Genomic DNA, 62,800 nt, shown 5'->3' with positions numbered 1-62,800 from the left:
AGCTCACTGCTACATGTGCCAAAATTTTACATAAGCAGGCTATTATCTCACCATTGTACCTGCTATAATTCTCTAGCGTCGGTCGCCAACTAATGCTCCCTCTCCAGTGCCGGCTACCTCACCTCCATCGCTGCCATTGACTGCAAGGGAGTGCTATCACCTTTCCTTCTCCGCGCCATCGAGCTCGCCCTCTGTGTCGTCGAACTCTTCCACACTGTCCCATCGAGCTCCACATCCCCGGTGAGGTAGGAGGGGCGGCGAGCTGAACACCAGATCTGTCGTCTAAAGAGGAAAGATAAGCTCAAGTTTACTGAGCGAGGAGAAGAGCTTAAGTTGGCAGTGAAGAGGGGTGTAGGTGGTGGCTAGAGAGCTCGTCACCCTACTTTAGCCCTCCTCATCCGTTAGGTGGTGGAGAGCAGATGGGGTTGGCGGTGAGCCGTCAGTAGGGAGGCAGCGGCGGCCTCCAGCCTCCTACTAGATAGCTCCAGTGTGGCTGAAGCTGCTCCACGTTGGTATGGGTAGAGAGAGAGAGGGGAAGAAGAACATAGAGGCTGACATGTGGGAGCTATTGTCAGATTGTTGAGTGTAATGAAGAGGCGGATAAATTGGACTCTCTAATTTCTAGCAAGCTGATCAAATAAATATTTTGAGAGCCAAAAACAACAAGTACAACTCTCTGTTGGAGATTGTTGACACGAAAAACGCACACTGGCCTGGGAGATCTGCTTAGCTCCAGTGCAGGTCCAAAGATTGGTGAGATGCGGGCGTGTCAGTCAGTTTGATCCTATAACTGACAAGATACACAAATAGCAGATCAATGAGCTGATCGGCTGACAAGCCGATGGAGTAATTCCAGCCGATGCCGATACCAACCGATAGTGATAAGGTTTTGAGCTATCGATAATATGTCCAATGTAGATAATAATATAAAGGCAGTCGGCCGATGATGATGCAATATAACAATAATATAATCCAGTAGAAACCAATCGGCTAACAATGACATGATAGAATAAGCACTGATCTGAAGGTTAAAGCATACATCGGTTGAAGGTCCAATGTCATAAAATCCAAACGATTAGATAAACAATGAAACCTTTGTTGCAATCGGCTAAATCCAACTTGTATGTAATCCTTGTAAGCCGATGCAACGTCCAGATAAATTATCGGCTAGCACCCTGATAAAATATTAGCATGAACCTATCGTCTTAACAAGATTTATATTATCAACAACAATCTAGTAGGTTGAACCTAACCGATGCAGCACGAGATTGTATATGATAATCTAATACTCGATGAGCCGATAGATCTGTCTAATGTGATGGATATAACAAATCTATTAGAACAGCATTGTGATTGCAGAGATATATCAGCTAAGATAGAAGATCAGACCTAACCGAGACAGTCCCGACTAAACCGATGCGTCTCTAAACACAATGCAATTAGAGATAGAATTTAGATATCAGATATGCAAATATATCAACCAAACCAGAGCGATCCAAGAGATCGAAGCAATGCAGCCTTGAACAACACCATTTAGCCAATAGATTCACCAAGGCCGGCAGAACGTAGGACTTACCCCTTCGCCGGAGATCGAAAACCAATGCAACCCCGCGTTAGGTGCCAAGTTCCACTGGATGATAAGTAAAAACCTCGGTAAAGAGGGTGGAGATGCGCCGAGAGTAGATGTATTGATCCGTGAGATGTTTTACAATGACCCTTGGTGTACATATTTATACCCATGAGTAGATACTAGTTCTTGTAGGACAAGAAAGAAACTTTCATAAAGATAAAAGGAAAACATAAAGTCCTTATATGACACAAACATAAAAATAAAAGGAAACTAACAAACTATTCCTAATTAATAGATAACTTGCCATGCCGCATTCTCCTTGAAGTCGGTCACTTCTGGATAAGCTTCCTTTGATAGATTAATTTCCTTAACCGAATATAGCAAGAATCCGACTATTGGCGATGCGATAATTCTCCTAGGGGCTTACCAAATTTTGGCAGTAGCGGCCCCAACTTTTGTTGTTCCTCAAGTGCCACCTAGACCAAGCACGATATATGCTACATGCTTCACAATGCAACCATTTTTAATGGGTCCCACTCCCACCCACTTTTCATCTCTACCCACTCTGCCTTCCTCTTTTCCACCGACGGAGGAGCCGAGGGAATCCCTTCTATTGCCATCGCCGCCGCCACATCATGCATCTTTTGCTGCCGCCGCCGCACCCCACAACTTCTTCGCTCACCACTGTCAGCCACGTACACGCCGGCGCCCCTCTCCGCCCGCACCGCTCTTCTTCCCCTTCCGTTGACGCCCCTCCCTTTCCTCCCTCCACCCCAGTGCCTCTCCCTCTCCCCTCTCCGGCGCTCTTCTCTCTGGCGCTCCTCTCTTTGGCGACGGTGCCTCTCTCCTCCCCCGTGGTGGTCTTCCCCTCTTCCCTCTCCCCACCGGCGTTCAGCGAGAGAAGGAGGACGAGCTCGAGGAGGCGGTGCCATTCACGGGCCTCTCCCTCTCCTTGCCAGCGACAACCGCCGCGCCCTCTCACGTGGTGTGGGGGCATCGCACGGGGTCACACCATCTCCGGTGATACTCTGTTCTCTCCGGCAGCGTTGGGTGGAGGAGAAGCGAGGTGGGGGTAGGGGCGGTAGGATGAGCCGGTGAGCTTCTCCGGCCCCGCCACCTTCCCCATCTAGCCGGCGAGTGCCTGGCGGCCCTCCTCCCCCTGGCTGACTAGCTCGGTGGCGTGGAGCGCAGGGATGCCCTAGTCTCTCTCCTCCCTCTCCCAGCTTCTCTGACGACGTGTGATCTCCACCTACAAAACTGATGAGGAACGGGTGCCTCAAATTGGTTCCGCGGTCTTAAGTAGGTTGTGCGGATTGCCGACGTGGCTAAAAATATTCGGTTTTTTGTTGTTGAGGCTGTTCCACAGGAATGAGAGATGGTAACGGGGTGGTTTAATTTCTTGTTTGACTCGCTGCCTCCTCATGATCGATCTGATCCCTCCCTTGACGAAACATGCATGCAAGCTAGTAGTAGGGAAACGGAGCAAATGCATCCATAAACGGAGCAGATGCATCCATCGCTCACTCACACCTGCTGAGTGGTGTCTGAATCCGCCCCTGCAAGCACTACAGGCACCTTTCTTTTCAACTGTGGCAGGCAACTGTACGTGCAGCACGCACGAACGATCAATCTAGCTAGCTACTCCATATAGCCAGCCTTTTGTCCAAACCCAACACCATTATTATTTCTCTACTCCCTCTCCTCCTGCCAAGCAAAGCATGGGCAAAAACCAGCACCAGCACCTGCGCAGCCGTGCATTGCGCTACTACGCGACTACACACACGTGGCCAGTTGCACTGGCGCGTAGCAGCAGCAACAGCTAGCCAAGCACGTATACCCACCATGCCTCACCTCACCACTGGTACGTACGTAGATCAGCCGAGAGCCCGCTGCCTGGAGCACGGCGCGACGCGGTGCGCGCGCGCGGCGAGGAGGCCGCGGAATATGTATGCGCGCACGTTCACCACCGTGGTGGCGCGCGCATCAATCGATCGATGGATCAAACCGGGGAGGATCGGAGGCGAGGCGTGGGACACGGGCCGGGGGTGGCAGAGAGAGGCAGTCGTCGTACGTGGTACAGCCGATGAACCGACGGGCATGTGGCTGAGCGCGAGGCGCAGCGGGGGGGAGGGGAGGGCCGTACGTACGCGAGCAAATGCATGCGCCCGTGCGGGTGGGCGCTAGTTGCCAAGCGGAAGCAACCGGACGCGGCTGGGTGGGTGGGGGTGCAGTGCAGTGGAGTGCTGGGCGAGGCGCGCGCGCGCGGCCAAGCGGAGGGTTGATTGATATCACACAGGTGCAGCGCTGAGGCTGAGGGTGAGGGTGTACTACTGTGCCGGAAGAGCGCTCCCTCTTCGGTTCGCATGTTTCCATAAGAGGAACACCGCCCGCCCCCAAAGGCCAACAGCGCTACGTACCACACACTATACTATACGGTCATTAAGTAGTAGTACGTGTATATTTGTACATTACTCGATCGGCCAGTATATATACGGCCATTACATGCAGCATTGGATGATTTCAGCAGTTCATTCGTCGGTTTTACTTCTTCCTTCCGATCCTCTGTCCTAAAATACAATAACTGGCCTATAATCAGGTGAAACTAACATGGTACTATAAACCTGAATTAGTTTTAGATTCATAATAATAGGTTAAGTCCCATGTATCCAATTTTAATTTACTATATTCTGATCAGATGGGACTCAACATTGTACGTACTACGAATCTGAATAGAAACATATCCAAATTTATAGTATTAGATTCTCATCTAATTTTAAGTTACTATAATATGAAACGAAGGTACTTCTATATACAGTATATACTACGAGATCCAGTATTACCTCTTATTGTTGATCTTAATTAATCTAATACTGGGTATGATATTTACTATACAAATCTGAACAATTGTATGTTCAGATTCGTAGTACTAGAAAACGTTAGATTTCGTACTAGATTAACTTGTGTTAAGATGAAGATAGTGTGTGTAGTATAGTATACCACTAAATCCGAGCTTAGTAAGGCCTTGTTTAGTTCCAAAAACATTTTCCCAAAAACATCACATCGAACATAGACACATACATGGAGCATTAAATATAGATAAATTAAAAAACTAATTGTACAGTTTGCATAAAAATCGCGAGACAAATCTTTTGAGCCTAATTAGTTCATGATTAGCCATAAGTGTTACAGTAACCCACACGTGCTAATGACAGATTAATTATGATTAATAAATTCGTCTCGTGATTTATAGGCGAGTTATGAAATTAGTTTTTTTATTCATGTCTAAAAACTTCTTCCAACATTCGATCAAACGTCTAATATGACACCCAAAAATTTCCTTTTCACTAATACTCCTACACTACTTCAACGGGTTTGGCAGGATATGTAGCTAGGAGTAGCTAATATAGCTATAGGTGTGGCCGTGGTGGTCAGGTCAGGGTCGTGGCCTGCGAGCTAGCCCACTTATATACACTTGACAACGTTAGTCCAGTGCAGGGGGGCAAGAGGGCACCCTATTGTCCAGGAGGCCGAAGCAAAGCTCTCTCGCTCACTGCACAGCAAATAACGCAGCAGCAGCGGCCAGCAGCGGGGCATGCATGGCATGCAGTTGCCCCCGGCCCTGAATGAGGAAAAGCGACACGCAATCACACGCTCGCGCAAAGCTAGCCGAGATTGTTCCGTTCCCGGCTGGTTCCAATGCAAAGAAAAGAAAAGCTTCACACACCCCGTCAGCTCAGAGTCGACGTGACCCTGACCCTGACCGACGCCGCCCGTTCATTCATTCATTCATTCATACAGCTGCTACTCCTACTCCTGCTCAGCTCAAACGACGGTCTCTCTCTCTCTATTCTCTCTCTCTCTCTCTGAATGCTCTGAATATTAGAGTTCGGCAAATAATGTCAGGCCCGTTGAGATTTCACCCAAAAATTTTTACTCTGTCACATCGAACGTTTAAATACCTGTATAAAGTATTAAATAGAAACTTAAAAAGTAATTAATTATATAGATTGTGATTAATTTGTGAGATAAATCTTTTAAGCCTATATTGCTTCATGATTTGATAATATGGTGTTACGGTAAATATTTGCTAATGACAGGTTAAAAGAAGAGGGAGGGAGTTGAGTTGCAGCTAGCTATAGCTGCATCTGGTTTAGCTGAGGAAGGGCCCTGGAGCTAAGCTAGGTGATGAGACGTGTGCGCATTACTCCTACTCTACTCCAGATGCATGCTCTTGCTACTGTAGCTATAGCTGTGTGCATGCTCTGGTGTGTGAGTGTACTGCTGCCACTGTGTTTGAAGAGATCGATCTTGTCCAGGAGAAGGGCATTGTCAAGAGCCTTTAACTAGCTTAGCTTTCGGTAAATAAACCTCGCGCCAAGCAACAACAGCACATGATGCATGCATGACTGCCTGCGTACTGGAGTGGCCATAAAAAGGGGGGCTGCAAAGGTAGTCGCGTCCAACATTTGTAGCGTGCGCGCGATGCCGTGGAACCATCACGTTACTTAGGCCATTCACACTGCACACATATAGCGTGTGGCAATATTGTTCCTCGCTTGCATGGAGGAGAGAGGAGAGTGGGGACCGTAGCTTCGCCGGGTCCATGTGACCAAAGTTGGTACCGATCGAGAGCCTCGCAACAACTTCATCCGAAAATGGAATCACATCACGCGTACCAAGAAAGAGAGAGAGAGAGAGAGAGAGGGGGGAATCGTTGTCCAACTGAATGCGCCGGAGAGGGGTGCGGAGGTGGTGAAGTAGCGGCGAGCCTGACCCCGATGACGGTGCCCTCGCTGGCCCACGTCTCCTAATCTGCGCCGGAAGAGCTCGCCGGAGAGGGGAGAGGCCATGCATCAACGCTGCCAGATCCGTCCCTACCTCAAGCGGTCGTCAGTTCGATCTGCCCCGTGTGGCCGCGCCGCCATAGGGCTCCTCGACAACCGCCACTGTGTGGATTTGGGGTAGCTGAGGGAGGATGCCGAACGGGGAGAGGAAGGGGTGGTGCTGCGGTGGTGACTGGACCGGGATGAAGGGGGTGGTTGTGGTGGTCGGCGCCTCGATCTACCCGGAGCCGCCGCGCCGCTGGGGAGTTCCTCGATCGCCGCTGAGGGAGGAGGCCGGACGGGGAGAGGAAGGGGTGGTGGTGGGTGGCGGCTTGATCTGCCGCACGACCACGCCGCCGAGGGAGGAGGCCGGAGATGGAGAGGGAGGGGGCTGTGGTGGGTGGCGGCTTGATCTGCCATGCGCAGCCACGCCGCCGAGGGAGGAGGCCGGACATGGAGAGGGAGGGGGCGGTGGTTGCCGAAGCGGAGGAGCGTGAGGAAAGGGAGAGGGGTGGAAAGACCGAGAAAAATTAAGGAAAAAGGAAAGGGATTTGGAAAGCATAAAGGGGGAGAGAGGAGATTGAAAAAGTGTTTGGTGGTGGGACCCATTAGTAGCTTGCATTGTGGAGTGAGTTGCTTTATAGGAGCTTCATCCAACGTAGCTCAGGTCCGACAAAAGCCCAAGCCGCACTGCTAATGCCCTTAGAATAGTTACAACTTTACAGTTCATCTACTTAGGACAATAACTCAATAAGTCCCACTCTAAACTTCATCATTTATCCTAAAGTGTTTTTGCTCCTCATTACTTTTCTCTCCAAACATCGATCACTTGTTCAAATTTCTCCCCATCTTACCTCCAATTATCCTCCCACTCTTCATCCTTTTCACTTAATGAGGGACTTTTGGATCATTATTTTTCCATACATACTAAAAAACGTTATTGATATTGGTTGGGAACCCCCCATAGATGTTGGATTAATTTTCTAGCCGACACCCCTCAGGCGATACTGATGAGGGGGAATAAAAAATACCAGTTTAGGAATCGATATCCTTTGGATCATTCTTTTCCTTTTGCAAACAATATACTTTAAAGGTGTCGGTTCCTAAACCGGTACTTCTGAGGTACATGGTTTGCAAAAAAGAAAAAAAAACCGGTTCGACTTAGCTCAATTCGAGCCAATGCCTCAAAGCTACCAAAAATAAATTGAAATATGTAAAAAAACAGACAAGTTCATATAAGAGAATCAAAAGTTCACATGATCAAATATTCATTGATAAGTTCACATCATAGAACCAAACATTCATCAACATGTCTATCCAAAAACCAAAAACACACATGAGAGGAAGGGAGGTCGCCATCGCTCATTCTGCCACTGTCCAGTCAAGCCGTCAGGGAGGCGGAGGCGACGGAGGTGCCTCCTCCCGATTGCTTTGCCGTTGTCCCTTCGAGCCGTGCCACTCCGCTTGCTGCCGCCATGGAGCCATCGCGTTGCCGCATAGGAGAGGAAGGGAGGCCACGGCCACTGTCCCATGGAGCCATCGCTGCTGGAGAGAGAGAGAGAGAGAGAGAGCAAGAGAGAGAGGTGGAGAAGAGCTAGAGAGAGGTATAGAGATAACAAGATAACGGGGTGGAAAGAGCCGGAGAGAGATGGAGAGATAAGATGATAAGGGAGAGGTCGAGAGATAAGAGGATCGGGCGTTTCCCCGGCGCCCGTGAGAGGCCGGGTTGGCTCGACTCCTCATAGGTGTCAGTTTTTTAAATAAAAATTAGCACCTATAACCCTGTTATAAGTGGCGGCTTATTAAAAATTGACACTCATAAGGGGTCAAAGGTGTAGGTTTTTACTTTTAGATGCGCCTGAGGGGTGGGAAGGTCGTAAGTGTCGGTTTTAGATAAACCATCACCTATAGTGTCATTCTCTGCTAGAGTGCCATGCATGCCCAAGACATGTTATGGATACAACCTCCACACTTGTTATGGATACAACCTCCACATTGTATGTGTCCTGAGTAGGGACCATTAAATCAATGGGGAACACATGGAAGACACCTACTCCCTCCATCCCAAAATAATGAATCTAGATAAACCCTTATACAGATTTGTTAGGTTAAGTTATTTTGTGACAGAGGGAGAAGTACATAGTGGTCATAACCTAGCTCATTCTTAAGTTGAATGGCCCAATGTTGGTATGTCTTACGATCACATATAAATCCGCAAGCGCACGGATACCGATGTAGTATTTCACCCATGAGTATTCCCAAGGGTATCATATTTATATTTCCGCAAGGAAGGTGATGATATAGAGACATCTTTATATCTCTTTAATCAATATATAATTAATACACCATAGTCTAAACATGGGTTAGGATAATGATTGATAAGGTAGTGGACATACACGGGATTCATCTCTAAAAGAATATATAGTAGGAAATAGTTTATGGAAACCATGATTCATCTATACTTCTATACTAATCATGTCTAGTATACACTTCTATACATGCTTACAACATAGGATTTAGTTCCAGGCACCCAAGTTCTACCGAGAGACCATTCCCTGCTAGTCTGCCAGTGCGGTTATGCCATTTACGCACTCTTACATCATACCCGAATGTAGAGGAATACAAAGGACGGACATGGCTGTCACCAGGAGCTGACTTGTGTGCCACTAAGGCGGTGCACAACAATTTGGTCCCACTTTAGGTCGGTTTGGCCTGACATGTGGGCCCTTCAACCCGTGTGCTCGCATGTGATTCGTCGTATGTGTGTTTCTTTGCATGAAAATTTCATTTCTCCTTCACTTTGTTGTACAATTCCTGCATCCAAGTTAATTCTCCAATCTTAATACAACTATATTATCTATTATTGATATACTTGTAAAGAATGCTAACTTTTCCCTTTATTAATTGTGCTAGTTGGTGGTTCGAAATTGGTACTTAACAACCATCAACACCCAACAACATAATCTCTTTAATTCCCGAACTACCCCAGCTCTGCCTTTTCTCATCGAGCACCTCTTTGTCTTCCTTCGCCCGCCGACGCCGCATCATCTTCCTCTGTCCACACACACTACTCACCACTATCTTGAGCCACCTAGAACGCCGATATCCCCGGCCTTCGAGCGATGCGGAGGCTCCGCAACAGCTTGGAGTTCGTTCCTTGGCCTTAAGGCTAAGATCTCAAGGTTGGAAAAGGCTGGGGCAAGGAATGAGGGTGTGAAGAGGTCCATGGCTGGTGTTGTCAGCTCACGGCATGGGGGAAGGGGTTGTCATCCTCTCCGGTGAAGAGCGATCTGACTCGTCAATAGAGATGTGGGTCGAACAAAGGTTTGAGGTCATGGTTGACGTCGACTATTCTTGATCTCCACCTCGAGCTCCACCGCTTGTGCCAATGGAGTAGCAGGATGTGGCAGCTCTAGCTCCACTAGCACCGCCGGTGGAGCTCGACTTCTACTCTCTTGTTTTCCACGTACACGTTTCCTGAACTGCTAAACAATGCATATTTTTATAAAAAAATTCAATATGAAAGTTGCTTAAAAAAATCATATTAATTCATTTTCCAGTGTTTTTAGCTAATACTTAATTATTCATGTGATAATGACTCACTCCGTTTTGTGTGAACGGGGATTAGTTATCAAACTAGAATGCCGAACACAACCCAAAGATGAGAGAACATGTGCCACAGGCGGAGATCACAACCCTCTCCCACAATGCAGTGGCTTCAATATTTTAGTTCATCATTGCCATTTTCTATTTTGTTCTCACTTTTTTTAAAAAAAAGAATTATATATAAGTCCACATTTTGCATCAATACTCTAAAAACCAATAGTGAGTATAAAATCTGGACTCCGCTTGAATTGTTAATATCTATACCGATCCCCTTTCTACCACCACCTCTCACGTCACTCCTCCTCTTCTCCAGTGAACTCATCGGCAGAAAGTGCCAATCAACGAGCTCCTGTAGTGCTGCAGATCGAAGTGGTGCAGATCTGAATCCGGTAGAGATTGATGCGGTGCGACTGGTGATCTCCAAGGCTGGTGAAGATGGAGGTGGTAGCCATCAAGCTCTAAGGCCGTTGCCCCCTCCTCGTCATCGTCCAAAGCGATCAGCTCCATTATTGTCCTTCTTCTCCTTACTCCGAGAGGCGATGACAACAATGGGCTCATAGCAACCCTTGGTGGCAGTGACCCCGAAGGTGGAGCAATGGGTTAGGGACAACTCGGGCCAACTAGCTTCAATGCTTCATGTTGAGTTCATACATACAAGAGTACAATTTAGAATTATTTTAAATTAGGATTAAAAATACAATAATATTAAGAGGAAGGGTTCATGTAGAGATACTATTTAGATATATCTTAAATTTGGGTTAAAATAAATATTATTGGGAAAAGATTTCATGTACATATCCAATTTAGAAATATTTAAAATTTGGATTAAAGATAAACAAATACTGAGAGCCCCACATCAATCCAACCAAGTGAAAATACCTAGAAATCATGCATAATTTTTTTAGTAACATATTCCCTCTGTCCTAAAATATAACAATTTCTATCTTTAGTTTTTGTCCTAAAATATAGCAACTTCTCCATCACATTCTCTTCACAACCAATCACAGCCCTCCACCATTCAATTTCCCCACCTACCTCCACTTTTCAACCAATCACAACCTTTACTTATTTAATTCTACCCATTTTATTAATACTATGTGTTCAACTTTACAAATCCTTATATTCTGGGACGGGGCTAGTATTTAGTTTACATCTACTGCTTCTGTCGAAAGGCACGCAACCAATAAGTTTGTTGGTAAAAATGAAAATAAATAGATACACTACACTGGCCAAGGTCACCTGTGATGGGCCCAAACCCTCATCTTTGACGGCTTCGCGCATGGTCAGTGATCAGTGGTCACTGGTGAGTCCAGTCACCTTTGACGGGTGGCCGGCCGTCACAGGTGACACCCACCTTTGACGAGCAAGTTACTAGAAGGCCGTCAGAGGTGTTGGTCTCCGCTAGCCTAGGGCGAGTTAGGACCCGTCACAGGTGACTCATCTCTGACGGCCCTTTAAATAAAGGTCGTCAGAGGTGATGGTAGGTTACAGGTAGTTAGAAGCTGTCACAGGTGATCTACCTGTGATGGCCCCAAAAGTAAAGGCCCGTCACAGGTAGGTCACCTCTGACAGGCCTTTATTTGCTAGTCCGTCACAGGTGATGTTACCTTTGACGGATTTTTGTTCCGACCCGTCACTGATGAGTTAATTCTAGAAAAAAAAATAAATGCTAAATATTGGCTAGCCTCAGGATTTGCTAGCCATGCCCTCTGAAACACAGATACATCACAGATATATTTCAGTTACCCCCCCCCAATATAACATCACAGATCCATCTCAAACATCACAGATCCCCAACAACACAGATCCATATCAAAAATTGACATCATTCACATATGCAGTTCAAATGCCACAATTTTGCACGGCAAATTCACACCCCTTGAAAGCCACAATTTTGGTCGTTGCTCATATAACCGCATATATACTTACCAAATGGATTAAAGCCATAATGTCCTCGACCTCCACAACCTGTCAATAAGGAAAAAAAAAAAAGGAGAAAACAGATGAATAGTACAACGTAAATCGTAGTTGATCAAATTTGATGACAATTTAGTAAACTACCATAAATATTGCACATATGAAAGTAAATTACATTGCACTCCATAAAAACATATTTTTTTACATCACAAGAAAATATGAAAACATCTTTTTTACATCACAATAAATTATCTAGCCAAGTTCATGAGTCTATTTGACGTGAAAACGTCCTTTCTTGTTCATTATTTCTGCCAGAATGAAGGCGCACACTTCGCCTCTGATAGCGCGGGGGGGGGGGGGTTGATGGGTGAGATCTTGAAGCCAGCTCTACCTTTCTGTTTAATAAATAAGATGTTAGCACGTTTTGAATAGCAATGTTGGTATTGAAATGAGCTTATTCGCCATTAGCAACAACCCCAGGGTCGAAATCTTTCACCTCTCTTAGAAGTGTTGACATGTTGTGGCACACGTGGAAACCACATTGGTCTCCGATCTGTTGTGCGCATGCGAACTTGGTGTCATGGTAAAGTTCGTCCTTGCCCTCCTTGTGCCTACCACCCTTTTCCACATATGGGCCCCAAGCCATATTTAAGGCCTTGGTGATTTCAGTGAAATCATAATCTTTGGACTTATTGGAGTTAAGGTAGGTAACCCTACTTCACTTTGGTACGATGACTAGGAGAATCCAATGTCGCCTGCGCAGTGGTTACGTAGCATTAGTACTAAGAACCTTAACTTCAAAAATAATATACACGAAGGGTATTGTCCTCTTACTCTTGGTTGTGTGCGCACATGATGTACTCCTTGTCTTGATGGGCCCATAAACACCGGTTGACATAGTCAACCACCTCAGTGAAGCTCTGTCGTAAATTAACCTCGTTCACCATGGATGGATCAAGGAACCCAACCTGATTACCAACGCGACGACTCTCGATCCAACACAATCTTAAAACATTTACGTATTAGAACTAATTTAATTAGGAGATATAGTCCAATCATATCACAAGTATAGAAGGTATGCACTTACAAGGAGTAGCATTTTAGAAGACCAGTGTCCAACTTCCGGATCCTGAAAAGGTCGAAGAGGTCATCCAAGCCTATAGTTATATAGGCAGGCGACGATAGGAACGGCTGGTGGTCGTGATGTCCAACTATGGATGACTCCCTCATTTTCCGCTTGGCATTGCTTAGCTCCATGTATTGCTTATGTAGCTCTCGGCAAGCAATACCCATCACGGCTAACACATTGTCTTCCACCAATGGCATGCCTAGCTCAAATTGGGCTGGCGCCCTCACGACCTTCCCCGCTTTGCTCACCGGCATCGACGTCGCAGCCTTGCCCCTTTTTGGCTCCGGCGCCAACTCCCCGACCTTTCCCTTGCCGCGTTCACGCTTCTGGCCCTTGACAAGTGGTGGTGAGCTATCGGCCTTTCTTGTGGTCTTTATTGGAGCCAAGCTTTGAGCTATATCTGCCAAGTCCATATCAGCTCCACCAGGAGAATGAGGTACTGACAATGCCGGTCCACGGGGAGCCTCAATTGATAGCTTAGACTTGGGAGGTGTAAGCTCCGTCGGTCGATTTGGACGAGGAGTCATCTTCACAACTATGTCTTTTTTGGGCCATTGTACGAAAGTCTTGCGCGCATTGCCCAAAGTCATGTTTTCATCATTGGGGGGCACGGGCAGTGGATAGCCTGACCAGGTGTCCTTTACTGTATCGATGGACACCTTGGCATACCCAGCTAGCAGGTCTACGCCGTGGACCTTGTCTGTAACCGAGGGCTTGAAAGCCATGCTCTCAGCGACTTCGGGAGCGAAAGTTGGGTGGACCCTCGCCAGTAGGACACACTGTGCTACGCCCTGCATATGTGAAAGTATGAATTTAATATTGGAACGTGTAAAGGTTTTTTTATTATATATGGAGTGGATAACATCAATTACCTCTATGTGGTCCACTGCAGCTAGTGGTGCGACCGGGAGACCAGGGGCCGGCACCTCTGTGGATGCACAACTACTCCTATGCTGTGACGGACTCGCGTCGTGTTGTGCACGAGGAGTTGGATGCACAGCAGGTGTTGTGCCTCAGGGTATATTCATGTCGGCGAGGACCTTGTTAACCCTTTCTTCCACCCTAGCGTTCATGCTAGCTTCTAGTTCTTGAATGACCTCAACCTTAAGTTCAGCCTTCAAACGAGCGTTCCTATCTTCCTTGGAGACTTTCCATTTCCTGTATTGGGAGCTGTACAGCGGGAGTCCATGCTTCCAGGGCACATCGCTACCAATTCCCCTAGTCCGGCCAGGATGTTCTTTGGTTCCGAGCGCCTTTGTGAGGATGTCATCTTCGCGCCTCTTCGGCGCGGACTCAACCTCGCTTTGTGAAGCTTGTTCAGCAACCAAGCCCAACTAGAAAAAAAAGAGTCGTTTATACGAACTTCTACTTTATACGAATGGAAATTAGTTAGGTTAAGTAGTGAACTCACCAGTTCCTGATAGACGACGGCATCACTTTTGTTCTTAAATGTGACAGAGCCGTCCGGGTTGACCTTACCCCTAGCCCGCGCCCAGTTGCGAGCTCTTTGTTCAGGGATGTCTGAAAACGGGGCAGGGACATTCGCTGCTGCAGCGGCTGCATCTTCTTGGGCCCATATTGCCTCCTTGCTGATGTACCCTGCGATGCCCAGCCGATGTGGGTGCTCATTCCGCTGTTGCAGTAGGCGATGTGCCTCGCTTGATTCCCTAAACTCTTGGGTGTTCTTGAGAGAGCAGAATTCCTCCCACACCGCTTCGGTTATTTGAGGGTATTCATCGAACGGCGTATGATTGCCGGGCGGGTTGACAAACTTGGTGAAGAGCTTCGACTTCCAATTCTTCCAAGCTTTGCCCATCTTCTGGAATGCCTTCCGCTTGAGCCTATCCTTTGCTTCAGCCGGAAATGTGAACCATTTCTCCATTGCCGTCCAAGCTCATTCTTTCTTGGCTTCTGTGACCTTGCCGATATCTTTATGGAGGATCCCGAAGTTCTCACATGCCGCCAGCCCGCAACAGTTAGACCATCTTCCAATGACAGTCCTGGGCGCCGTAGGCCTACCACTAGCGTCAACCTCTCTTATAACTTGCACTGTGTCGGCCATATATTTTGTGACCGGGGATTTCTACTCGACCTACTTGCACTTGTCCCGCCCGATATCGACGTATGTTGTTCCTGCGGCAATTCTGCAGCACAAACAGAAGGCAACATATGCTAAGGGGTGCTAGCTAAAATTTATGTGGTCATGTGGTGAAAATTTATCCTATAAATTACCATGAATTTCGGGTTGTTCGACCACCATTGTCGAGGGATGACCTTCGGCAACTGCCTCCGTGGTTGGGTTTGCTTCTTCCCGGATCCTCGCAGGTGTTGGGGACGGCGGGTTTGCACCGGGCGTTGTCATGGTCTAATTTTCGCGAAAAAGCTTATAAATTTCCAACCATTATACTAAATAGCATTAGATCCAATGTAATACGGGGTATACTATGAAAGATATGGCCTCAGTTTTACTCAGAAATTATGCATCAATTACCATCATTTGCATGAAGGGAAAAAAAGAGGAAATCATAACATCAAAATATGTTCTTATGCATAAAAAAAGAACAAGTGTATATAGTCTCCTCTTATCAATCCAGAAAAAAGAACAAGTGCAAAAAATCTGTTCTTATGCATAAAAAAAAGAACAAGTGTAGATGCTCTGTTCTTATCCATAAAGAACAAGTGTAGAGGTATATAACCACTGAATCAATCATGCAAATTTAAAAAACAGCTGCAGCAAGGGTACAGATAGAATGTTATTGACATAAAACAGCAGCAGCAGGAGTATATATGCCACAGGGGCAGCAACAGCAGGGGGAAATTCACATAAAACGGCAGGATGAACAAGTAGCCACAGTAAGACCAGTAGCAGGGCAAAGATAGTCCACAGGGGCAGCAACAACAGGGGCAAATTAACTAAAACAACATGTCTAGATAGTCTCCTCTTATCAATCCAGAAAAAAGAAGAAGTATAGATAAAAAAAATAAACAAGTGTAATTAATCTGTTCTTATTGAGCAATTCATCACTGGCCATTTAACAAGGAAAACATTGGGCAGCAGCAGCAGGGGCAAAGATAGTCCACAAGGACAGCAACAATAGGGGCAAATTAACTAAAACAACATGTCTAGATAGTCTCCTCATATCAATCCAGAAAAAAGAACAAGTATAGATAAAAAAAATGAACAAGTGTAGATAATATGTTCTTATTGAGCAATTCATCAGTGGCCATTTAACAAGGAACACAGCAGCAGCAGTAGCAATTGTAGATTAAAAAAATGAACAAGTAGCCCACAATAACAGCAGTAGAAGGGGTGTATTAACATAAAACATCACTGGCCATTTATTTAGTTAAAATCATGCAAAATTCAACCAATGTAGGAAAATTAATCCTAAAATCATCTAATACAAAAAGACTAATTCCTCTAATACTGCATATATTTAATCCACAAACAGTCCAAATTCATCATCTCATATATTTCACATCTCAAATATGCATATATTTCATCAAAAAAAAAGGAGACAGTACTACTAACTTCATCCAAACAGCAATTCATCCATTCAATTCAAGCAAGTCATCCCTCCAAAACTGCAATTCATCAATTCATCATCTCATCAGGAGGAGGGGGGTGTCGCACCTGGTCGGCGGTCGAGGAGAAGAGGTCAGGGAGGCGGCGTCTTGGCGGCCGACGTCCGGGTCGTGGATCCCGGCGTCGGGGAGGTCGAGGAGGCAGTGGTCGGCGGTGCAGTTGCCGGCGTCGTGGATCCCGACGTCGTCTTGGGAGGTCGGGGACGCGGCGAGGACGACGGCCTTGATGGTCGGCGGTGCAGGCCGGTGTCATGGATCCCGGCGTCGGGAAGGTCGGGGTCGGGGTCGGTGGAGAAGGCGAGCGGCGGTGGAGAGGAGGGCGTAGAGGGCAGCGGAGAGGGCGGAGAGGGCGGCGGATATGGCGGCGGCGAGGGCAGCGGTGGAGAGGTCGAGGCGGCGGTGGAGAGGAGGGTGTAGAGGGCGGTGGAGAGGGCGGCGGATTTGGCGGTGGCGAGGACGGCGGTGGAGAGGTCGAGGCGGCGGTGGAGAGGAGGGCGTAGAGGGCGGAGAGGGCGGCGGATTTGGCGGCGGCGAGGGCGGCGGTGGAGAGGAGGGCGTAGAGGGCGGCGGAGAGGTCGAGAGAGGCGAGGCGGCGGTCGAGAGAGTAAGTGAGTGAGAGTGGGTGCCGGATCTGGATCGATCTAGAAGATGTCCAACCCTAGGACAACCCTAGTCAAACTCACCTGTGACGGGCACCAACTATGGGGCTGTCACAAGTGGCCTCACCTGTGACGGGCGCCAACTGTGGAGCTGTCACAGGTGAGGCCACCAGTGACGGGCCCAACACTCTGGGCCGTCACAGGTGAGGTCACCTGTGACGGCCGGCCCCACAGTTAGAGCCCGTCACAAGTGAGTTTGCCTACAGCAATTTTATTTTATTTTATTTCACTTAGTTCTTTTATTTTCCTTAACATATTTCCACATACACTATATATTTTTGTTATACTTAATTATTTTATTTCACTAACAGTAGTAATTGCACTTCATTATTTTACTAATTTTATTATTTTATTTCCAATGGTTATACTAATTTAATTATTTTATTTCACTTCTAGTGGGTGCTTCACTTAATTATTTTATTTTACTATTTCATCAGCAATATACTATTGATCATTGCGAACATATTAGAGTCATACAGATAACAGACATGTAGACATAAACTACGTACATAAATTACAAAAATAATCCTTCCTCATGGTCGACGCGTGCATATTGAACGTCTTCTTCTTCTTCCTCCTCTTCTAGAGGTATTTCTTGACCTATGCCATGGACGTGCTGGTTGTAATCATCCTCGTCTGCAATATTGTCCAATCCAACAATTCTCCTTTTCCCTTCACGAACAACATGTAGTTTCTTGTTACACGGGTCAACTATGTAGAACACTTGAACAATTTGTTTGGCGAGAACGAACGGTTCATCCTTGTACGCGTTGTTAGCCAAGTTGACAGTGGTGAAACCTTCATTGTCAACTTTTACATTGCGAAGATCGACCCATCGACAACGAAACAACGGGACTTTGAACTTCAAGTAATCTAGCTCCAATATTTGCTCAACTCTACCATAGTATTGATCACGACGACCACCGTCACTAGCAGCCTCGATGCGTAACCTACTGTTCTGCACTGTTCATTTGCTGTCTTGATTTACCGTGTGAAAGGTGTATCCATTTATGTCATATCCTTGCCAGGTGGTGGCACTCCATTCAGGACCCTGTGACAACCACTGAAGTGTTTCACTAGACAAGTTCTGCAACCTGGCAATTCGGTTCTTCAGCCACTCGTTGAAAGAAGACATGTGCTTATTTCTGACCCAACTCTCTTATCGGCCTGGGTTCTCCTGTCGGAGAACTGCAAAGTGTTTGTAAACGTACGGCACCACCTCAGTCATATGCTGCAGTACCGTGAAATGAGCTTTATCGTACACCTTCCAATCCAACCTAATAGTCTTTCTTCCAACAGTACCAACACCATCAAGCCTCCCTTCGTGATGAGATCATGGTAATCCAATTGAAAATGTTTCTGACATGTAGTCCACACAAAAATCGATGACCTCTTTGGTGGTGTAACTCTCGATGATACTCCCCTCGGGGTGTGAACGGTTCCGTACATAACCCTTAAGGATCCCCAGGTACCTTTCGCAAGGATACATCTGCGTCATGAATGCTGGACCACAGCACTTTGTTTGCCTCACAAGGTGCATGGGAAGATGTTCTATTATGTCAAAGAAAGTTGGAGGAAAGTACATCTCAAGATGACATAGGGTTCTCACAAGTTCTGCCTGTAGTTCATCTAGTCCCTCGGGATCAATGATCTTCTGGCCGATTGCATGGAAGAAGGAACACAACCGCAGGATCGTGTGTCGCACCTTAGGAGGCAAAATATTCCTTATTGCAACGGGCAACAGCTGTGTGATAAGAACGTGGCAATCATGCGACTTCATTCCTACCAACTTAAGATCTCGCAGTGAAACGAGCCTACTGATTCTTGATGAGTAACCAGATGGAACCTTTATACCACTCAAACATGTTAGCAAATCAATCTTCTCTTCTTTCGAGAGAGTGTAGCAGGCTGGAGGAAGGTAAACCCTGCCGGATTCCGTGGTTATGGGATGTAGTTCCGAGCGAACACCCATTTCTTCCAGATCTCGTCGAGCGTTGAGACCATCCTTTGTAGTACCTGGGTTAAGCAGTAATCCCATTAAACTCTCGCATACATTCTTCTCGACGTGCATCAAATCTATGCAGTAGCGAACTTCAAGATCCTTCCAGTATGGTAGTCTCCAAAATATTGACTTCTTTTTCCACATGCTCCTCTCTTTTGTCTTTTGTTTTTCCACATGCTCCTCTGTTTTTTCCTTCGACGTGCTCTTCTCTTTTGTCTTTCCAACTTTTCTCTTTTTTCCAAACTCGTTGGTTATTCCCATCACTAAGTTGTGCACCTATGTCCCTGTTAGCTCTGCGGGGGGGTCCAGCTGTATCTCTGTGTCCATTGAAATTCTTTTTCATATTCCTATACGGGTGATACCTTGGGAGAAATCTCCTGTGACCCATGTAGACCGTCTTGTGTGAATGCTTCAACCATTTGCTTCTTGTTTCCTCCATGCACTTCGAACACGCCCATTTCCCTTTCACAGTTTGGCCAGAAAGGTTGCCAAGGGCCGGATAATCGTTGATGGTACAAAACAGCATCGCATGGAGGTTAAAATACTCTTGTGCATATGCGTCCCATGTCCGTGTGCCCTCATTCCATAGCCTTTCGAAGTCATCGATTATCGGTTCAAGGAACACATCGATATCGTTGCCAGGTAGTCTCCGTCCTTGAATGAGCATGGCAAGCATAATATACTTTCTTTTGAAGCACAACCAACGAGGAAGGTTATAGTTAACAAGCAGAACTGGCCATGTACTGTGACGACTGTTCAAATCACCAAATGGATTAATGCCATCCGTACACATTGCGAAACGCATGTTTCTTAGGTCATTTGATAATTCCCGGTAAATCCTATCGATTGTCCTCCACTGTACTGAATCTGCTGGGTGCCTCAGCATACTATCGACTTTCCGTTCTTCGGCATGCCAGCGCACTAGCTTAGCTTGTTCCTTATTCGCAAATATTCTCTTCATGCGCTCCACAATTGGGAGATGCCACACCACCTTTGCTGGGCCTCCCCTCTTTGACTTACTTCCTTCACCTTCACTCTTTGCTCGTTTGTATCTTGATGCCTCACAGACAAGGCAGACATCCAAGTCAGCGTATTCCTTGTAATACAAAATGCAGTCGTTCGGACATGCATGAATTCTTCTGACCTCCAGGCCCAACGGACATAATACTTGCTTCGCTTCATATGTCGTCAACGGTAAATTGTTCCCCTCTGGCAACAGGTCCTTTAACAGCTCAAGAAGTTCTGTAAAACTCTTGTCCGACCAGCCATTACTAGCCTTAAGCTTCATGAGTTCCAACACGCATGACAACTTGCTGTGCTTCGACTTGCATCCATAATACAAGGGCATCTGACAATCTTCCACCAACTTACTAAACTTCTCAAAATCTCTATCGTTGTCCTCTGCGTCTTCAATGTCATGCAACATTATAGATAGACATTGAGTGTCCAAATCTATGGTCTCTCCACCTAAAAGAGAAGGTACGAACATGCCTTCTCGAGCTGCGGCGATGTTCTCTACATCCTGATCCAACACTTCTTCAGCTGCGATATCAGGCGCCTCTTGCCCTCCATGCTTGGTCCAGCAGGTATATTTCTTCATGAATCCATTCATTATCAAATGAGCATGCACTTCATCGCTATCTTTGATCATCTGTTCATTCTTACAGTCCCTACATGGACACAACATGTGCATGCTCATCCTACTTTTTCTGTCATTATCCGCAAATGTAACAAATTCAGTGACCCCCTCTCTATACTCGGTAGACGAACGATGTGCATAGTACATCCATCTACGATCCATCCGAAATCAACAACATACGAAGAAAAATATATGATGATCGATATATTGAGAAGGAATGGAGAATAATGTGTTTTTTACCTTGAATTTTAGCAAAAAATCGCCCCCCTTGCCCTCCCAACCGATTTGTGAACAATGAACTAGTCGGGATGGAAAGCAGTTGGCGGTTTGGAGGGTATTTATAGACCCAACACACCTCAAACGGGTTAGATTAAAAAAGCCCGTCAAAGGTATTGGTCATACCTTTGACAGGCTTCAATTGAGTTGCCCGTCAAAGGTATTGACCTACCTATGACGGGCCGTAAAAAAAATCCGTCACAGGTGGCGGACCACCACCTGTGACGGCTCATAATGCCACGGCCCGTCACAGGTGAGGGGATACCAGTGACGTGTTGGGAGGAAAACCCGTCACTTCCTCACCTGTGACGGCTTTTCCTTCCGGCCCGTCACAGGTGTGGGGATACCTGTGACGGGCCACGGCCGGATGCTCCACCGATGACGGCAAACCTAGCGACCCGTCAAAGGTGACGGTCATCTGTGACCAATTCATAGGCCCGTCACTGGTATGCCGTCACAGATGTAGGGTTCTGGCGCAGTGATATAAAGTGATTGGACAAACTCTTAATAAGATAATGTTAATAAAGTTACATAGATTTTACCACCAATATATATTAATGGTATTACGTACGCCCCTCATAGTAGTGGAATACTAATAGTTATATATTTCAAGAGTAGTGTAGCGCCATTGAGTGTAGAACATAGGGGATCACCTGTTAAATACGTTATAAATAAAAAGATAAAATGAAAGATCCATGCAAGCATGCTCGATATTTTGTCTTCTGATGACGTGGTCAGCTGGTCCTTTAGATTAGCGTGGTTAGTTTGGTGGTCTTTCAGGTGATGACGAGTAAGTTTTTTTTAGCTCAACTGGATATTATCCAAACTGGTGTAGGATACTCCCTCCGTTTCATATGATTAGTTATTTTGGATTTTTGTTAAGTCAAACCGTTTAAGTTTTGCTAAGTTTTTTTAAAAAGAGTAAAGTCTATCACCGGTCCCTAAACTTGTACCGCTATGTCATCTCGTCCCTAAACTCGCAAATCGACCGTTCAGGTCCTTAAACTTGTTCGACTGTGTCATCCCAGTCCCTAAACTTGCAGATCACTCGTTTAGGTCCTCCAACTTGTTCAGTTGTGTTACTCCGGTCCCTAAGCAGGACGGTCTAAAAACTTTATATCAAAAATAATTCATAACTTTTTCATGTGAACTCTAATGAAGACAAACTTTATATGAAAATTATAGCCCTCGACGTGACCTACAACTTTGTAGTTGATAAGTTTTTTAATTAAAACTGTTTATGGTCCCAAAATATTGTTGCATGTTTATAGATTTTGAAATTTTAATTTTAAAGTTACATTTTGGGACAAAAAATGACTTAAAATAAAAAAAATCGACTATAAAGTTATAGATCACGTCGAGGGCTACAAGTTTGATATAAAGTTTGTTTTTATTAGAGTTCACATGAAAAAGTTATGAATTATTTTTAAATATAAAGTCTTTAGACCGTCATATTTGACCCAGATGATATTCAAATCTAAGTTTAGGGACCGAGGTGACAAAACTGAATAAGTTGGAGAATCTAAACAAGTGATCTGCAATTTTAGGGACCGGGATGACACAGTTGAACAAGTTTGAGGACATGAACGGTCGATTTGCGAGTTTAGGGACCGCGATGACACAGCGGTACAAGTTTAGGGACCGGTGATGGTCTTTACTCTTTTAAAAAATATGGCAACATTTATAACACACTATAATTTTGTTTTGTTAAATTCATCATTAAATATGTTTTTATAGCATATTTATTTTAATTATACTGAAAATGTTGCTATATTTTTTTATATAAACTTGATCAAATTTAAAAAGATATGATTTAGGAAAATCCCAAAGTGACATATAAATTAATTAAATGGATGGAGCAGTATTGTGAAAAGAAAGGGAGATGAGCAAGCATGCAAGGTAGGATTCCGTTCGACAATGGCATTGGCATCCCTCGGAGTTCGAAGATATATAAAATTTTGCACATCAACTATATAGAATGTCTCAAGATAAAGAAAGACTTAAGATATCAAACCTTGATTGATAACTTAACACATGAACATACGCAACTCGTGCTAAGCAATCACCCTCGTACATACATAGAGCAGATTTTCTGAAGAACAGCTTCAGAGTTGGAGTAGTTCAGCTCTACCTTGTCCAAAACCTTGATCTGTTTTCTGAACTAGGCAGTAATTAAGTTATGTTCAAAATTAAGCTTCTGCATTCTTCTCTACATATTTAGCTGCTCAATCAAGACAGATAATGTATATATACACTGAAACATTTGGATGCCAGCTGCACTTAGACGCAATCTAGAAAAGGAAACGCCCATTTGGGAGCACTCACAGCATGCAGGCGAGACAAATTCGTCAGTCACCCACGAGAGAAAAACGACCGCCTGTCGATCGATCGATCCATCCATCTCTCTCTCTCTTCTTCCTCCTCTCGACCGATCTATCGATCAACCCTCTCCTCCACCACATCACGTGGCCGACCCATTCATGTCTGAAGAAGCTCTGAACCCAGCAATCTAGCTAGCTATCTACACGATCAGGTTCAGATCAGCCTTGAAAGCGAGACCCGGCCGAACCTGATCAGAGGTGTTCACTGTTCAGAATCTTTGCTGGATTCTAGCTAAAGCTACATGTCCCCTCTTCTCGCATCACCAGTCGTTCTCGCTGTAACTGTACTGAGGAAATCAACAAACTTCAGGGTAGTTTTTTCCTTTCACTGAATCGTGCGAGCGGTGAAAGAGAGATTGCGTTAGCCTGATCAAAAGCTGTGAGCTGCTTTTGGGTTTTGCATTGGAGTACATAGCTAGGTTAGTATGGCCACCGTCTACTCTTGGCAATGTAGCTTAGAGTGGGCAAAGGTTTGGTGCTGTCTGAATGCCAATGGAGGGGAGCTCTGAACAATTTTCACTGTACCTGCCTGCCTGCAGCTGTGAATGAAGCTAGCTAGGGTCCATGCAAAATGCAAAGCAATCAACAGCAAGCAGGTGCGATGCATGAGTGAGTGAAGTGAGTAATTGCAATGGAGATTGATAGGTAGAGAGACAGACAGGCAGAGGCAGGAATACATGCAAAATGGACCACGCGCTCTCAGTGTGTGCTCAAAAGTCTCTCCAATCTGTCCATACATGACAACCAAGACGCCATGGATGGCTCATCACAAGCTCTTGCGTTTGCAGTATGTGCATGTAACCAATCATGGCGAGAGTAACTGTTGCAGATCGATCGATCGATCAAGCTCTCTCTACTGCATTTATGCAGCTATATATGCTACCACCGGCACCGGCGTTCGATCTTTAACGGCCTGCAATAAATGTAGTCCCCCCGATCGATCCCGAGCTGAGCTCAAGTGTGCATGGGTTGTGCAATAACTGAATGCACCCGAGGAGTTGTACTGAACTGAAAGTCTGAAAGTGAAAGACTACATGGCAACATGGCAACATGCTTGCTGCTTCTAGTTGCTGATTCTATACTTAACAGTTTTGATTGATATTCACAGGCATGCAAAACATGTAAAACGAACTTTCATTGCCAATATGGATACATGCTGTAATTAGTTATCTGGAGCAGTAAGGTACTGCAAGCAAAGACTGAGGGCTCCCTTGAATGTCAAAAGGGTTGGTTTGTCGCCAGAGTGTATATGAACAGCAAAAATATATGTTATGCTTAAAGTGTATAAAATAGTTACAATAAAATAAACGACAATTATGTGTTCTTTTAAGAACATGAATGATCAAACATAGTAATGTTTAAGAATCAACAACGTTATATATTTTTAAAAAAAATAGGTTTGTTTTGATATGTACTTTTCAACTTGGAGTTCCATTGATCCTCACATCTAACCTTACAATAGTCACTGACATGAAGGTTATTTTGGCCAGTCGATCAACTGCAGGGGCGGGCTTCCCAACGCTTATGGAGATGGATTCTAATCTCCCAGTGGATGTTCACCTTTTTTTTTGCATGTCGATTAAATGGCTATGATTTTTTTTAAAAAAAATAGTAATATGTAATATACCACGCCATAAATATGCAAGTTCAAATTTGACTTTTAGAAGTTGTAACAAAAAATTTAAGCTCTAATTAGTATACGTATATTCATAGTCACATTTTTTATTTTTGTTACAACCTGTAGAAGTTAAATTTGAACTTGCATATTTATGGAGTGATATAATACATATTAATCTATCTTATCTTTCTTTTTAATTTTTCATAGCCATTTAGTTGACATAAAAGAAACGGGTGGACGTCCCACCTGAGTTTTATGAGTATTCACATGAATACCCATATTTTTTAAATTTAGCCAAACCCTATGACATATAAGTACTATTCCCCAATTGGTTGGGGCAAGATTGCGAGAAATCCCTTTATGTTGGGGATTTGGAGTTCGATTCCCGCCTATCTCTACCTTTTCCACCTATTTTCCTCTACTCTTGTTGGCCTTTTCTTCGATAGTATGACCACATTTTTTTTAAGAAATACATCTATTATGTTTTAAAAATCTTGTTAAACTAACAAAATAATTATTATTCTACTATATTTTCTATAGTTTATCACTTTTTAATTAAAAAATTGTATGTTTTCACTGATGATATAAACATCTATTAACTTACTAAAGTAATAGAAAAAAGAGCTTACACGTTCGCTCTCATAGTCTACAAGTTTTTATATTAATCGGAAAAAAAAGGAAAAAATAGAGTCCATACAGACATACAATAAAAAAATAGTTGAAATTCAGAATTAAAAAAAAATAGAAATATTGAAAGAGAAGACTAGAGTCCATATAGAAATATAATTTAGAAATAATAAATATTTGAAAATAAAATAACAAGAAATGTCGAAAGAAGAGTCTAGAGTCCATATAGAGTATGACTTAAGAAAGAACTGAAATTTTGAAGTAAAAAATAAAAAATATTGAAAGAAGATTTTAGAGTTCATATATAAACACAGTTTAGAAGTAATAGAAATTTGAAATTAAAAAAATGAAGGGATATTATAAGAAGAATATGGAGTCAGAACTAATTCAAATTCGGAATAAAAATAAAAGATTAAAAGTAGCGTTTAGAGTCTATATAGAAATACAACATAGAAATAAATAAAATTAAAAATTAATAAATATTGAAAGAAGAGTCTAGAGTTCATATAGAAATACAATTTAGAAGTAACTGAAATAAAAAAAAAGGAATATCGAAAGATACGTTTATATATAAATACAATTAAAAATAACGAAAATTCGAAATTAAAAAAATAATATTAGGAGAAAAGTCCATAGTGCATATAGAAATACAATTCAGAAATAATTGGAATTCGAAATTTAAAAATAATAAATATTGAAAGAAGGGTTTAGAATCAATATAGCATTCAATTTATAAATAACGGAACTTCAAAATTAAAAAATAGAAAATATTGAAAGAGAAGTCTAGAGCCCATATAGGAATCCAAGTTAGAAATAACTAAAATTTGAAATTAGAAAATAATTAATTACGATCGCATATATACAATACAATATAAATATTACATATTAGTTAGTTTGGTCAAGTTAGTACAAAATTTAAAATTATGTTGCTATTTTAATAATTAAATATGAAAACTTATATGCTATTATGTGAGAAGAAATATAATTATGCTAGTCACACAATCTACACGGACCATATGTTAGTTTTTTTTTTTTAAAAAAAAAAAAGAAAATTCGCCATACAACTCTTGATCATATCCACCACCGCAAGTCCGAAATTCCACGTCCGCCATTGATCAACTGAGAACGTTTCCAGACCAAATGATACATAGTTTTGCAATACCAAAAACTGTGCGCAACACACTCAGAGCATTGTAGCTCGGTAATTTACTATAATTGATGGTAGCACAAGACACATTTTTTCTGTTAAAACAGTTCCCCCTCTGTATTTATTGGAGAGGATCCATGTCCGCTAGGTAGGATGACGCATAATTGATCATAGAACTCCTCTACCTAAAGGCTTAAGTGTCGCCATCATATAGTTCTCATAATTCGTTCTGGCATTTGTTAATACTTCCTCCGTCCAAAAAAAAAAAGACAAACCCTGAGTTTCTTTGTCCAATATTTGATTGTCCGTCTTATATGGAATTTTTTTATAATTAGTATTTCCATTGTTGTTAGATGATAAAACATGATTAATACTTTATGCTTGACTTGTCTTTTTAATTTTTTTCATATTTTTTCAAATAAGACGGACGGTTAAACGTTGGACACGGAAATCTAGGATTTGTCTTTTTTTGGGACGGACGTACCCTATGATGAATCTAATAATATTTCGCTGTGATCTGCAACTGGTGACCTATGTTGAAAGCCAGAATTTTATAAAAAAAAATCACATGATGAATAGAATAAATACAAGATAAGTTATACTGTATCTATAGAAACATAAAGCTAACAGTTCTATATCAAATCAAATTCAACTTTTAAAATCTAATTCTACACATATTAATTGTGCGGGGAAATGTACTACTGCTATTTTTTAAAAATAAGAATCATTCACTTAATTTTATGTTGATGCATTATTACATACTTATGCGCCATATTTAACAATGTCCCACTAGTACAGAATGAGCAATTGATGCTAGGCCACCTCATCATACATATCGGAGTACGATCGATCTGGGGCTAGCTAGCTGACTCCAATAGCATATTAAGGTTGAATTATCATGACAATAACTATATATGAATTATTGTGGCAAGCTACAAAGAAGAGAGAAAAAAAGAAGAGGTGATCAAATGCTGGATACACCAGGCATGCATAGCTGTGTACTTCAGTTCAGAAATTTGAACAACAAACTGATTAATTTCCTACTGAGGATCGATTCAGCCTAAATACATGAGAGTTTATTCTGTGTCTTCGCTATTTGTACTTCTTTTTTCTGAACCAATATCGGGCACCAAAATGTTTGTGCAGTACAGGTGTTACTCCGTACACTCCATTTGCTAAGAGAGATCTCATCCTTCGAGGGGACATCCTACGACTACTCATTTCTAACAAGTCACATAAACAGTCATAAAATATTAATAAAATATATTAATATGAGATATAAAACTTCATGAAATATGAGATCAAATTTCACTTCTACTACAAGTTATAAAAAAAAACTGAACCTACATTTACAACTATATTTAACAACTACTTTTTAAAAATAAATAAATAAATTTTTAATTGGCATATAAAAAAGGAGTTGATGTCTTCTCGAGACATGAATACACTTTCCCGATAACTGCTCTAAATTCGTCACCTAACGCTTGCCCCCACCTGCATGTACAATCGCATGCGAGATGACGTTCAAATCCAAGACGACATAGATTAGCCAATCAAGGGATCAATCGATCGGTCAGCACTCATCTGCAGCTGAATAGCACCGGCATGCATGCAGCTTTGTTGCCTTTTTTTTTTCTCTCTGCACAACTGCATTTGCATAGTGGAATTACTACTACTAGCTAGCTACAGTAACCTGAAGCATATACTGTACTACTCTGTCAAAAAAACAAACCATATCTACAAACCTGGACACGCATATGTTCAAGTTAGTAGCTAGGATTGGGTACGCAGCTAGCAGCAACAGCAATCAGCCAACCAGCTGCAGATGTAGCAAGTACAGCTGATTACTGTGTGTGGCCAATGCAAAGCTATAGCTCACGCATGCATGCAAATGCATGCCCATTCTAACTGCTACTACTAGTGCATGTTGTTGTTGTTGTTAGCAGCTAGGCTGAAATCATGCTGGGATCGGATTGGGGACAGATCGGGAGTATGTAGCGATAGATCGATCTACACTGCCTGTCACCACTGATCAGTAGCATGCATGCGTATACATGCTGACATATGCATGCTCTCCCCCCTGCTACCTGCAGCCTCTTTTCTCTGAATGTACCTCGATCTCTGCAGATCGATGTCGATCGATGATCGTTGTTTGTTACGACTTGAAACCTTAGCTAGCTACCCAAATTAATTGTGCTCTCGCCTACCAGAGGCCCCCTGATCGATCGATCGTGGAGAAATGGAAACCCCATGTATCTGCATATCCTAGTAGCACGGATCCAATTCTGATCTGATCATCAGTCAATTGAGATCGATCGATCAAATTCCAGGCACAGAGATCGAATAATTCAAGCAGCAGGAGCAGGAGCAGGGGGTAGCTACTAGTACGTCAGTGAGGAGTAAACACTGAAACCTGAATTAAATCAATCTATCGACATGGCCGGCCGGCCAGCTAGCTAGCTCGCTTAGCTCTGAGAGCTCGCATGCATGCACGCGTGCGTGCGCATGCATGCGCTGCAGCGGCCGACGAGCTGAGCTGTGCCTGCATCATTCATCTGCATTTGACCTCTCTCTCTCTCATCTCTGCAACCTGCAGCTGCACAAGCTATAATCCGCTACCTGTCGATCGATTTGTGAATCTGTATGTGAGGCCGAGTTTAGTTCCAATTTTTTTCTTCAAACTTTTAACTTTTCCATCACATCAAAACTTTTATACACACATAAACTTTCAATTTTTTCGTCACATCATTTTAATTTCAACCAAACTTTCAATTTTAACGTGAACTAAACACACCCTGAGTCATCTGATCGCACATTACGTTAGCTGATATCATCATCAGCGAAACTTTCTCCCAAGCACGCGCAGCGCAGGGCAGTGCAGTGCAGGTGCGGCGCCTGATCCGCGAGCATTGAATAAACCCCACCGGCCGCTGCAGGGGGGAGACGATCGATCGATCATGGATCGTGTATATTCTGAATTCTCTGATCATCGAGCAAGACAAGTTCAGGCTACGATCCGGGAACGACGCGTGCAGCTAGTACTTAATTACAAAAGCACAGCACTGAATGTAGGAGTATTATATACTACCTCCGTTCTCAAAAAAAAGCCAAACTTGTACTAGGATGTGACGGATCCTTCTATATTTAGAGGTTTGTTTTTTTGGACGGAGTGAGTACATTTGTACTACTGATTTTTTTTATGGCATGCATATATATATATATATATATATATGCATGCCATAAAAAAAATCAGTAGTACATATATGTATACATATATACATATATATATATATATATATGTTCATACATACATATATATATATATATATACACACACATACGTGTATATATATATATGTAAAACGTCCGTCTATTGCTACGACTTAGTATAGGTGCTGCCCCGTGATCTTCGCGACGACATATATACGTACGTACGTACGGCTATCGAGTTCGATACGCGATCGAATGCTCCATGCATGTGAAGTGAATCCGTCGTCATTACAGTTAATTGCAGAGATATGACTATAATGTTAGATTCTGAGATCTGGCTGAGAATTATGGGAATAATTAATCGTTGACGTGCTAGCTCTATCTAAGGCAGGACGACTGTCGTGTGAAGGGTAACATCCTCTCATTTCTTTTATGTCATCTAAATAGTTATCAGAATAATTAAAAAAATATAATTTTTATTTTCATTCAGTATAAATATAATTCTTGAAAAAATCTGTCAGACTTTGGATCCTCACGGAATCGATATATTTTGTTGGACATAAATTCTTGAAAAAATTTGTCAGAATTGGATCGTCAGATTTACTCAAAGATTTATGTAAGTGGTGGGAAAAAAATAAACAAAATTAGCGCAGGTGGAGGGAATCAAACTCGTAACGCTTATGAGGAATATAAGGTCTTCCAGGATGATGTCTCTCGGATTTCTCTCAACACCATGACAGACAAATGGACTTTTCTCTGGGGAAATGATCTATACTCTTCACAGAAGTTTTATAAGCTCTCCTTTTGGTGTATTCAACCTCCAGTGACTATGCCTTGGATTTGGTCCTGTAAAGTTTATATGAAGATCAAGGTTTTTGCATGGTTGCTATTCTTGGACAGAGTTAACACCAGGGATTTGCTAGAAAAAAAGCGCTGCAAGCCTCCCAATGTACCAATCTATTGTGCTTTGTGCACCACAGGGATTAGAGAAACAAGGGATCATCTGTTATTCCAATGTCCATTTGCCTGCTTGGGTTGGAACTCCATTGGTTTTTCCTGGGATACTACGCAGGAATTTCATTAGATGATACAGACTCGGAGGAATAGTGGGCTGCAACATATGTGTTTTATGAAGATCTTTCTTGTGGCTTGTTGGCTGCTTTGGAAGCAGAGAAATGATTTGATTTTTCAAAATATCCAGCCTTCCCTCAACCGATGGAAATCTAGTCTTAGAGAGGAGCTAAGTCTACATTTACCTAGACTTAGATTAGTTTCTAGACCTTTTCTGAAATCATGGCTTGACAACCTGTGATTTTTAACCTTTGTACAGTTCTTTTTTCCCTTTTTCATATATATGAAAATGCACCATGGGGGTTTCCCCCACTATTTCCAGGTAAAAAAAAAAATCAAACTCGTAACCTCCCATTCACACCGGGACCGGAGTACACAACCACCTCACTGGCCTTCTAGTTTTTGAATTTTTACGCACCGGTTACATTTGACAGACTTAATTTAGGGGTGATTTTCTATTGGATGTTGTGCATGTAGTGTCAAAAATTAACAAGATAGTTAATATGAGATATATCACTTCACAAATATGTAAGGTTGAATTTGACCTCTATAAGTTGTAACCTTAAATAGTTCTATTTGGTATTTTTTTTACAACGTATATAAGTCGAATTCGACTTCTGCATGTTTTGTTACAACATTACACGTTAATCTCACATTAATTTATCTTATCAAACTTTTTAAAAAATTTTATAACTATTTAAATACATATAATAAACGAAGGATGTTTCCTTGACCTACCTCATCTTTCCCAATCCCTCCAATGCTTCATACACTCTAAGAATGGACCACACAAGCCTATGTCCAAGCTAGGAAGTGCTCCCTCTCTGTCCTTGATTTCCTCTCTAATTTTAAGGATCGCATTTCGAGGAGTAATACTTTAAAATAATCATCGTTGTACTCTATTAGACAGGATTGTGTGGAGTAGGAGAGCAATTTTGTATTTTTTTCCTCCCGTTATTATATTAGTTAGTTTGTTACTCCATGCGTGTAGTTAACTTTCCACATCGGAGGATATGTGTCCTAGTATAATAACGGGAGTGAATTTTAAACTCTCGAAGGGATATCCCCTTCTCGTAATTTGCACGTCATTCAAATGGTTATGAAAAAAATTGAAAAAAAATCAACAAGATAGATTAACATGATAAATCATTTTACAAATATGATAAGTTAAAATTTAACTTCTATAAGTTAAAAAAAACTATGGTTTCCCTTACTATAACTAATTAAATAAACTAAATTTTACTTTGACTCCCAGTAATTGAATATTTAACCCACGGGTCCAACTCGATCGGGCCGAGTTTAGTTCCAAACTTTTTCTTCAAACTTCCAATTTTTCCATCACATCAAAACTTTCCTACACACACAAACTTTCAACTTTTCTGTTACATTGTTCCAATTTCAACCAAACTTTCAATTTTGACGTGAACTAAACACACCCTCGATCACGTCCATTTCCTAGAGCCTATGCTGCAAGTCTACAACCAAACATATTTTTGCATGAATAATGTTGATTTGGAGCATGTTCATGTGTGTCATCCGTGCAAGTAGCTTTCCCAAACTTTTTCTCGATCAGTGTACGTATGTTCATAGCATGGCACACGTATGTCCGATCCGATCAAAATCCCTCGCATGTACGTATAATCCCGACAAGAGGACGACGAACAGATGTACACACATAAACAGTGATCGGCATAACATAATTGAGCTATATGCTAGCTAGGTTGGTCCCTGCAGCAACATTGGCATTGGCATGTTAATTGTCTTACTTGCTTTTATATATACACATGTACGTACGTACACGGATTTATACGTACAAAAACTACTAGCTATAGCTTGATAGTGCTACTGCTATAGCCTGTGGACGCTTGAACAGTTACATGGGCAGAGGCTATAATTAAGCTCGTAGTCGTAGGTACGTGGCTACTCCATCATGCGATAACTTTAGCTGCAGTACTGTATAGTACAGTGCTGGACACATTTGGATGTGTACGTTTGTATACGGCCAGTAGTGCTACGTACTCGTGATTAACGGCCTTTTCTGTGATGTAGACCTAAGTGGAAATGCCGACAAAGGAAAAAAATATTTAAACACAAACGCTACTATATTTTTAAAACCTACGTGGTCTCTCCGTCAAAAAAAAAAAAAACCCAACCTAGAATTTAGATAGGACATAATTTAGTACAATGAATTTGGTCAGGCGGCAGATTATGTACCATCCAACTCCTAGATTGGGTTTTTGGGACGGAGGGATTACGTAGGTTTTAAAAATATAGTAGCGTTTGTGTTTAATATTTTTTTCCTTTATCGTCACTCCAAATTCGTTGTACTAGATTATGTCCCATCCAACTTCTAAATTGAGTTTTTGGGATGGAGGGAGTAAGTCAATCCAAGCTGGTTTTTATATTAATTAAGTAGAAGAGAAGTTGTACATAATCACCAAGGGTAACATGAAAGCAAAAGGAAAACGCAAAAACCCTGTTTTCGAAGATACTTATAAGGGTAGGATTTACATGCGTGCGTTCATAGGGGTGAGTGTGCGTGCATTGTACTTTGTAATTCTAAAAAAAAGGAAAATGCAAAATAATTATCATGCTGTAATAGAGCTTGGGCTCTGTTCGTTTGCCTGGGTTGGGAACCCATCCCTCCAGCACGGAAAACGAAGCAGTTCATTAGTGCGTGATTAATTAATTATTTGCTAATTTTTTTTTCAAAAATGGATCAAATGATTTTTTTAAACAACTTTCGTATATAAACTTTTTATAAAAAATACACCGTTTAGTAGTTTGAAAAGCGTGCGCGCGGAAAGCGAGGAGGGGGAGTTGGGAACCTTGACATTAGAACGGAGCCTGGCGTTATGCTTGCTATCTCCACATACAGACCATAATTTTTACTTCATCCAAGTCTTTTTGTCACGAGTTGAAGTGTAGTAGTTATTTGCTTCTAAAAACCCGCCCTTTTCTTTCGTACCAAATATCCCAGCTGAGAAGCATGTGAAGCGAGATCGCATCCCCTTCGTTTTGACTCTTGTCGTGCTGCAGTGTTCTTTTTTTTCCCATCAATCGGTCAGCTTCTCATCATCTGGATTGTGCACCGGGAAGGACAAACGCCACTATCAAAGCATGGATCGATCGATTCGTCGATACTGCTGCAGCACACGTAGCTATAAACAAGAACAACACGACGACGTAAACGTACATAGGTACACGTAAACGTAGGCCATGTGGTCATGAGAGCAAGTTTAATAGTGTAGCCAACTACTGACTTGAAATCATATATAGCTAACTTAATAGTTAATTCATACAATAGTTATTTACTATAGTATTAATACCTAGTCCCATCTGTCATACACACATTGCATCTTGAAATCTGTGCTGCAGCTGGCTACAGATCTGTAGCCTGCTGCTCTTCTCTATTCTCTTTTATCTCTTTAAAATATATTTATAGCTGGTTTATGTCTTTTATTGTAAATATTAGCTAGCTATAGCTAGCTCCTCGTAGAAAAGCAGCAACTAATCTAGTATAGATAGCAAAAGTGTATATATGCAAATGCAAATGCACGAGGCCGGCCGGCCAGCGACGACCACGGCTCGATCTCGATCGATCGATCGACCGACGAAACGACGGCACGCGGTGGCTGGCGTACGTGAATAGTGGCGATGATGGGCACGGCCGCGTGCGTGCCGCCGCGGATCGGAGACAGGAGGATCCATCCATGGATATGCTTTAATTTGCAGATCAATCTGCAGAGGCACAGCGACGGCGTGAGGTCGCATCTTTTTGTTCGCGTCTGCGCGCGCGATCATCATCACCACCGGAGTTAAGGCGGCCGCGCCCGGTCGGCGGCAGCAACCGGCCGCGTACTGCAAGCTCCATGCATTGCATGATATGATGAGCTCTAGGTAGTCGTAGCCAGTAGCTGCCTGGCTAGCTCAGCTCGTCGCACACATGGTGATCCCGTACGTGCTGCCTGCAACTAACGTGCAGGGATGGATCCAGCGGGATAGAGGGGCTTAAGTCACCCCAACATCCACACTGGATCCGTTCACTGTACACGTATAAATTGCTCGCGAGAGACTTGAAGTCATCGCCGTTGTCGGCATTGTCATCGTGGTCACCACTTGCCGGCACTGCTATGGATCGGAGGTGTGTCTTAAGCCCCCACTATTGACACTCGGACTATAGGAGTCTCCACTGAGTTTTTTCTAATATTTTATATAGGAATTGGGTTTTATTTACCTCTAATGCTTTTTTTTTTTCTGAATCCGTCCTGGTGGTCGCCGTCGTGGTCACCACTAGCAGTGCCGGCCGGCCAGCCGGCCTCGGATTCAGAGCCCCTGCCGTACGTAGGGAGGGGAATTCCTGGCAAGCGACAGAGAGGAAATTAATTTATTGAATCATCGTCTCTCTCTCTGAATCTGAGATCGACGATATGATGCCGCCGGACAAACCAGCAAACCTATCGCAGATTGTTTTCAGCTGCTGGATTGCACAGGCACAGCAGGCATGTGCAAAATTAAATTCAGTTTGTTCATGCATGCCTTTGTGTGGTGCAGAATATAGTAAGCATGTAGACTCTATCTATACGTAAATATTTGACGTTTAAGATAACATGTTGTCAGCTAGATTTTTTAAAGTTTGACCACCAATATAATATTGTCCCGATAAGTTATATTTATAAGTTTGTGATATTGTGAAGTTATATTCAACGAAATCTTATCCTCAACGTTATATACTTACAACTGAAGAGAAAGTATATGCGCAAATGCTTCATCCTAATTGTAAATATTTGACATGTAAAGGCATGATGTGGTTAAATATTTTAAATTTGACCATCAATATTCTATCAAAATAAGTTTATGATGTATTATGATAATACTTTTTGAGGCAAATCTTCTTATAACATCTTTCTTGTTTTTAAGCTAAACATTCTGAGAGGAGTCAAAGAGTATATTTTTGCTAGGAGGGTATATATTATTTGTGTCCTATGATTAATACATGCAGTACTACTATTAGGGTTTATAAAACGGATGGTAACCACGTGGTTATAGCAGTAATCATGCTTACTGCTAGGGTACGATAAAGGTAAAACCACAGTAGTCCTATTAAATTCAAATAAATTTAAAAAATAATCTAATTTTTTGATAAATTTTATACCGTTTTTTACGGTTTGCCACGGTGGTAATCATACTTATCGTACCTCCCGCACTACGGTAAGGGAAACCCAAACTACTACTACTAGGTCGTTGCAGGCTAGTTTGAAGGCCGCCACTATTAATTCATTTCCAGCTGATCTACTAACACATTCAGTGTGTCTGGCTGTACCCTGCTCTAGCTTTGATGATTGATTTTGTGAGTGCAGCCACATGAGATGTCGTCTCTATCAGGTCTAGCTAGTGTGATGGCTGCAGGTGAATTCTCCTGTCTCTGTCAGGGTTTTGCAGGGACCGGGATCTATATATGAAGCATATTCTCATCAATTCATGGAGTCTCTATAAATTTCATTTATAACATGCGGAAGAGGAATTTTGTTAGTTCTCTCGCTTTGTCCGATGTACTTTAAGTTTGATCAACCACGATCTGAATCAAGTGGTTGAAGGCCATCATCAATTTGTTGCATGCATGGAGTGCTGTCACTGCTGTCTACAAAATTATGACAAGCTATGTACGATCGACTCAAAATGTTGGCAGTGAGACAAAAGGCAAAGGCAATGATTTTACTTGGTGCATGAGAATTTCATCAGGTCAACATGTATAAACCTTTTGGCTGACGCTGTAGTGTAAGAATTCAGAGGAATTTCACAAGATTAAATTAATTCAATAATATTCAGAGGAAATTTTCCAGCGAACAGGAACCTGCCATGTTAGTATAAGCCAACAAATTGCTAACAAGAGGTCATGTTGCTCATATTCTATAGAGGATATACCCATCTTGGAGCTACTCTGCATATTAGAGCAGATATAGTCTCATAGAATCTTAATAACGAAAATAATTTATATCCTCGAACTTTGCCATATATACGGCACACAACCTATATATAAGGTTTGCTTTGCTTGATAATCGATATGATCGAGAGATACGGTTTAAATTTTTAGTTGCTTGACATATCATTTGAAACACACGGGCTCCATCGTTTAATTGGCTTATTCCAGGAATAAGCCAAACGGCATATTTGCAAACGGAAAATAATTTGCGAATAAAACTTTTATATACATGTTCTTAGCGATCTAAAAGTAAAGGCTGAAAAATAAACTTCGATTGAAAAAAACCTCAAAATCAATTCTAAATTTAAGGTCGAAAAATTCAAATTTTGGCTGATAAGTATAAGCATAAGTGAAAAGATGAGACAAGTTCAATTTGCAGCAGAATTTGTACAGGAGTAAGTTCAATTTCATCAAGATTATGAGAAGAAAAAGGAAATATGTGTTGTGAAAGAGGGCCATTCTTTGTTCTCCCTACGATTTATAATTTTGCCAATTTATAAGGAGGTATATCGTTTTGGGCCGATATGCCTGTTCAGCCCAGGAGGCCCAGGAAAGGTTTGGACTTCTGGCCGGCGCTACGGCCCAACGCAAGCAGGAACACAGCCCTCTCGTTGCACATCAACCTGCCATCTCTGACTCGATGGTCATTTGCGAGGTTGCACAAAGGAAAAAGTCCACTTTGGGTCCCTTATTATATGTTGGATATGATTCGTATTGCTCAACTGTAAAACCAGGAATAACGAATCCCCCAACTGTCAAACCTAGTAATGACTCCTCGTACAATATCGAAGAAGGTGGTATTGGCTGACGTATCATTAGTCATCACAAAAAAAAATTTAAAAAGGTGGGCCCACATGTCATTCCTTCCCCCCTCTCTCTCTCTGCTTCCTTTCCTTACCCCTCCTATCTCCCCTAAATTTTCTCTCGGCGGTGGGGATGCAGCAGGGCAGTGATGAACGGCTCAAGCTAGAGCGGCTTCCTGACGAATTCGATCAGCTCCGGCGAAGAATAATGTTGGAGAAGCTGCGACTATAGCTGTGGCTCGACAACCACAATCATAACTAGGTATAATGACTCCAACTATTCAGTCAGTGTTTTAGTGTTTTGACCGGCAACCCCAAGTGTACTTGATTTTAATTATTTTTCGTGTTTGCTTGTTTGGGCTTGGGTTTTTCCGAAACCTGTTTGCATATGTAGTTTTATTGGAACAGCAGGGCAATTTGTTTCTTGTAAGTCCATTCCTTTTTATAATGGTTATGGCCAATTCATTTGAAAACAATCGATTCAATATGTAAGAATTGTTATAGAAAAAATTAAAATTTTGGAGGAAAAGACATCCCTCCAAATATTTCTTAAGAAAAGTTATGAGTATATTGGGGATTGAATATGAGACTTTGGGGTTGAAATCATACATCTCTTGCCGTTGCACTATCAAGTATATCTCGTAAGAATTGTTATTTTGTATTTTACTCTTTTCTTTACCCTAATTTTAGTTTAGTTCATCTATCTTCGTCGATTTTCATTTTAAGCTATCTATAGAGTACAAAATCCTTTGTAGGTTAATCCGAAAACCTTTCAATTATTTTACTAGATAGTGTTTATTCCAAAATTATTTTAAATTGACCTTGAAACTGGTTTTTATTCAATTATCACCAAGGCCAAGAGCTAAGTTCGAGATCAAAGAACTACTTCGACTATTTTGTCTACAATGGAAGCTTGGTGTAGAGCCAAAAAAAATGATAACAACAAGCCAACCCTGTATCCTAAAATTGAACTAACCTAATGCTGTCACTGCAGGGGAAACGATTTTTAGTCCCAGTTTACAACCTCTTCACTACCGGTTATAGCAACTGAGAAGAGCAATTTGGGATTAAAGACCTCGATCTTTAGTACAGTTAAAAAAACAGGTACTAAAGATACATAGCAAGTAAAAAAAATGTGGGATGTGAACTCAAGATCTCTCGTCTCAACCCTCACGTGCGTAATCATCCCACCTACTACACACATCTAATTTAAATAGAGATGCTTTCCTTTTGAACTAATACTGGAGGCATCTTTAGTACTGATACTAAAAATATCTTTAATCCAGGTTGGTGTTACCAACTGGTACTAAATATGTATCTTTAGTCCTAGTTGGTAAGATGTTTCTAGAGACTTGGATTTTTAGAACCGGTACTAAAGCATCTTTATTACCGATTTTTAATCTAACCGAGATATTTGTGATTTTGAATACCATGTTAAAAGATCAGTTCTTTAGTGTATTTAGTAAAACCGGTTTGTATGGACCTACTATATAGCTATATAACTATGCTTTTTATACATGTCATTGTATTTTATATACAACTTTATCAATTTAATTTAGACTTTTTTCAATGATTAACGTGATAATTTTTAGGACTTTATGGCACCGTATGTACTAAAAAAATTAAAAACACATACCATGATCTAAACATAAAAAAAAAAAACCAAACAGGTTTCACACAAATAATAACAACCTTTTCATCCACTAATTGTTTATATTGTGATTAGTACCAAAGGGGAATCAAGAGGATCATAATTCTCTCTCTTTCTTTTTGCTTGTCTTAGTTGAGTTCTCCTTCTCCCTCTCCCTATTGCAATGACTCCAATCGACGAGTCTCCACTCGCCACTAAACAAACATTTTGTTTCATCTTTTATTTTTTTTCTTTTCTTCTTGAGAGCCACTAGCTACGTAGTTAGTACGTTGGCTACACACACTCTCTTTGTGCTTGCCCCGTCATTGCCCAATCCATATCTCCCAAAAGAGCATATCTTGTCGGTAATCCCATGACCTTCAGATCGACAAAGTTGGTTTTGTTCCGTTTTCTCTTTTCATTTCTGACAGCGACTCTCTCGTCGTTTGGAAACCGCAGGTTTCTGAAACCAGTGGTATGAAACTCTACTGATCAATTTTGTGTTTAGCTTTTCTTTTTAATTGTACTTAGTACTATATATTATGTTTTTTTAAGAAAGAAAATTGGCTCGGAGGTTTGGTATTTAGTATTAGCTAACTAAAGTGAAGCAAATCATGTAGAGGCCGAGTTTTAATCCATTATAAAAGAAAAACTTTAGTGAAGAAAATTACATATGACATCGGCTTTTTAGAGTCCATTCAGAACTGCTGACATTATAGCCGAATCAAATATTATATATTGTAAAGTTAACATATAGCTTATAGAAATTAATCTAGGTAATCCTGATGTTTAGAATTTTTTCAAGAAATCGTATTTTTTGGAAGCATAGCACAAATAATCGGGTCGTTACCCCCAGTAAGCTAAGAACGGGTCCTTTAGTCATCTGAAGAACCTTGCTTCACTTTGTGACACGTGGCTATCATAAATCTTAAAGCAATATAACTACTGTATAGCTGTAGCACTTTTAAGGAAATTTGCAAGAGGTGTTTCAGTGAAATTTTGCAGGAAATTTAGAGAGGAAACAATAAACCAGCAACGTGTACTGATAAATTGGGTGATTAAGCAAATTAAAGTGAGAGTGGAAAAAAATGTGAAATGGAGACGGCGCCACGTTTACACATATATGCATTGCTTATCGTCGCCACATTTCGTGTCTTATCACCAAATGATTGACTCTAATAATACCACTTGCGCAAGCAAAATCTCACATCTTTGGAAAGCACATTGCTTTGCCTTCTTTTGCTCATGCCCTTGCTTTAGTTTGTTCTCAGTTATCTCTTGGCTATTGCACATATGACACATTGGAGTTGGGGGGTGGTGCAGTGCAGAGATGCTTGCTTTTCTGTGCAAGAGCTAAGCATAGCTATATACTTGTCATCAGCTAAAGGCAAGTGCTCCAAATTAAAGTCATCCTCACAAAGTCTTAGCATTGAAGCAAAGATTTTGCTGTGCTGCATTCCTGCCCTCCTGAATGATTTATCGGTTTCAGTGTCCCTGTGCTCATGCGTGCTTGATGTTCAGTTTCAGTCTAAGGACGTCTGAAAGAAAGGGAAACTGAAAGAAGCTACATCTTCTTTTATCCTAATGTAATCACTCTGATGGAATCCTGCAGATGGTAATGGAGATTAGTCAACAGATGTTTTAATGTAGCATAGTATGATAGATCAGGTGCATGGGGAGATTAGTCAATAGATGTAAGGAATCTTACTTCTGTAAATGCAGTGTTCAGAACATTGCATAGCAGATAGCACATATCTGTTTTTCCTGAAGATTTGCCAGTTCTGAAACTTCCTGAAGAATATATCATCAGTTTTCGTCTGAAAAGGAACGGTAATACTTTGTTCGAAGTTGAACTTGGAACCGAATGAACAGTCAATGTTCAGTCGAATAATGTTCGAGTCCGGTGTCGATTCGATCCATCGCAATCTGCTTACCAGGCATCTTACAAACTGGAATATCACAGCTGGGAAAGCTAAGATATTGGTGCATATCTGACAAGCAAAGGGTTGAATTGGTTGTCTGAAAGAGAGCTGGCTCAACCCAATTTCATGCACCATTAGCCCATGAAAAAATTCTTCTTCCAAGAGCATCTTCATAAGTGATACATGCATTTCAGGGAACAAAAGCATCCTAAGAGGTGAATTATTTCATTCACAGCATGCATGTTGATATGCCGGTCACTTGTTCTCTGAACACTGCAAGTTGTGGGTTGTCAGATGCACAGAGAAAGAAGAACGCACCGACAATATGCCAATCGATCAATCATGATTTGGTTGTCTCATTTTTCATCCTGGGTCTTAGTTCATAAGACCTGGTAAAAACTTCAGTGGAGTTTGATCAAGATAAGCTTTTTCTTTAGCTAATGCTTAGCACTCAAATGCACTCTCACCCCCCTTTATTTTCTCCATCTTCCTCTTTTGATCAACTTTGGTTTATCATCTCTATGAAATATTCCGCGAACGCCTTTCTTTTGTGGATCATTGGAATCCTGCCTACCTTATCTGAAGAGGTGGGAAGAGATATGTTCTAAAGCAAAGTTCAGTATATTCAGAACCTAACCAACAGCTTAGCTTCATGAGCAAGTTATGATATTTGAGGTTGCTACTAATATCAATTCAATAGTTTCTCGATGTAGGAAAATATATTTTTCATTTTTATGATAATTCGGTCATAAAAATGCTTTACAACCTCCCAGCCTTTCCTTTGAAGGAAAGATTTCTTCATTAAGATTCATGCTTCAAGATTAACCACCAGTAAATTCTTGAGGCCACCACACCTTTAATTTCTCTCTAAAAGTCAAAAAAGCAAGATTCCCACGGATTGATCATGGACAGGTCATGGTGAAACCATCAGAGCTCACAGGAACCCTAGCAGGAACAATCAAGGAATAACAATTTTCAGCACAGAAGCATCGGTACCGTCCTAATTATTCGCTGTCATTTTTCTTTTACCCTAACAAAATGAGCTCTCCGTGCATTCAACTCAATATGACATTTGGTTCGACAAATCCCGAACTTTACATACCGTAATATAAAATTAACAATAATGAAAAGGATACGAAACAAAGTAAAAGAATAGGAAGCCAAAATCCCCCAAATGGCCAGGTAATTATGCTGCAATTATGTGGCTGCCCGGGGGCAAGCATGTTACTTCACTGACAGATGCATAGGAATTCCTCATGTGGGTTACCTTGGCATCTTGCCGGAGTACTTTTCCGATTCCCTTGGGTCCACACAACACATACACACTCTCAATCCCCTTTCCTTGTTGATACCTTTAAAAATCAGATGATAGACTTTGATGAGCTCTTTAGAAAGAATTATTGATGATGCTCTCACCTTTGCCAAAATGACCTGTGACTTGTTGTGGCAGCCAGTGCTTGCTTCTTCCCTCCCTCACCTCACCTCACCTAGCCCAAGCATCATTCAAGAATCTGCTTTTTTTTTTCTCCCTCCTCCTCCTTGCCCTGGAATATGTTAAAGCAGCAAGAAAACACGCGAGAAAGAGGCCATTTTTCTAAGCAGGTATTGCATCAGATTGCTTAAAGTAAAGCCAGCCAACCTTTCTTGATTTTCAAAATGCTGTCTAGCCTTTTGGCAGGCCCTTTTGTTTTTTTTCCCCTTCTTCTTCGTGCTAAATCAATCGGAGGCAGCATGAGCAAAGCAGGCAGAGGAGATGCGGAGGAAAGGAGGGAAAAAAATTCCCCGTATCTTAGCCCGATGCCTCGTCCCGCGCTTTTAATCCTCTGTGGTAGTATGAACATGAATATGAAATACGAATATGAATATTCGCGATGTAAATTCAGACAACCACTAGGATGTCACCTAAGATGCCACCACCACCAAACATGCAAGTCTCAAACATGCGGCCTGCCCTCCCATGCAAGTCACTGCTCATGCCAACGGCACACAATCATGAGATGCCGGAATAAACATGGTGATGTTCTTTGCAAGCTAGCATAGCCAACAAGGAAGACAATGCAGGCCAAAGCATCTGGTTGATGAGTGGACAAAACGCTTGTCCTCAAGCTAATTGCGGAGCTGACAGCAACGCCAGCGAGCTTGAGACTGATAGAGGGAGGGGGGACTAACCGCGAAAAGGACCGGTGCTTTCAGAGCGAAACGTGCGCTGCTGATCTGAGTGAACTGTTCAATCAAACCCCGGCGCCTTCTCTTGATCACAATGCGCTGCCCTTGGTTCAGATCTTTGCAGAGAGACCTGAAAAAAAGTCTGAGACATCATCAGTGGCATATTCTTGGCCAGATGAAATCACTGAATCAAATGGTACAAAGTACTAGTAGTAATTCACAGGCAGTAGTAACTGTTTATTATGCAACCAAAAGGAAAAACAAACAAAGGGCATGTTTAGTTCGCGAACGAAAATTTTTGGCGTGTCACATCAGATATATAGACACACATTCGAAGTATTAAACATAGACTAATAATAAAACAAATTACAGATTTTGTCTGCAAACTGCGAGACGAATTTATTAAGCCTAATTAATCTGTCATTAGCAAATGTTTATTGTAGCACCACATTGTCAAAACATAGAGCAATTAGGCTTAAAAGATTCGTCTCGCAATTTACATACAATCTGTGTAATTAGTTTTTTTCTTATATTTAATACTCCATGCATATGTCCAAACATTCGATGTGACAGGGTAAAATTTTTTTTGTTTGGGAACTAAACAGGCCCAAACTTGGATGAATAATCGAACAGTGTGAGATCAATCCAACAACTGTCCATGCAAGCAAGACTTGTTCAAGAGCCATACCTGTCCCTGTACATGTCGCTGAATTTCCTTTCCTGGTACTCCGTCTTCGCCTGCACCTGCGCATGCAATTCAAGCAAGGTCAGGCATTTTGTCAGCGACCACTTGTCATGGGAACAACATGAGAGTTTTTGGCAATGGCCTGCATCTGCATGATTCAGCTTGCAGCAGCACAGTGTGATCTCTGAAACTCTAGTGCAATTGGACGGCTTGACGCCAATGCACAAGTACAGGCATGAATATGCCACCTTCTGCTGCTACTCTCTGGCTGGCTTGGTTTTCAGACATATTCCCCTGATTTTGATGTTTGACCCTGCAAAACTCAAGGAAAAAAAACTCTCAAGGACGTCCTCAAAAACAAAAACTGTACAGACAAATTTGTGTTTCGATTACAAACCGCCAGCCTCGGTAGAAAAACTAGCGATGCTAAAAACAGTGAAAGCTGATGAGTCCTTTCATTGGACCCACTCATCATTTGGCTCTACAAATCCCATGAAAAGGCTCACTTATTAGTGCTCGCTTCACTAAATACCCTACAACGACCATACAATTTCTTAACAAACAACACTATACAAACACATTCCAGCTGCTGAATAGCAGCACACCATAAGAGTTGAGAATTGAGAGCAGGAATTTTACGAGATTTTCGTATAACAGCAAATAGCTAGAAATTGTTACGAAAAAAAGGAAATCATGATTGAAAGGAGGGTCTGAGTATGAAATGGAGAGAATACGACCATCTCCTGTTGTAACTTGCGATCTTGGCCACACAGACGCACGCATGCACACATATATTAGATGCATATATAGATACATACACACAGAGGGCGCCTTTTAACAGAAGGTTCCTTTTGATCCATGCCGATAGCTAAGTCCCGATTACTTCCGTGCTCTGAGATCTGGATTAGATTCCTTGATTCCCCTATCATCAGAAAAGCCAAAGGCAGTTTGCCAATTGCATCAGGATACTGTTGGGGTCCTCTGAAAACGCAAAGGTTACCACCATTATTCTCTTCTCTCCTCGTTTTTTTTTAACCTCACCTCACCTCCCCTTTTGATTGATATTTTTCTTCCTTTCTTTCACCCATCTAACAACCCTTTTGCTTCCTCTGAATGGCCTTGTCACCCTTTTTATTCATTCATGCTCTCTACTTTTAACAATTAACAGTGTTTTACTTGTTTACAATATACAGCAAGAGTGAAGAGTGTGATATGAAAAAAGATGGATCACACAAACACACACACTCTTAGCATATCTGTGTGTCTGTCTGTCTATCTATCTAATCTTCACTTGGAAGCAAATTTTGGTGTGTGGGGGAAAGTTGCATCGCCCTAGCTAAGGCTAGGGAGCTCTGATAGTTGAAGAGAGAGAGAGATAGTGGTGGTGGTGGTGGGGCACTGAGAATCCAGCAAAGGGAGAGAGCTGAGAAGTGTGAGAAAACAGCAAGAGAACAATGCACAAACAGCACACATATATATGCCACATCTTCTCTCTCTCTCTCCTAAACTTTCTCCATCTTTTCTACTACTACTATTAGTTTTATTATTTTTCTCTCTCACGCACGAATTTCTATCCTTTTGAGAAGGCGTGTATGTAGTTGAACTGTTTTGCTTTTGCCTGCCTACTGCTCAAAGATTCTCCCTCCTTTCAGGTCAAAGAAGTGAAAGCAAAAGGAGGAACAATTAAGGATGGGGAGGCTAGCCAAGCCGGCCGGCCGGCCAGTCAGTGACATGTATGTTCATGGATGCCTTGTGTTTGTGTGAGAAAAGATGGCTGGCCCCCTCCTCCTCACCACCACCACCACCATATATTCCCCTGCACACACACGCAGTCAGGGCAGGCAGAAGCAGGAGGAAGACGAAGAGGAATATATCTGAGTAGTGGAGTCCAAGGAAAGGAACCAACTGACCTTAGCTTAGCTTACCTTAGCTCAACCCCAAGCTTGAAGCTTCCACTATAAGAACTCACCCAGCCACACGGCTACTTGGACGACGAAGCAGCAGCAGCAGCAAACAGCATCGTTCGCTCGTCTTCGTCGTCGTCGATCGGCTCCGGTGAGGGTGATCGGTCGCCGGCAGAGGCTTCTGATGCTGGAGAGGCCGCCGATCCTGAAGAGATACCGCGCACCGGGGTGGGCAGTGGTGGCTCGCTGGAAATGTCGTCGCAGCAGCAGCAGCAGCACGCCGGTGAGGCCCCCGCCTCCGCCACCGCCGCTGCCCGGGCGCGGCTCAGGTGGACCGGGCAGCTGCACGAGCGGTTCGTCCTCGCCGTGGCGGAGCTCGGCGGCGCGGACAGTAAGCCCCACCCCCGCGCCTTCTTGCTTCTTCTTCCTCCTCTGACATCATTGATCATGGGCATGGCTGATCGATCGGCTTTGTTTCTTGGCGCCATTGCAGGGGCGACGCCCAAGTCCGTGCTGAGGGCCATGGCCGTGCCGGGGCTCACCTTGTACCACCTCAAGAGCCACCTCCAGGTGCGTGCGTGCGTGCGTCACGCCGCCGGCGAGCTCTCTCCGGCAGCCGATCAGCTTCTCGCAAACTCTGTCTGCATCGGTTCTTGGTTTCTGACAGTGTTAAGCTCTCTGCCGCTGCTGCAGAAGTACCGGCAGGCGGTGAGCCGCGGCGGCAATGGAGGCGGCGGAGGCAGCGGCAGCCTGAACGACCGGTCATCCTCGTCGGAGCGCCAACCAGCCGACCACGACGGCGATAGCGCCGCCGATGAGCCGCGCACCATTGCTTACGACGGCGACAGCGATGGCGATGCTAAAGAAGCTCTCCGTGATTCATCCAGGAGCATGGTGCAGATGCAGAGGGAAGTCCAGAGGAAGCTCCAGGAGCAGATTGAGGTAAAAAAAAAAAGTTCAGAGTTCGTAGAGATTGTTGTCATTTGTCAATTGTCATCTCGTCGTCGTCTAGCTGATCAGTGATCAAGCAAGTTTTGATTAATCCATTATCCATGGCAGGTCCAGAGGCATCTGCAACTGAGGATGGAGGCACAGGGGAGGTACCTGCAGTCAGTGCTACGCAGGGCGCAGCAAGTCCTGGCCGACCATAGCCTGGCAAGCTCGCCGGAGGCCGCCACGGCGGAGCTCTCGGAGCTCGCCTCCGCCGTGGACATCGAGTGCATGTCCTCCTCCTCCCCGCCGCGGCACCACCGCCAATCCGCCACAACCGACAGCTGCGTGACTACGACGTCGTCGTCGGAGGCCGAGAGCAAGGCCGCCGGGTCCAAGCGGCTCCACACCAGCGATTGCACCGTCGAGCAGCCGGTGCAGGGCAAGAGGGCCTTCAACTTCCTGCAAAGGCACAACCAGGCAGATCAAGAAGAAGAATATGCAGGAGCAGAGGATGGAAGCTCATCAGAGATTGATCTGAACAGGTAGAGGCAGAGGAGGAAGAGAAGCAGCAGAAGCATCTGTGATGATGTGCTGCTGTGCATTGCTGCAGTGGATGATTGGTGGGGTGGCCTTCAAGGCTGGGGCCAAGCAACCAGGCTTTTGAGCAATGTCTGCCTGCTACTGCAACAGCTACTGCTGCTGCTACTCCTCATTCTATGATGATATATATTTTACTTTAACTTATATATATATATATAGCTATGCAAGCATCTGGTTCTTGTGTTTCACGTACCTGTAAAAAAAAATGGAATTCGAATTGGTGGCTGGCCCAGCTGCAGATGCATGTGGCATGCTTGAGGTGCAAGAATATATAGAACTGTAGTAGTGTGGATTATGCAGCTAGTGAATGATGCTTTAGGGACCAATGGGATTTCCATGAAAGATGGAATTGGTTTGCAGTGTAATTTAAAGAGCAAGGTTGATTTTTCACAGCTGAGCTCAGTGTGGATCAAAGTTTAGTTACAGTGATTGGAAGTTAATATGTTAGTAACAAGAGCAGTAAATAAATCAGTTTGCAGTGAGAAAAGCATATCACTTAAGTGACTTTCATCATAGATTTGCATGAGCAGAATAAAATCTGAAATACCACACAAAAGAAACTTCATTTTTCAAAGTTGCCAGGCAATTACATTTTCCATTTTCTAGCAAGATTGATGTTAATGATTGTTTTACAAAAAAGAGGGATGCTAATAAGAGAACACTGGGGTGCAATCTAAAGATACATACAACCTGAAAGGCAGCAACTTGCTAAAACTACTCTTTGACTTCCTAACGAAGATACAGCACATACCTTGTGTTTCTGAAGATTATGTATGTCTTTGTCTGCTCCTTCATCAACTCCAGATGAAATTAGTGGTTTGAGGACACTAGCCACACGTCTTTAAATAAAAAAAGAAGGGCTCAAATTCAACAATTCTTCATGCCAGATGGGAAGCTCAATTTGGACAACTGTTATTTGTCTTCCACATTGTTGAAATTTGGCTGGCACCATAGTATGAATGAGAAAGAAACATGTTAAGAGGTAGGAGCCTAGGCTGATCCCCCTGGCTAGTAGTAGCTAGTATGATTGCTCCAACGTATGTCAGCAAAATCCATACTTAGGGTATGAGTAAATGAAACAGTATTAGTCTTCATGTATGCATAGTCGTAGCAAGAGAGTACCAGTGAAGAAAATAACAGCCTTCTTAACAGGGGTGATTAAACTGTGCCCACATTGGCATTCAGTTTTCCTTTACTATCATATACATTTTTATGTGATTTTAAGGAAGTATATCACACCAATGTCTAGTTTGTCTCTCAGGCAGTACCTGACCTACCTCCTGTTCATTCCTTCCAGACAGAGAGAATATCCCCTGGTAGGTAGAGCTCACCAACATTTTCTAAGATGATGAACCTGGAAAATAACAGAAAAGCATATTAATAGCACTCTCTTTGTGCTACTGCCAGTCCTAAATAACATCTGATACATTTCAGACATTTACTTTCCAGTATGGATGAGCCAGTTACTGTCTTACTCCATTCACAAACGATGGCCTTTCTTTCAAGTTTATTTGAAAAACAAATGAGTATGAAGACAAGAATTTTCAGGCCCCTTTTGGAATAAGAAATTTTAGTAAATTTCTGGTGGATAAGAAACACCACCCTCATTGGATGTAAGGTTTCCAATAAAATGCATCGTGTGAATCCTGCACTTGCCTTAATTGGTTAATGGATTCGTCGCACCTAATTTTAGGAGATGCATGCTTACAATGATCGGCAATATTACTTGTAGCATCTGGCTTCAGTGTCAAGGCCAGTATGTCAACAGGTTTATCTGTCAGACAGGTACATATGGCCTTGATTCCTATAGCTTTGACCTTAATATATATCCAACAAAGTATTGGCATGACAAGAGATAACAGATATGAAATATTAATAAGCACTTGCAGGCATCGAGCTAAAACTTCTTAGAGATGCCAATATCAGGTTTTTGTCTTGAGCAAATCTTATCTCCCAGATTAGCCAAGGCATCCCACTCGTTGACCCTTCCTGCTTGGAAGAGGCCAACGAAGACAGCTTTACAACGGTGCTAGGACATGACATTCTCAAACAACACCCAGAACATATACATAAGAATAAATATTTTTTTAAAAAAGAAGGACCTACAAGGTGGACGATGAACAATATCATTCAGAATTGTCATTGATTGGCAAGAGGAAATCATGTGGCATGCCCTGCCATATAGGAAACCCACTCAAGAATATGTTGGCTTAACGTGTGAACTATGAAATGCTGATGCCGAGGGAAAATAGCACGAAAATTACTATACCCCCAACATTCCTTGACCAAAGAAAAGGATGTCATCATCCCCCCTATGCTGGATTCACAGCAACTTTAACTGAAAAGCGCATCGCGAGCTTCCACGAAAGGGAAGTACTAATCACCAAGCATCACCTAAAACTGTACGAATGTGAAAGAATAACTGTCGGAAAGCAATGTTGCTCAGCAATTCCTCACCTTTGGTGTGCATTGAAAAGAGTAATCCACCACAAAGAAGGTGACCGCGTGCATGATAATCCTCAGCACCAGGAAGAAATGGGTAGCTCACGTAAAAATTTCTTTCCTCTAGATGGGCACCTTCTGCAGCATGAAAGAGCAGGCAAGTTCAGGCAACGCAAAATCAAGGCTCGGAGTCTTGATTTTGGTGAAATTTCTCCAGTGAGACAGTGACCGATTAACACGGTTTTTTGACCCATAATTTGAAGCGAAAGCGAATTTGACACTCGATTTCCGATTGGAATATCATCAGGAACTCATCTGCGTAGTGCGTCCCCCTCATTTTCAGCATCTCCACCGAGTGTTAGGTCAGTAAAAATTTCCCGCATTAACCATGGCAGATGCAAACTTACAAGCACGGGGGTTTCCTCCCAACTGGAAGCAATCTGCCTTGAAAAGTTACCTGCATTGGCAAGGCTAGAACTCCCCTCCGACGCCGACGCCGACGCCGCAGCCCGAATCCACCGCTTCCACGGCCGTCCTGTCCTCCCATCCGCCGGCCTCCGCAATCGCCCGTGGACGCCCGCCGCAGCGCTCGCCGGCGTTGACGAGCTTACGTCAGGCTTGGGGTTGGGGCTGGGACGAGGGCGAGCAGCCGGGGACGCCGGAGGGGGATTCGGGGGACGGCCGGAAGTCGGCGGCGGCGAGCACGGTGATCCGCGCGGCGGCGGCGCAGTTCTGAGAACGAGATTCTGTTGGGCCTAATAGGACTTATTGGGCTTCTGGGCCTATGACCAAAGGTAGACTTTGCGGTATAGTGTACAAAGCGGGCCTTGTTGGGCTTATAAAGCCCATGACATGCCTGTTTGTTTGAGTTGCGGCTTTTAAGTCGCAAACAAAAATTTGGATTTTAGAACGTAATTTAGGTTTCCCTTTTCGTTTCCTTCGCTCAATCTTACCTTTTGGACCGCTAAAACTAGAAGCATATACTCCCTCTGCTCAAAATATAAGCATTTTTGGATCCTGACATGGTCTCCGAGATACTACTTTAACCAACAATATCTACAAAAGTAAGATGTTTTAAATAAAAAGAGTTACATATTATGATAGTTTATTTAATGATAAATCTAGTCACATCAATTTTACATGATTAATCTTTTTACTTTTTTACTATTAATGATCAAAGTTAAAATTTTTGGCTTGTAACTATGCTAAAAATGCTTGTATTTTAGAACGGAGTATAAAAGTTGTGTCCTAGTTACTATAACACAAATCCATGCGTCGATTGCTCGTCCGAGATTAGGAGCTTTTTTTTGAAAAATACACATAAGACTTCAGAGGCAATGCTTACATTCTGTACTTTATTCATTTCAAGATCTGTCTAAACTTTTTGACAGAATTATTCGAGTTCAGAAACAATGTACATTTACAAGTTTTAGCCTACTACACCAGATTATAGACTGAGGGCCATGTATTGCAGCCTGAATAAACTACATCAGTACATTGGCAAAATTTGGTAGGCTAATTAATTTGGAGTCTATAGTAATTGGCAGAGCACGCTATTTCATTTACAACTCTGTTATTCCAGCTTCTTTACAGGATCTGAATCGAATGCTTTTGCACTACTTTTTATCATGATGCTTCAGTAAATACTATGATTGTTGAAAGAATGACGGTGTTATTTCCACGCCCTTTTTGGCAGCAAAGAATGATTGGATCAAATCTGACCAAGACTGACGAGAAGAATGATCCGTGTTGAATTTTGTTCCGAACTTGATATGTGCAGGAGAGCAGCTTCATTTGCACATGATTTCTCGTAATTCTGCATGTCAGTTCCATCAATGACTACCTTATTCTGCTCAAGGAGGGCACACGCCGATATAATCAAAACCGACAATGAGGAAAGCTAGGCCTTGAATGAAGAGGAATATGTAGTATCCCTTCTTTGCATAAAGCACATCGTAGAAACCAGACAGAATTATGCAGATGCCAACAAAAATTTCTGAATAGTGGTACCTGATATAAAGAAGACATGTATCAACATTAGCAAAAAAAAAAGGCAGTTAAATATACCCCCCCCCCCAACCCCCTCTCCCAAAAAAAAAAGAGCGTTTGTCTCCTTTGAATTATGTGCATTCTCATAGGTTGGCAAAGAATTGTATTTAGTACTTCAAATGTATAATATTGTATTAACTCTGAAAGTTCTGAAAATAAACTTTGCTTACTTGTCCCAGAATCTCGTTCGTCTCTTCTTGAGCTTTGGTATTAGAGGCGTTGTTAGCTCCACATCAATCACTTTCACAGCATCTGATCCATTGGTGTCTGGCTTTGTCTTGTTGGCGTCTCCCAACTTCTCGGTGACAACCCACTCATTGACTCGGCCAGCCTCCAAAATACCAGTTACTGCCGCCTTTATCCGGTGCAATGACATGACATTCTCGAATAGGACCCAGAGGATCACAAGATGAAATGAACTGAAACAGAGAAAAAAAACAGGTGTTAACTGAAAGCAACATTAGCACTGTCATTCTGAAACTTGAATATTGGGATGCTAGTTACCTGGGTGTTCCAACAGCCTTGCAGAGGGTGATGACTGTAGGAACATAGACAACCCCCCAGAGAGGAATTTCGATTTCAGGCAACCAAACGGACACCGGGATCACAAAGCAGTAGTAGATGAATGTCACTGTGTGAGCAGCAATCTTCCCAACAAAGAAGAAATCGTACCAAAGGTGGATTTTGTTCCAAAATGACACTTTCTACACAGGGAAAAAGGGTAAGCATGTAAGCCAATAAGAAGATGCGATCCATTTACCAAAGGTAGTAGATAGCCTAGTCAAAACACAAACCTTGTTTTCTAAAATCTCTACCATCATTTTCTTGAACAGATTTGCTGGTCCACATGACCATCTGTGCTGCTGAAACCGGTATGCCTTGAATGTGCTTGGTAGCTCGCTCTTGACCTAACCACAAAACATCATAGTATTCAGTGGATCATTATGTCTGTTGATTGTCAAGATACCTAATTTCCATTAATCAAGTAAAGGAGCATAGGCATACTTTGACATCACCAACATATACGAATTTCCATCCCTGCAATGTTGCACGAACCGCAAGGTCCATGTCCTCCACAGTTGTCCGGTCCTTCCAGCCCCCAGCATCGTCAATTGCTGCAATTCTCCAGACACCAGCAGTCCCTGAAAGGTGAAAATATTGTTTTTTAAGCCCAACAGTTACTAAATAATGTGCAAATCTGGATGTTTGGGTGACCTATCTGTACTTTTAAAGAACGCAATGGTGGTGACAGTGAATCTACAACCCCACCAAGGCACCAATTCCGCACTCAATTTTTTACCAAGTGCTCCATGAAGTTATTTAAAATATTACACATTGGTTCTTCCATGTATTGATATTATTTTATTATTTGAACTCTAGAATGCAAATTTATCATGGGTTGTGGTCACCAAATTGTCACATAGAAATGTAGTCTAAAAGCTAATTTTACAATTAGAATTATAAAGAACTTGTTGGGTGCTTCTTGTAACTAAAGCAAAAGGTGTACTCAATGAAAGGAAACACACATTAATTTGTCTAAAATAATATTAGCATGTGTATGATGCATATTTCTCATCTACAGGAAATGGACGAGCTTCTAACTAGTATATACATGATCAACAGGCTGTACCATTGAAGCCGAAAAACGAGTACACCGAAGACCCAGCCTCTTGTTCGTACTTAAAGTGGTAGTCCAACGACATTTCTTGGAACCTTGTCAACAGGCACTCATTAGCGTTAACTGCATACACAACATGAAGATAGTCAGATCAGTTTAAGCTATCACACCCTGCAAAAGGAAAAATAAATTAAGCTATTGCACAACATCATTGTTATTTGCTAAACTATAGTGAGTGCTGAGTACAGCAAAAATAATGCATATGCACTGGCTACTGACCAAATTTCCAGCGAGTCTGAACAAGGGCGATCTCCGAGTTGTGCACGAGGAATGGAACGGTCCTAAGGAGGAAATCAGACTCGGGCTGGAAGTCGGCATCGAACATGGCAATGTACTCGCACTCTTTCACGTAGTCGTGCTTCAACCCTTCCTTGAGCGCGCCGGCTTTGTAACCCTTCCTGTTCCCTCTGACCTCGTACTTGATGTTCACGCCTTTGCCCTGCCATTTCTGGCACTCCTTCTCCACCAAATCCTGAAAACCGAAATAGAAAACAATGGGGAATGTGTTCATACTAATATACTATTCACCGATAGAATGATCAAACTAGTCTCAATGCGAGCACTCTGAACTTTAAGCTGGCCTTTGCACTACCACCATTCAAGTGGCCAATCTCACTTTAATTACCAAACTACTAGTAGATCTGATAATTCTACTGGAGATATCCTAAAAAATGAATTTGCCAGATTAATCAGCAATAAAAATCAGTCATACCAACAGAAAAATTACACACATGTAGCCCAATTACATTATACTCCTAAAACATCAAATCTTTTCTTCTAAAAAGAGAACGAATCTGTCTCATACCAACTACTACCAAATCGTACCAAACAGCATAAGGCAAAACCTAATCCCACTAAAGCAAATCTGCGATACCTCCGATCCACGAGGCGCCGAGAGGGCGCATTCCTCCACGAAGATATCCCCCTCCACCTCCTCCCTCGCATCACCGCCGCTTCCTCCTCCTCCTCCGCCGCCGCCGCCGCCGCCGGGCCCCTTCCCGGCACAGCCCTCGCCGGAGTTTTGTCTTGGAAGATGACCTTATCGGTGACGTCCTAAATCTAGGCCCAGTATACAGAAATGCAGGGGCCGGCCCAAAGAGAACCCACTAAGGCCCATCTAGAACACCCGAATTGTTTTTTAGTTTTTTTTAGTAAAGTCCATCACCGGTCCCTAAACTTGTACCGCTGTGTCATCCCGGTCCCTAAACTTGCAAATCGACCGTTCAGGTCCTCAAACTTGTTCGACTGTGTCATCCCGGTCTCTAAACTTGCAGATCACTCGTTTAGGTCCTCCAACTTGTTCAGTTGTGTCACCCCGGTCCCTAAGCAGGACGGTCTAAAAACTTTATATCAAAAATAATTCATAACTTTTTCATGTGAACTCTAATGAAGACAAACTTTATATCAAAATTATAGTCCTCGACGTGACCTACAACTTTGTAGCTGATAAGTTTTTGAATTAAAACTGTTTAGGGTCCCAAAATATTGTTGCATGTTTATAGATTTTGAAATTTTAATTTTAAAATTATATTTTGGGACAAAAAAATGACTTAAAATAAAAAAAGAATCAACTATAAAGTTGTATATCGCGTCAAGGGCTACAAGTTTGATATAAAGTTTGTCTTTATTAGAGTTCACATGAAAAAAGTTATGAATTATTTTTAAATATAAAGTCTTTAGACCGTCCTATTTGACCCAGATGATATTCAAATCTAAGTTTAGGGACCGAGGTGACATAACTGAACAAGTTGGAGAATTTAAACGAGTGATCTGCAATTTTAGGGACGAGGATAACACAGTTGAACAAGTTTGAGTACCTGAACGGTCGATTTACGAGTTTAGGGACCGCGATGACACAACGGTACAAGTTTAGGGATCGGTGATGGTCTTTACTCTTTTTTTTCACAAATTAAGAGATTTAGGTTTCTTTTAAAATGAATTTGACGTGAATTTCAATAGAACTAAGGCCTGGTTTAGTTCCCAATTTTTTTAAAAGCTTCTAAATTTTTCATCACATCAAAACATTCATACACACGTAAACTTCTAGCTTTTCCATCATATCGTTCCAATTTCAATTAAACTTCTAATTTTCGCGTGAACTAAACGCACCCTGATCTCCTGAACTAATTTCCGACAGATTCCATCATTCATTCATGTCCACTCAGCACCGAGATTCCATCCATCAGGCGTTCAGACCAGCCCTCTCTCTCAAAACAAGATAATTCCATGTCAGCATCAAGAACAAAGATAAGTTCGTGGGTTCCACGGCGAGAGCATTTAAATCGATGCGGACAAGCAGTGAAGGTGAAGCATCTCGTCAAAGAAAGAAAGAAAAAAAATCAGTTGCTACTTCCTGCCATGTGAGCGGTCGTAGTTTGGTTCATCCTTATTCGTACCGCACAGATAAAGAAATAATTTATAGACAAAATTTTTATATATCTTTAGCGGATACAAAAGTAAATACCATAAAATAAATCACGATAAAAACCTACAAAATCAAGTTTAAAAGTTTTAAAATTTAAATTTTAACTTATAAGTATAAGCGAAAAAATAAGATGCGAGATCTGGCAGTGGCAAGTTGGCACTTGGCAATGGAGCTTACCATATACTCCCTCCGTTTCAAAATGTTTGACACCGTTGATTTTTTAGCACGTGTTTTACCATTCGTCTTATTCAAAAAATTTAAGTAATTATTTATTCTTTTCATATCATTTGATTCATTGTTAAATATACTTTCATGTACACATATAGTTTTACATATTTCACAAAATTTTTTTGAATAAGACAACGGTCAAACATGTGCTAAAAAGTCAAATGTGTCAAATATTTTGAAACGGAGGGAGTAATAACAACTATTGCTTTCTTCATGGAGTGTCCACTCATATCCACTGTTCAAAGGATAAAAACAAACTGCAACAGCAAGGATGGGTCTCACGAGCATGGTGACCGTGTGAGGAAGAGCAAGGTTTTTGCTAGGTGAGCTAGCTGTGGTGTAGTAATGGGAGAGAATCCGGGACGGCACGGGTGGCTTACACTGGGACTGCCGGAACTCACAGGGAAAGCCATAGATGCCCTCGATGATTGGCATTTGCAACGTGTAGTAGGAGCATTCATAATTAGGTTATGTTTATTTCCTTCCAAAGTTAAAAGTTTGGGTTAAAATTGGTACGATGTGACTGAAAAATTGTGTGTGTATGATAGGTTGATCTGATAGAAAAGTTGAAAGTTTAGATCTAAACACATCCTCAGTATATGTATATGTTCGGTTCAGGCCGGAGTACAGGAAAGATGTGCAACATGCAGGTAGTTCAGTTCCAGTAAAATTTGTTTGAATTTCCTTACTTCTATAGAAGCACTGGCGTATCCAAAGGATGGACCCGACCACAAAAAGAAACCTAGCTCAAGAAAAATATATGTATGTGAAAAAATTATTGGGAAGAGAAAAAAAATCTTATTAATACTACATTACGATGCAATTTTAACCAATTTATACTTCTATTATGTATTATCTTATTATATTTATGATATTTATAAAAGTTATGTAAGTTGGACCATCCACATATTAAAATCCTAAATACGCTAAATACGCCCCTGCAAGGAAGAAGACCTGGCATGTACCTCCGACCTTGCCTGTCTGTAATTTCGTCCTCTTAGCAAGTGCACATGGTTGACGCGGTGATCTGAAGTTAATTATTATGAGAGGTAAATACTACTCTGTCCGTCCTATTTAATCGTCCATTTTATTTAAAATCTTTTTAAAAGATAAAAAACATAATTCATACATAAAGTACTATTAATGTTTTATCACCTAATAACAATAGAAGTAATAATTATAAAAATATTTTAAATAAGATGTACGATTAAAGTTGGACAAAGATACTCATGCCAGCGCTTGAAATGGGACGGAGGAAGTACTCTGTGGGTGAAGTAGGCGGCGTTGACGAAAGGTACTAATAGGCAGGAGTACACAATAGAGAGGTATAAATGTTATTAAACGAGACGGGGACCAACTAAGCAAAGCGATTAGGAAAGAAGACTCCAATGGGCCACCACTGAATTACAGTACGGTATTTCAGGCAAAAAGGCTGCTGACCAGGTAAGCCAATTAATTTACAACGGGGGTCAATCTCTCCAACGTTTGCGTTAAAAAGAAGAAGAAGAAGAAGAAGAACACTGAAACGTTTGCTCACATGGCTCCAGCCTCCTCCAGGACAATAGATCTCTCTCTCTCTCTCTCTCTCTGCTCTGATCTACTACTATTCTACTAATACAATTGCTAGTTAATTTGCTACTAGTTTGTGTATCTTTGTGCGGTTAAACAATGGCCGCATGTGGATCATGACCTCATGAGGCCATTGGTGGAGACAGGAATTAACAAACGCTTGTCCCTGCTAAGCCTTTTTAGCTCACCAGCGACGACAATGAGCACTCTTCTTTGATGAAGTGTAAAAGCTGCTTTTACTTAAGCTCGCCCTACTTCTATCATTATCGCTTTATAAAATGTAAGTTTTTTTAAAAAAAAGTTGCGTTGAGTGAGTGACTGATATGTGGGTCCAGAGCACCGAGAACAGGATCCTGATTGGCACGCAGCAACCTGAGGCTGATGTATCATCATCATAAGTTGTTCGGCGTATCAGCAACCACAGCCGCGTGCAGTAGCATACATACCTACTTTTATCCGTTTAAAAAAACGGACTTCCAACTATAAATATGAACTCAGACTATAGCCAAATATGAACTCAAATACTAATATTATTTTTATCTAGTAATGCCCAGTACGGGTATCAACTTATTACCTGTATATGCTACTATATGATAGAAATTTGATAATTTAACATTTTTTTGCGTTGACTAATTTCTTTAATTAATACTTGTGAGAATGACATGTAGAATCATTTGAGTAAATAAAAGTGGGTCAAGATATCAAATAATCGAAGCCCATATTAATCTGTTGCTTGATGCACGCACACCTTGGCATTGCCGGTTTACTCAGGGCTTGCCGGGCCAGCATCAGATCCTCCGCCGCCGCCGCCGCCGGCGAGAGGGGCGGACCGCAGGACCACCGTGCGGCGCGGCGTGCTTCACGGCGGCCGGCCGACAAAAGCAGGAGGCATCAGCTGCAGGGGGACGGTAATGGGAATCGATGGCGATCGATCGATTTTGATTGATTTTGTGTCATTCTGTGGAGGGACGCTAACGACGACGACTGACAGCGACTCGATCACGTACGCAGAATTTCTATATATCTACACACTAGCTCATCACTACCCGTTGTCGTGTGAAGCTACAGTGTTCATTCGCTCTCTCTAATTATTTTTTCTTGTCCAGTTCGATCTACGGATGGATCGGTCTCAGAGACAATATTCTGAACCCCTCTGATGAATCGGCACATGCAAATGCACTCCTCTGCTTACTGGTAATGGGCCCCACCACCCGGGGTGGGCCTGTGCCACCCTGGCAACACAAACTGGCCCCCACCTTGTCAGAAAACACTTTGCTGACTCATCCGCACGCCGTGCCACTAATACCACCGTACCCCCGCCATCTCATCATCTCACCCCTTGTAGCCATCATCGCGACGGGCAACGTGTGACCCACCTGTCAGTCACCGCGCCGATGTGTCGTTACGTGGCAGGGATGGTGGTGACGCGGTGAATTTAACATTTTGACCGCTCCGTCGTTGTTGTCGCGGACGGATGAAACGGCCAGGTCAGCAGCCGGCGAGCGCCAGCGTGGCACACGGGGAGACGAGAAGCGACAATGGGTAAAAACGTGCAAACAGCAAGCTCAGCGACAACGAGTTGCCGGCGGCCACAGAAGTTAAAAACTATAATAAGAACAGAAATGGAAGCTAAAAAAAGGCCTAGAGTAAGTAGCCTTCACATGCATTTGTTGAATTGCCTATATATATATATATATATATATATAGTTAATTTGTTTATGAACGAATTTGAGGTTTGGAAAAAATTGCAGCTGAAAAGAGACGGAAATTAATTAAAAAGAGAGGGGAATAAAAATGGAATTAATTTGGTTACCTTTACAACGAGGTCAGTGGAGTCGTCGAGCACCTGTATGACGACGCGGTCGGACGGCCAGTCCAGCGAGCACGCCGCCCCGATCGACAGCTTGTACACCTTCATCCACCCATTAATCACCCACGGTTAATTAATCCAACTTAATTACTACTCCTCTACTTGCTAATCACCATCACTAATCATCATGCTCAATTCCTCGTCGTGGATGACTCACCTCGCGCTCGTTGAACATGGGGATCTGGACGAGCACCATGGGGAACGCGGCGGCGGCGGCGACAAGGCCGGACTCCTCGTCGTCCTCGCTGGAGGCGGCGGCGGCGGCGGCGGCGCCGATGGGGAGCCACTTGTAGCGGCGGTCGGGCCTGAGGCGGAACGCGCGCACGGCGAGGCAGACGGCGGCGACGAACAGCTTCTCGGCGAGGATCATCACCGTCATGGCGAGCGACACGGCGACCAGCGCCCGCACGGCGGGCACCACCACCGCCGCCCTCGCCGCCGCCGCCGCCGCCGCCCATTGCGCCGCCACCGCCGCCCAGTCCACCCGCACCGGCAGCTCCCCCCACAGCCTCGCCACCTCCTCCGCCACCCCACCGCCGCCGGACGACGACATCGCTCGCCGCCGGCCGATTGGATCTAGCTCTAGCTAGTGTGCCACGCCGGCGATGCCACTGGCGAGCTAAGCTAGGTGGGAGCAGTACAATGGCGAGAGAGGATTATATAGGTAGGAATGGAGGCACATGGCACACACAAGAAGCATAAGAAATGATTGGGACACTCCAAGGAAGAAGAGGAGAGTTTCACTCCTACACTCTCTTAATTTGCTATAGCTGCATGCATGTGGTGTAGTGAGGTTACTATAATCACATTGATCATCTTGGCCAGCTTGGTTAAGCTAGCTAAATTGTTTTCTTGCCACTAATGGTGGAGAAATATATATATAGTCATTAGTCAAGATCTAGAATGTGATTAATCTCAGCTAATGTCTAGTAGTTATTGGCAATGTGTGTGGTTGGTGAGATTCATGGGCATATTATCATAGTGTATATATAGATGTAAGGGCATGAGGTTGATTTTTGGGGGAGTGATGAGTTGTGAAGTGGTAGTAGTAGGCAAGGAGTGGTGAGGGTTCTAGGGGCCACTTGGTGTGTATTATTGGTGTAGAAAAAAAGAAGTGAGATGAGATGAGATGTGAGATGAGATGGCATTGGGGTTATGTGTGTCTGTGTGAGTGTGAATCAGCAGATCCAGTGCTTGTCTGCATCCAGAAGCCAGCCATGTGGTCAGATGTGTGCTTGCATCTCAAGCATCATCTTCTGTATATTAGTGTAGCAATGTAATACGGTGTATGTCCACATGGGCTTGTCACTGGGTAAATACATTGACTTGGAGGCTTTAGCCTTAATTTGGTCAGTACATGGTGTAGACTTATATGTTTACTTTTAAGAAAGGAAAAAAAAGAAGAAGAAAGTCATGGGTGATGGTATGTTCAAGACTATACAACTGTTCTCACTGAAACAGATTTTTTTTTTTGTGGCTAGAAAATGTGTAAGCGTTGTTCTTTCGGGTCATAACGATTTGGTAACCCAAATGAATTTTTCGTGACTTTTGCGTTATGAACGGAGTCAATGAAAACGCGACGGTACTTACAAGTATGATTGGCACGGTTTTGAACGGCCTTATCGTTTGGCTTAACGGTATATTTACAAACGAAAAATAATTTGTGGATAAACTTATTCTTATCGATCTAAAAGTAAAGTCTAAAAAATAAACTTCAATGAAAAAACTCTAAAATCAAATTTAAATTTAAGATTGCTGATAAGCATAAGCCTAAGCGAAAAGATGAGGCCGGAAGTGTCCTTTTACGGCCAACTATAGTCAATATAACAAACTTGAAAACTCTCCGTGTAGATCCCTCCCTAGAGCGATGCGGGCAGTGACTGAATGAATACCGCTGTTGCTCCTCCTTCTTCCTCCTCCTCTTCCTGCTTTGCTTTGCTGCCACCCAAATGGCCCATGGGCAAAGTTGGCCGGCCGCGAGGATGGTGGCGGTAGGGCTCTCTCCTCTTTCACAAGGACACCACAGCGACTGGGGAGCCGTGGTGACCCAAGGAGGTAGAAGCGCCACCTTCTAGACAGATTCCTTTTTTTTTTTCCTAAAACGGAATCGCAGGGAGAACATATCCATTAGGACTTCTAGGCCATATGACGACCGTTAGACATGATTTTGAAGTGTTTGCTTCGGAGCAAACTTATAGTTTCAACACCAGAACAGATCGAATTTTTGGGAGAACGAATCGAAATTTGAGAGAGGATTTTTTTATGACTTTTGCTTACAGAATTAATAGAGTATCCCGAATTGCATATTGAATTTCTATTATTAGTGGATTATTCTTTTGGGGGTGCTGTCGTTTAATATATGTACTTACAAGGAAATTCCAGATTAGTGTAGTCTCGGACACATAGGTAAGATAAGCTCATTCCACAATAAATATTGAAAAAGTACGAATTACTTACGAACTATCGCGGTCGATCAAATTACCTCCTGAATTCGAGTACTAGATATTTTCACCCTCAACTATTTAAACCGGACAAATAACCCGCCTAACTCAATCTAGAGTGGTTTTCATCCTACGTGGTGTACGCGTGGTAGTCCCGTCAGTATTTTCTTAAAGAATAATTAGTGGGACCCACATGTCAGCATCTCTCCTCC

The 62,800-nt window shown here is 42.6% G+C and overlaps 3 protein-coding genes and 1 long non-coding RNA gene across 5 annotated transcripts; 1 reads left to right on the top strand and 3 right to left on the bottom strand.

Moving 5' to 3' along the window:
- Positions 1-41,525: 41,525 nt before the first annotated feature.
- On the bottom strand, positions 41,526-45,989 carry LOC127782441 (uncharacterized). The gene is made up of 4 exons (XR_008019176.1): positions 44,453-45,989; positions 43,768-43,894; positions 43,501-43,565; positions 41,526-43,421 (listed from the first exon to the last, which is right to left on the bottom strand). It is a non-coding gene; the product is annotated as an uncharacterized LOC127782441 (long non-coding RNA).
- Positions 45,990-46,277: 288 nt separating this feature from the next.
- LOC127782440 (myb-related protein 2-like) lies at positions 46,278-48,053 on the top strand. Its single transcript, XM_052309626.1, has 4 exons — positions 46,278-46,744; positions 46,847-46,923; positions 47,047-47,295; positions 47,413-48,053. Exons 1-4 carry the CDS (start codon positions 46,606-46,608, stop codon positions 47,830-47,832), a joined length of 885 nt encoding a protein of 294 aa, XP_052165586.1. The 5' UTR covers positions 46,278-46,605; the 3' UTR covers positions 47,833-48,053.
- Positions 48,054-48,569: 516 nt separating this feature from the next.
- On the bottom strand, positions 48,570-51,177 carry LOC127783096 (uncharacterized). Its single transcript, XM_052310357.1, has 4 exons — positions 51,146-51,177; positions 50,786-51,060; positions 50,344-50,466; positions 48,570-49,240 (listed from the first exon to the last, which is right to left on the bottom strand). Exons 1-4 carry the CDS (start codon positions 51,175-51,177, stop codon positions 49,227-49,229), a joined length of 444 nt encoding a protein of 147 aa, XP_052166317.1. The 3' UTR covers positions 48,570-49,226.
- A 452-nt stretch (positions 51,178-51,629) lies between these two features.
- Positions 51,630-61,226, bottom strand: LOC127781976 (probable glucomannan 4-beta-mannosyltransferase 11). 2 transcript variants are annotated; one of them, XM_052309051.1, is made up of 10 exons: positions 60,613-61,217; positions 60,305-60,404; positions 60,091-60,189; positions 54,275-54,527; positions 54,008-54,118; positions 53,383-53,519; positions 53,172-53,285; positions 52,882-53,081; positions 52,548-52,796; positions 51,631-52,338 (listed from the first exon to the last, which is right to left on the bottom strand). In XM_052309051.1, the coding sequence occupies exons 2-10, from the start codon at positions 60,341-60,343 to the stop codon at positions 52,182-52,184; spliced, it is 1,359 nt and encodes a 452-aa protein (XP_052165011.1). In that variant the 5' UTR covers positions 60,344-60,404; positions 60,613-61,217; the 3' UTR covers positions 51,631-52,181. The 2 variants fall into 2 exon arrangements, with proteins under 2 accessions (XP_052165009.1, XP_052165011.1); XM_052309049.1 differs by having other exon boundaries at positions 51,630-52,338; positions 60,305-61,226.
- Positions 61,227-62,800: the final 1,574 nt, after the last annotated feature.

Source organism: Oryza glaberrima, chromosome 8, assembly GCF_000147395.1.
Source record: "Oryza glaberrima chromosome 8, OglaRS2, whole genome shotgun sequence".
Lineage (NCBI taxonomy): Eukaryota > Viridiplantae > Streptophyta > Magnoliopsida > Poales > Poaceae > Oryza > Oryza glaberrima.
This window is presented reverse-complemented; position numbering and strand designations above follow the sequence as displayed.

Excerpts from the sequence above, each read along its gene's own strand:
- LOC127782440 (XM_052309626.1), top strand. The coding sequence starts at position 46,606 with ATGTCGTCGCAGCAGCAGCAGCAGCACGCCGGTGAGGCCCCCGCCTCC. Across the intron at positions 46,745-46,846 it reads GGAGCTCGGCGGCGCGGACA|GGGCGACGCCCAAGTCCGTG; the intron begins GTAAGCCCCACC and ends GCGCCATTGCAG. Across the intron at positions 47,296-47,412 it reads AGCTCCAGGAGCAGATTGAG|GTCCAGAGGCATCTGCAACT; the intron begins GTAAAAAAAAAA and ends TATCCATGGCAG.
- LOC127783096 (XM_052310357.1), bottom strand. The coding sequence starts at position 51,177 with ATGGGCTTTATAAGCCCAACAAGGCCCGCTTT. Across the intron at positions 51,061-51,145 it reads AGCCCAACAAGGCCCGCTTT|AACTGCGCCGCCGCCGCGCG; the intron begins GTACACTATACC and ends TCTCGTTCTCAG. Across the intron at positions 50,467-50,785 it reads TTCTAGCCTTGCCAATGCAG|AAGGTGCCCATCTAGAGGAA; the intron begins GTAACTTTTCAA and ends TTCATGCTGCAG.
- LOC127781976 (XM_052309049.1), bottom strand. The coding sequence starts at position 60,700 with ATGTCGTCGTCCGGCGGCGGTGGGGTGGCGGAGGAGGTGGCGAGGCTG. Across the intron at positions 54,528-60,090 it reads CCACTGACCTCGTTGTAAAG|GATTTGGTGGAGAAGGAGTG; the intron begins GTAACCAAATTA and ends TTCGGTTTTCAG. Across the intron at positions 53,082-53,171 it reads TAGAGATTTTAGAAAACAAG|AAAGTGTCATTTTGGAACAA; the intron begins GTTTGTGTTTTG and ends TTCCCTGTGTAG.